Source organism: Rhinopithecus roxellana, chromosome 14 (genome assembly GCF_007565055.1).
Source record: "Rhinopithecus roxellana isolate Shanxi Qingling chromosome 14, ASM756505v1, whole genome shotgun sequence".
In the NCBI taxonomy this organism is placed as follows: domain Eukaryota; kingdom Metazoa; phylum Chordata; class Mammalia; order Primates; family Cercopithecidae; genus Rhinopithecus; species Rhinopithecus roxellana.
Window position 1 is genome coordinate 17,858,211 of NC_044562.1, and position 71,024 is coordinate 17,929,234.

The window sequence follows — 71,024 nt, forward strand, 5'->3', positions numbered from 1 at the left end:
CCAGCCTGACCAACATGGTGAAACCCCAACTCCACTAAAAACAAAACAAAAATTAGCCAGGCTGTAATTCCAGCTACTCAGGAGCCTGAGGCAGGAGAATCGCTTGAACTCGGGAGGCGGAGGTTGCAGTGAGCCAAGATCGCACCACTGCACTACAGCCTGGGTGACAGAGTGAGACTTCGTCATAAAAAAAAAAAAAAGGACTTTTCTGGCTGCAGAGGCAACAGAGCGGCCTCCCAGGACCCTTCTCTGTTCTCCAATTCTCGCCTGATCATTGATCATTCTCTGGGTACCCGTCTCCCCTCCCCCACTCCAGTGCTGACTGCCTGGGGCTGGGGGTGGGGCAGGTGGCTCAGGAACACACTGGCATTACCATAACTACTACCTTGCCTGGGCACAAGGGAGGGGCTGTAATCCAGGGACAGTCTGGGGAACTCTTTTGTGGGAGATAGCTTCTGGGAAAGATGTTTTCTAGTTCCCTCTGGACTCTAAGATGTGTAGGCATGAGGTTCATTGCTTGAACCACAGCAAGAGACATTCTGCCACCATGATGAAAGCTGACCTGAGATGACGCTGACACAGAAGTGGAAAGAAAGACAGGAAGATGGCTGCAGAGTGACACCTGTGAGCTGCTGGATCAAGCCGGGCCTGCAGGGCTGAACTTTGCAGTGAACCCCCTGAACTGTTTAAGTCATGCTGACCAGCCACTTGGGATGAAAGGTGTCCTGACACTTTGCCCAAAGCCTCCCAAGTTAGACCCAGGACCAAAGACATCAGAGGCCACAGTTTTCTCCCACGGATAACGTGCTGCTTGGAAGATTAATTACTGTCTGAGAAAAACAGCAGGAGAACAGGTGGAGAATAGGGCAGGGACTTGCCTTGTGTTCAGATGCAGCTTCGTGCAGAATAGTGACACGGGCAGTTTGTCTTCACCCTGCCCCTACGCTGGGTCCTTTGCCCACTTGCACCTACCTCCCCTAGCTCCAACTTTTCCCCTGCCTCTGTGTCATCCTGTCTCCACCTGAGGGAGGGAATGAGCTGTGTGTTCATGGCAGCTTCTTCGTGAGACCAGCAGTGCTAAACTGGGTGTTGAAGAGGTTGGTGAGTGAGCAGGGCATGTTGGCTTATGCCTGTAATTCCAACACTTTAGGAGGCTGAGGCGGGCGGATCACTTGAGCTCAGAAGCTCGTGACCAGCCTGGCCAATGTGGTGAAACTCTGTCTCTGCTAAAAATATAAAAGTTAGCCAGGTGTAGTGGCAGGCGCCTATAACACCAGCTACTTGGGAGTCTGAGGCAGAAGAATCACTTGAGCCCAGGAGGTGGAGGTTGCAGTGAGCTAAGATTCTGCCACTGCACTCCAGCCTGGGCAACAGAGGGAGACTCCGTTCCCACCCCCCACCCAAAAAAAAGGTTGGTGAGTGAAACTTGGGTCCCTGCAGGAAAAGCGCTGTGGTTCCAGGGGGCTGATGGGTACAGGGACACAGCCCAACAGTCAGATGCTGAGCCCCCTGCCCACTTGGAACCCAGCCCAAGAGCTTTTCTTCAGCCCTGGACCCCTGGCGCTGGTGAGCTCTGGTTTCTTCCTGACCTCCACTGGCCACCGGGCTGGAGCTCCCCTGTGGGACCCCACCCCAGCCCTGGGGAGGGGCCAGAGGGAAGCTGGAGGCAGAGTGGGCAGCTGCTGAACTCTGAGCTGCCAGAGGTAGTGAACAGCGTTGTCTGACTGTTTCAACTCAAATTCCAACACGGACACAAAAAGCCAACAATAATAATCCCCAGTAAATAAATTTAACATTTCGATCTCTCTCTTTTTTTTTCTTTAAGATAGGGTCTTGCCCTGTTGCCCAGGCTGGAGTGCAGTGGCACAATCACAGCTCACTGCAACTTTGAGCTCCTGGGCTCAAGAGATCCTCCCCACTCAGCTCCTGAGTAGCTGGGACTACAGGCGTGCACTACCACATCCAGCTCATTTTTTTAAAAAAATTTATTTGTAGAGACTGGATCTTGCTTTGTTGGCCAGGCTGGTCTTGAACTCCTGGGCTCAAGTGATCTGCCTACCTCAGCTCCACAAAGTGATGGTATTACAGATATGATCCATTGCACTTGATCCAAAATGTTTAAATTACATAAATCACAAATGCAGGCCCAGTGCAATGAATGGCTCATGCCTGTAATCCCAACACTTTGGGAAGCCGAGGCGGGCGGATCACTTGAGGTCAGGAGTTGAAGACGAACATGATGAAACCCCACCTTTACTAAAAACACAATAGTTAGGCCGGGTGCTATGGCTCTCGCCTGTAATCCTAACACTTTAGAAAGTCGAGGCAGCAGATCACATGAGGTCAGGAGTTCAGGACCAGCCTGGCAAAACATAGTGAAACCCTGTCTCTACTAGAAATACAAAAATTAGCCAGGTGTGGTGGCACATGACTGTAGTCCCAGCTACTTGGGAGTCTGAGGCAGGAGAATTGCTTGAACCTGGGAGGTGGAGGTTACAGTGAGCCGAGATAGCACTACTGCACTCTAGCCAGAGTGAGACTCTGTCTCAAAAAAAAAAAAAAAAAAAAAAAGTCACAAATGCAAACTCTAACCCTATTAAGAAGAAAATGAAAGTTGTTTCATCTCCCCAGCCTCCTCACTGCCCCATCAATTTCCAGTTACACTTTTTCTTTTTTTTGAAATGGAGTCTCCTTCTGTCGCCCAGGCTGGAGTGCAGTGGCTGGATCTCGGCTCACTGCAAGCTCCGCCTCCTGGGTTCACGCCATTCTCCTGCCTCAGCCTCCCAAGTAGCTGGGACTACAGGCGCCCGCCACCTCGCCCGGCTAATTTTTTGTATTTTTAGTAGAGACGGGGTTTCACCATGTTAGCCAGGATGGTCTCGATCTCCTGACCTCGTGATCCGCCCGTCTCGGCCTCCCAAAGTGCTGGGATTATAGGCTCGAGCCACCGCGCCCGGCCTCCAGTTACATTTTGTCACACGTTATATGGGAAGTTTTCCAGTTATCCACATTACAGCCAAGAGTTTCTATTATATTGCATGACCTCTATTGATTTTATTATTATTTCTTTTTCTTGTCTTTATTTTTTATTTTTTTATTTTTTATTTTTTTTGAGATGGAGACTCGCTCTGTCACCCAGGCTGGAGTGCTGTGGCCAGATCTCAGCTCACTGCAAGCTCCGCCTCCCGGGTTCACGCCATTCTCCTGCCTCAGCCTCCCGAGTAGCTGGGACTACAGGCGCCGCCACCTCACCTGGCTAGTTTTTTGTATTTTTTAGTAGAGACGGGGTTTCACCGTGTTCGCCAGGATGGTCTCGATCTCCTGACCTCGTGATCCGCCCGTCTCGGCCTCCCAAAGTGCTGGGATTACAGGCTTGAGCCACCGCGCCCGGCCTTCTTCTTTTCTTTTCTTTTTTTTTTTTTTGAGACGGTGTCTCACTCTGTCACCCAGTCTGGAGTGCAGTGGCACGATCTCTGCTTACTGCAGCTTCCCCCTCCCAAAGCGCTGGGATTACAGGCGTGAGCAACCATGCCTGGCCTATTATCTTTTAAAGCTCACTTCTTACTATCTAACCAAATCTGTTGTTACCATCAGTTTACTTAAGCGTCTTTCCACGGTGGTGATTGACACAGGAGGTAAAAGGGAATACTGAAGTGGATTTAACAATGTGCAGGCCGGGCGCGGTGGCTCAAACCTGTAATCCCAGCACTTTGGGAGGCCGAGACGGGCGGATCACGAGGTCAGGAGATCGAGACCATCGTGGCTAACACGGTGAAACCTTGTCTCTACTAAAAATACAAAAAAAAAACTAGCCGGGCGAGGTGGCTGGCGCCTGTAGTCCCAGCTACTCCGGAGGCTGAGGCAGGAGAATGGCGTAAACCCGGGAGGCAGAGCTTGCAGTGAGCTGAGATCCGGCCACTGCACTCTAGCCCGGGCGACAGAGCAAGACTCCATCTCAAAAAAACAAAACAAAAAAAAAACAAAACAACATGCAATGGCAGGAGGTGTTTCCTGGAGGGAACCTGCTGACTCCTGTAACAGGAGGATCTGAAGGGAGCTTTTCCTTTCTAGACTCTCCATGTCCCCTGGGCAGTGGCCACAGCCACTTCATTGTTCCGAAGCTCATGCTCTAATCCAGCCTCCATGAAGCACCCAGAGGGATCTTCTCAAAATGTTATAGAAGATCGTGTCACCCTCTGGCCTAAAACTGTTCAGTGGCTCCCACTGGACTTCAGTCCCTCAAACCCCTACCTGCCTCTCCAGTCCTGTTTGCCACCTCTTCCTCTCCCCTGGATAAGACTGGGATCCTCAGTCTTCAAGCCCCTCAGTCTCCCTTAAGGCTCCGAAGGTCCCAGTCTTCACCAGCTGCCTATAGCGCTTTCCTCTCCCCCACCTAGCTAACAGATCCCACGGCCCTTCCAGGCCCACCTGAAATAGCATTTCCTCTACAAGGCTCTCCCCAATTCTCAAGTTCACTCCAGAAATGCTTGTGGAGTTCCTGTCTTGTGCCAGACACCAGACTAGGCCCGAATCCTCCATGGGGAGCATTGTAGATGCTGGTAATGGGGGGCGGAGAGGTGGTGGGAGTCAAATGCTCACCCTCATGTCTTTAGAGGCAGAACTGAGACTTGGCGCTGGGTGTGAGTGTGGCTAGGTGAATCGAAGATTTAAAAGATAGCCAGTGAGGCTGGAGGGCAGAGAGTCGGGGCAGTTGGGAGTGGACCAAATTGCCCTGGTAGTGTGGAGGTGGTGAGACCGGTTAAAATTCTGGAGCTCCTGTGGAGGTAGAATCGACTGGCATTGCATGTTTGCCAAGCTACCTTCTCATTCAGCCTCTGCTGTAGGTCTGCAACTAATCCAGTCCTCGTCCAGTGAGAGCTGTATTTCTCCTTGAAGTTAATACATTTTTAATATGAAAATTTTTATTACAATATTATTCATAACTATAATAGCCACCCTCTTAAGGGTACAGTTAAGTGGGGCTTTTTGGTATATTCACAAAGTTGCACAACCATCACAACTATCTGATTCTAGAATGTTTTTATTACCTCAAAAAGAGATCCTATACCCATTAGCAGTCACTCCCTATTCCCCTCTGCCCCGGCAACCACTAATCTGCCCTCTGTCTACAGATTTGCTGATTCTGGATATGTTATATAAATGGAATCATAAAATATTTGGTATTTGCATCTGGCTTCTTTCACTTAGCATGTTTTCAAAGTTCATCTATGTTGTAGATCAGTACTTTTTTTTTATTGCTAAGTAACATTCCACTGTATGGATAGATCACATTTGTTTATCCATTCATCAGCTGATAGACATTTAGGTTGTTTTTCTTTATTACAAATAATGCTGCAGGGCTAGGTGTGGTGGCTTATGCCGGTAATCCCAACACTTTGGGAGGCAGAGGTGGGAGGATCGCTGGAGCTCAGGAGTTTGAGATCAGTGTGGGTAAAACAGTGAGACCTCAATTCTACAAAAAATTCGCACAGTGTGGTGGCAAGTGCCTGTATTCCCAGCTACTTAGGAGGCTGAGGTGGAAGGATCACTTGAGCCCAGGAGGCAGAGATTGCAGTGAGCTGAGATCAAGCCACTACACTCTAGCCTGGGCAACAGAGCAAGACTGTCTCATGAAAAAAAGAAAAGTTGCTGTGAACATTTGTGGACAAGTTTTTTTGTATGAACATGTGCTTTCATTTCTCTTAGCTATATACCTAGGAGGAGATTTGCTGAATTGTAAGGCAACTTTGTGTTTAACCATTTGAGGAACTGCCATGCTGTTTTCCAAAGCAGCTGCACTATTTAACATTGCCATCAGCAGCATACGAAAGTTCCAATTTCGGCCGGTCTCAGTGGCTCATGGCTGTAATCCCAGCACTTCGAGAGGCCAAGGCGGGTGGATCACCACCTCAGGAGATCAAGACCATTCTGGCTAACACAGTGAAACCCTGTCTCTACTAAAAATACAAAAAATTAGCCAGGCATGGTGGCACGTGCCTGTACTGCCAGCTACTCGGGAGGCTGAGGCAGAAGAATCACTTGAACCCAGGAGGCAGAGGTTGCAGTGAGCCAAGATTGTGCCACTCCACTCCAGTCTGGGTGACAGAGCAAGACTCCGTCTCAAAAAAAAAAAGAAAAAAAAGAAAGTTCCAGTTTTACTACATCCTCACCAATATCTGCTTTTCACTGACTCTTTTTCTTTTTGCAGAGATGGGGTCTCACTATGTTGCCCAAGCTGGTCTCGAACTCTTCAGCTCAAGCAATTCTCCCATCTCAGCCTCCCAAAGTGCTAGGATTACAGGTGTGAGCCACTGTGCCCAGCCTTAGCTGACTTTTTAATTATAGCCATTATACTGGGTGTGAAGATGTAGCTTTTTTTTTTTTTTTTTCTGAGACAGGGGTTTTGCTGTGTTGCCCAGGCTAGTCTTGAACTCCTAGCCTCAAACAATCCTCCTGCCTTAGCCTCCAGAGTAGCTGGGATAGATGTAGTTTATTGTGGTTTTGATTTGTATTTCCCTGATGGCTAATAATGTTGAGTATCTTTTCATGTTCTTATTCATGATTTGTATATATTTGGAAAAATGCCCTTTGCCCATTTTACAATTGGCTTACTTGTTTTCTTGTCATCAGATAGTAGGTCTTTATATTCTGGATATTAACTCTTTATCAGATATATGATTTTCAAATATTTTCTCCTATTCTGTAGATTATCTTTTCATGTTTTTCTTTGCCATTTATTCCAGTTAATCTTTCTATTTTCTTGATAATGTCCTTTGCAACACAAATGTGTTTTAATTTCCTGAAGTCCAAGGTGCTTCTGCTTTCTTTTGTTGCTTATGCTTTTGGTGTGATATCTAGGAAATCATTGCCTAATCCAAGGTAAGGAATATTTATGCATATATTATCGTCTAAGAGTTTTATAGTTTTACCTCTTACATTTATATTGCTGATCCATTTTGAGTTAATTTTTCTATATGGTATGAAGTAGGGGTTCAATTTTATTCTTTTTCATTGGATATTCAGTCGCCCCAGCATTGTATGTTGAAGAGACTGTTCTTTCCTCATTGAATTATTTTGGCACCTTTGTCAAAATCAATTGTCCATAAATGTATGTGTTTATTTCTAGATTTTCAATTCTATTCCATTTATCTATATGTTTATCCTTATGCCAGTACCACACAGTCTTATAGTTAAGGTTTGCAGTTGAAAAGTGTGTCTTCCAATTTTATTCTTTTCAAGATTGTTTTGGCTATTTAGGGTCTCTTAAACTTTTAGATAAATTTTAGGATCAGCTTGTTGATTTTTAGGATCAGCTTGTTGATTTCCATAAAAATCAATTCCTGAAATTTGACAGGAATTGTATAGAATCTGTTTATTAATTTGGGGAGTATTGCCATCCTAAGAAAGTTAAATCTTCTGATCCATGAACATGGGAATTGTTTCCATTTATTAGGTCTTTATTTCTATGTTGTTTTGCAGTTTTCAATGTTTGTCTTGCACTTCTTTTGTTAACTTTATTTATAAGTATAACGTTTCTTTTTGATGCAGTTGTAAATTGAATTGTTTTTTTAATTCAATTTTTGATTGTTCATTGCTATTGATGGAAATATCCTTGATTTTTACGTATTGATTTTGTATCTTTTGTATCTTGCTGAACTTTTTATTAGCTCTAATAGTTTTGTGTTGGTGTGTGTATCCCATTGGATTTTCTATACACAAGATCATGTTATCTACAAATAAAGATAGTTTTATTTCTTTTTTTTTTCTTGCCTAATTGCCCTGGATGGCACCCCCAGTACAATTTGAATAGAAGGGATGAGAGCAGACACCTTTGCATTGTTCCTGATCTGAAAGCTTTCAGTCTTTCACACTGGGTTCCATGTTTTTGTAGATGCCCTTTATCAGATTGAGGAAGTACCTGTCTACTGTTTTGTTCAGTGTTTTGCTTTTTATTAAACATGAAAGGGTGTCAGTTTTTGTGAGCTCTTCCTGCATCTATTGAGATAATTATATGCCTTTTGTCCTTTATGGTTAACACATTTTTATTTATTTATTTATTTTGACACAGAGTCTCTTTCCGTCACCCAGGCTGGAGTGCAGTGGCACAATCTCAGCTCACTACAACCTCCATCTCCCGGGTTCAAGTGAGTCTCCTGCCTCAGCCTCCCACAGAGCTGGGACTACAGTTGCATGCCACTGTGCCTGGCTAATTTTTGTATTTTGTATGGAAATGGGGTTTCACCATGTTGATCAGGCTGGTCTCGAACTCCTGACCTCAAGTGATCCGCCCACTTTGGCCTCCCAAAGTGCTGAGATTACAGGCATGAGCCACCATGCCCAGCTGATTAACACATTTTTAAAAGCAGTTACCTGGGTAGAGGAGTAGGAACCAGGAAAATCAAAGAGACAAGTGCAAGAGAGACTTTTAACTGTCTTATTTTATTTTATTTTATTTTATTTTATTTTATTTTATTTTATTTTGAGATAAGTTCTCTCTATGCAGTGGCTATTCACAGGCATGATCTGGCTTGACAGGGCATGATAGCTCACACCTGTAATCCCAGCACTTTCGGAGGCTGAGGCAGGCAAATCACGTGAGCTCAGGAGTTCGAGACCAGCCTGGCCAACATGGTGAAACCTCGTCTCTACTAAAAATACAAAAATTAGCCAGGTGTGGTGGTACATGCCTGTAATCCCAGCTACTCGGGAGGCTGAGACGAGAATTGCTTGAACCTGGGAGGTGGAGGTTGCAGTGAGCCGAGATCACACCAGTGCACTCCAGCCTAGGTGACAGAGCAAGACTCTATCTCAAAAAAAAAAAAAAAAAAAAGAACGATCTAGCTCACTACAGCCTTGAAATCCTGGTCTCAAGCTAGTCTCCTGCCTCAGCATCCCGAGTAGCTGGGACTATAGGCACACCACAGCACCTGGCACCTTTTATACTTTTTGGTTTCTTGAATGTATTTATTATGCAAAAAATTAAATTACTATATTTTTGTTTTGTTTTGTTTTGTTTTTGAGATGGAATCTCGCTCTGTCGCCCGGGCTGGAGTGCAGTGGTGCCATCTCAGCTCACTACAACCTACGCCTCCTAGGTTGAAGCAATTCTCCTGCCTCAGCCTCCTGAATAGCTAGGATTACAGCCACCACACACAGCTAATTTTTGTTTTAGTAGAGATGGGTTTCACCATGTTGGTCAGGCTGGTCTTGAACTCCCGACCTCAAGTGATCTGCCCACCTTAGCCTCTCAAAGTCCTGGGATTACAGGAGTGAGCCACCACTAAATTATCTTTAAAAAATTTTATATATGGTATTAGATGTATCTATGAAATAAATATTTTGATAAAATTAAATAAAATGTACTATCTTAACCATTTTTAAGCATATAGTTCAGTAGTGTTAAGTATAGTCACATTGTTGTGTACCTATTTCTAGAACTTTTTCATCTTGCAAAACTGCAACTCTCGGGCTGGGCACAGTGGCTTATGCCTGTAATCTCTGCATTTTGGGATGCCAAGGTGAGAGGATTTCTTTCTTTTTTTTTTTTTTTTCTTTCTGTTGCCCAGGCTGGAGTGCACTGGCCACATCTCAGCTCACTGCAACCTCCGTCTCCTGGGCTCAAGCCATTCTCCCACCTCAGCCTCCCAAGTAGCTGGGACTACAGGAATGCGCCACCATACCTGGCTAATGTTTGTGTTTGTTTGTTTTTTGAGGTGGAGTTTTGCTCTTGTTGCCCAGGCTAGAGTGCAATGGCGCAATCTCAGCTCACTGCAATCTCTGCCTCCCACGTTCATGCGATTCTCCTGCCTCAGCTTCCCGGTAGCTGGGATTACTGGTGCCTGCCACCACGCCTGGCTAAGTTTTGTGTTTTTAGTAGAGATGGGGTTTCACCGTGTTAGGCTGGTCTCGAACTCCTGACCTCAGGTGATCCACCCGCCTCAGCCTCCCAAAGTGCTGGGATTACAGGTGTGAGCTACTGCACCCAGCAACATTTTTGTAATTTTTGTAGAGAAGGGGTTTTGCTATGTTACCTAGGCTGGTCTCAAACTCCTGAGCTCAAGCGATCCATCCGCCTTGGCCTCCTAAAGTGTTGGGATTACAAGCGTGAGCCACTGTGCCCAGCCCGGGAGTATTTCTTGAGTCCCCAGGGGTTCAAGACCAGCCTAGGCAACATACAGAGACCTTGTCTCTACCAAAAAAAAGAAAAAAGAAAGAAAGAAAGAAAAAATTAGATGAGCGTAGTGGTGCAGACCTGTAGTCCCAGCTACTTGGGAGGCTGAGGTGGGAGGATCACTTGAGCCTGGGAGATAAAGGCTGCAGTGAGCCAGGACTGCACCACTGCACTCTAGCCTGGGTGACAGAGTGAGACGCTGTCTCAAAAAAAAAAAAAAAAAAAAAAAAAACACCCCTGAAAGTGTGTACCCATTAAACGCCTCCCATCTCCCCAGCCCTTGGCAACTACTATTTTACTTTCTGTTTCTTTGAGTTTCACTACTCTAGATATCTTCTTTAAGTGAGATCATACAGTATTTTTTGTGTGTGTGACTATCTTATTTCACTTAGCACAATATCTTCAAAGTTCATCCACATTGTAGCGTGTGTCGGATTGGATTTCCTTTATTTTCTCTCTCTCTTTCTCTCTCTATCTCTTTCTTTCTGAGTCTCGTTCTGTCACCCAGGCTGGAGTGCACAATCTGGCACAATCTTGGTTCACAGCAACCTCCACCTCCCGGGTTCAAGCGATTCTCCTGCCTCAGCCTCCAGAGTAGCTGGGATTACAGGCAATCGCCACCATCCACGGCTAATTTTTGCATTTTTAGTACAGATGGGGTTTCACCATGTTGGCCAGGCTGGTCTCAAACTCCTGACCTCAAGTGATCCACCCACATCGGCCTCCCAAAGTGCTGGGATTACAGGCATGAGCCACTGCGCCTGGCCTTCTATTTTTAATTTTTGAGGAACCGCCTTACTGTTTTCTCTGGCAGCTGCACCATTTTACAGTCCTACCAGCAATGCATAAGGATTCCAATTTCTCCACATCTTCACCAACAACTGTTATTTTCTTTCTTCTTCTTCTTCCTCCTCTTCTTCTTCCTCTTCCTCCTCCTCCTCTTCTTCTTCTTCCTCTTCTTCTTCTTTTCTTCTTCTTCTTCCTCTTCTTCTTCTTCTTCTTTTCTTCTTCTTCTTCCTTCTTCTTCCTCTTCCTCTTCTTCCTTTCTTCCTCTTCCTCTTCCTCTTCTTCCTTTCTTCCTCTTCCTCTTCCTCCTCTTCCTCTTCTCTTTTCTTCCTTCTCCTTCTTCTTATTTTTTTTTTTTTGAGACGGAGTCTGGCTCTGTCACCCAGGCTGGAGTGCAGTGGCCGGATCTCAGCTCACTGCAAGCTCTGCCTCCCGGGTTTACGCCATTCTCCTGCCTTAGCCTCCCGAGTAGCTGGGACTACAGGCGGCCACCACCTCGCCCGGCTAGTTTTTTTTTTGTATTTTTTAGTAGAGACGGGGTTTCACCGGGTTAGCCAGGATGGTCTCGATCTCCTGACCTCGTGATCCGCCCATCTCGGCCTCCCAAAGTGCTGGGATTACAGGCTTGAGCCACCACGCCCAGCTTTTTTTTTTTTTTTGAGACAGAGTTTCGCTCTTGTTGCCCAGGCTGGAGTGCAATGGTGCGATCTCGGCTCACCTCAACCTCTGCCTTCTGGGTTCAAGTGATTCTCCTGCCTCAGTTTCCTGAGTAGCTGGGATTACAGGTGCATGCCACAACGCCCACCTAATTTTTGTATTTTTGGTAGAGACGGGGTTTCACCATGTTGGTCAGGCTGGTCTCGAACTCCTGACCTCAGGTGATCCACCCGCCTTGGCCTCCCAAAGTGCTGGGATTACAGGTGTGAGCCACTGCACCTGGCCCCACCTCTCTTGGAAAAAAAAAAAAAAGCAGCAGCTCACAGTGGAGTGGGGAGACACGCATGAGCATGCTTACCCATGAGTGTTGTGCAGCTGGTGCAGTAGCACAGAGAGGAGGACCTGACCCAGCCTGGGGATTACAGGGAAGACCCCAGGAAGGTGGTTTAGTCCTAAAGGACAACCAGGAGGCTGGAGACGGAGGGGGTCATATCAGGCAGGGGACGGAGTACAAGAAGAGGTGGAGGCGGGACAGAGGCCCAGAGGGCCCCCTGGAAGAAGACGGATAGTCCAATTGGCTTGGAGTCCGGGCACAGGACCAGGGCTAGGGTGAGACAAGTGAGGCAGTTGTCTTGCATACAGAGTTTAAGGTCCCAAAAGTCAGTGATCAATATTTAGTGCAATATTTAAAAATAAAAATTAATGCAAGAAAATCCATGATGAACAAAATATCAAATTTTAAATGACACAATCACTGACAGTGCTGTGCAAGCCACAGTGCATCCTGAGGCAAAAGAAATGTCAGTGATAGTGATCTGTGTTCATTTAAAAATCTGATTTTAGGCTGGGCGCGGTGGTTAATGCCTGTAATCCCAGCACTTTGGGAGGCCGAGGTGAGTGGATCACCTGAGGTCAGCAGTTCAAGGCCAGCCTGGACAACATAGTGAAACCCTGTCTCTATTAAAAATACAAAAATTAGCCAGGCGTGGTGGCAGGCACAGTGGCAGATGCCTGTAATCCCAGTTACTCAGGAAGCTGAGGCAGGAGAATCCCTTCAACCTGGAAGGCGGAGGTTGCAGTAAGCCATGATTGCACCACTGCACTCCAGCCTGGGTGACAGAGCGAGATTCCGTCTCAAAAAAAAAAAAAAAAAAATTAGCCGGGCATGGTGGTGGGCGCCTGTAGTCCCAGCTACTTGGGAAGCCAAGGCAGGGTAATCGCTTGAGCCAGGAAGGCAGAGGTTGCAGTGAGCTGAGATCGCACCACTGCACTCCAGCCTGAGTAACAAAGTGAGACTCCGTCTGGGAGGGGGGGAAAATACACAAAATAAAATTCCGATTTTGACTGGGAATGGAGGCTCACACCTGTAATCCCAGCACTTTGGGAGGCTGAGGAGGGAGGATGACTTGAGCCCAGGAGTTTGAAACCAGCCTGAGCAACATGGCAAGACTCCATCTCTACAAAAAATTAAACGATTAGCCTGGCATGGTGGAACATTCCTGTAGTCCCATCTACTTGCAGGGCTGAGGTTGGAGGATCCCTTGAGTTCGGGAGGCAGAGATTGCAGTGAGCCAAAGTGGCACCACTGCAATCCAGCCTGGGCCACAGAGTGAGATTCTGCCTCAAAAATAATAAATACAATTTGACTTTTTTGTTCATCATGGATTTTTCCCAGTAATTAAATAATATTGCACTGAAATATTATTTTTGATGATTTTTTTGGTGTCCCTTAGATGTTGTACCTGAGGCAAGTGCCTTACCTCACCCTAGACCCCTCTCTGCAGCAGGAAGGGGTTTTCTTTGAGACGGAATCTCGTTCTGTCATCCGGGCTGGTGTGCAGTGGTGCGATTTCAGCTCACTGCAACCTCCGCCTCCCAGGTTCAAATGATTCTCCTGCCTTGGCCTCCCGAGTAGCTGGGATTATAGGCACTCGCCACCAGACCTGGCTAATTTTTGTATTTTTAGTATAGACGGATGTTCACTATGTTGACCAGGCTGACCTTGAACTCCTGACCTCGTGATCCACCTGCCTCAGCCTCCCAAAGTGCTGGGATTACAGGAGTGAGCCACCAGCCTCAGGAAGGGGTTTTCAGTGTGGGTTGAGGCACTTGGATTTTCTCCTGCTGGCTGTCAGAAGTCACTGAAATCCCTTCATTAAAATAATGTGTTTGTATCTGCTGCTGAGGAAAACTGACGTGACTGCCACGTGGTAGGTTAAGATACAGAGCAAGACAGGTCAGGGTGGCTGACTGGGAACGGCTGGGTTAATCCAGGCAGGAACTTGAGCAGGGGCAGTAGGAGAGGGGCGGTGGAAAGCAGAGTGGACCCACTCTGAAGACACTCAAAGCCCAGGCCGGGGTGTCTGGGAGCTGAGGGAGAGGTCAGGTTCTAGACAATGCTACCATCTGAATGCTGGTGTCCCCTACAAATTCATATGTTGAAAGCTAATCCCCAAGGCAAGAGTATGAAGAGGTGGTGCCTATGGGAAGTGATTAACTCCTGAGGGCTCCACCTTTGAGAATGGGATTAATGTCCTTATAAAAAGGGCTCACAGGAGCCTGTGGGCTCCTTCTGCCTTCGAAGAAGCAGCAAAAAGGGCACCGTCTAGGAGAGAGGCCCTCACGGACACCAGATCTGCCAGTGCTTTGATCTTGGACATCCAGCCTCCAGAACTGTAACACATTTCTGTTGTTTATAAAGGACCCTGTCTAAAGTTATAGCAGTTCCAGCAGACTAAGACAGCGTCCTGGCTTTTGGCTAGGCAAGCTGGGAGCTGTCTCTCCTTTTTTGAGGTAGGAAAGACAGCAGTTCAGGGGTGGAGGAAGAGGCTGAATTCAGAGTGGGACACTCTACTTGGAGTCTGAAGTTTTATAGGGCACCAAAGGGAGATGTCTGCCAAGCCACTGGGTTAATGAGGAAGAAAGTTGCTCCTGAAGAGACCCTGATTTAGGCACCTTCAGATGGCGTTGTCCACGGGAAGGTGGAGCCGCTGTGGAGGAGCGGCCCCAAGTAGCGGGGGGTACACACATATGGTAGCTGAGGCCACTGGATAAGGGTGTTACCAGTGAGAGAACGTCGAGGGGAGAGAAAGGTGGAAACACTCTTTGAGAAAGGAAGAAGGTAGGCAAAGAGGAAGGAGGCCAGGGGAGAGAAGTGTCAGGGAGGCAGAGGGGAAGCTCCAAGGGAGGATGCGGTCAAGAGACAGAAGCTGCAGAAGGGTCAAGAGAGATGAGAGATAAGGTCTGCAAGGCGTCCTTCTGGCTAGCGACAAACAGCGTGTCTGCAGGAGGCAGGGTTGGAGGGCACCTGCAGGGGCTGGGAGCCTGGGGGTTCCTGGTGGAGCTGGGAGCAACTGTTGTCAGCTCTTCCCAGGAGCTTGTTCCTGCAAAAGGCAATGGAAGGGAAGGAGGTATTGGAATGGCAGGTGGCAGGCCAGGTGCGGTGGCTCACACCTGTAATCCCAGCACTTTGGGAAGCCGAGACAGGCGGATCACGAGATCAGGAGATTGAGACCATCTGGCTAACACGGTGAAACCCTGTCTCTACTAAAACATACAAAAAACTAGCCGGGTGAGGTGGCGGGTGGCTGTAGTCCCAGCTACTCGGGAGGCTGAGGCAGGAGAATGGCGTAAACCCGGGAGGCGGAGCTTGCAGTGAGCCGAGATCTGGCCACTGCACTCCAGCCTGGGCAACAGAGTGAGACTCTGTCTCAAAAAAATAAAATAAAATAAAAAATAATTAGCCGGGCGTGGTGGCACACCTGTAGTCCCAGCTACTCTGGAGGCTGAGGCAGGAGAATCGCTTGAACCCAGGAGATGGAGGTTGCAGTGAGCCGAGATCACGCCACTACACTCCAGCCTGGGCGACAGCGCAAGACTCTGTCTCAAAAACAAACAAACAAAAAATACAAAAAGTAGCTGGGCGTGGCAGCAAACGCCTGTAGTCTTAGCTACTTGGGTGGCTGAGATGGGAGGATCACTTGAGCCTGTGTTAACACCACTGCACTCCAGCCTGGGCAACAGAGTGAGTCTAAACACACACACACACACACCCCAATACACAACAACAAAAAAATGGCGGGTGGCAGTCGAGGAGATCACTGCAGTGGGACCCCCAGGAGGGGGTGAGGAGGGGCTCGCTGGCACATGGGAAAGGGTGATACAGAGAAAGACTCTGGTTTCCTTGGGGCCTTGTGGTGGCCGGGAATGCTCAGGCTGTCTGCGAATGTTTGTAAATCAGAGGGTGGGAATCCCTCTGGGAGGTCTGTCCTTCCCTGTGAAGGAGAAGACAGGGTAACTTTGTTGACAGGGAGGGCAGAGAAGGAGAGATGAAGTGCCTGAGGGAAGAGGCTTGGCATAGAGGCTGGGGAGAGGGAAATGAGAGCGGTCAGGAGCTCCTGGAAGATGATCTGGGCTAGCAGCTGGGGCTGCTACCCGGGCGGCTGCTGGGAGGGCCAGGCATTTGGAGGTCCCAAATCTGCATTATCACAGATTTCTCTCCAGCAGGGCCCAACCTCCTGGATGGAGAGGCCTGGTAGGTGCAGCAGGGAAGTTGGAAGGGCGATGATCTGGGGCCCGCAACAGCCTCCTCCAGCGGACTCAGGGGCCTGCGGTTGTTGGCAAGGGGCCGACTCTATGTGGGGGAACAGGTGAAGCTTCACGGGCTGCCTCAGGAAGACAAGACTGGATTCTCTGGCTCTGGCCCCTGGGACCCCGAGGCACAGGTACCTCCTGCAGGGGAAGACTTGCTAACACACCAAGCAAGGCCTGGCAAGGGAGAAAGAACTTAGGGTCCCCCTTTGACATCTGGGGGAAAGTGCTGGGGAAGTTCTGGGCAGTATCCAAAGGCCTCAGCGAACCCAAAAGACAGAAGGAGGCTGGGCTGGTAAAAGGAACTTCACAGCAGACACCCCAGGCCTCCACACTCAGGCAGACCTGAAGCTCTGGAAGCTCTGGAGGCTGTGAACTCCCTCCCGGCCAGCTGGGGTGCCCAGCCCTGCCCTGCTCGGCCTCCATGGCAGGGACTCACCCTGCAGGCTTTGTGAGCTGGATGCTGGCTGGGTCTGGCCAGCCCCACCTGCAACTCAGGGGGAGGAGCAGGGGAGACACAGGCTGTCCCCACCTCCTGACCTTCTGAAGCTTCCCTGGCGTCAGCCCGGGCCCTTATCATAGCCTTCCGTGGAAGAGCCTGGAGTGGGGGGCAGCCACTTCCTGCTCAGTCCCCTCAACTTCTCAGCACTTCTATCCCTCGTGTCACCACGTCCCTGCGCTAAGCTCCCTCTTTTTAAAATACCCAATGTGATTCTTCTTGGCTGGCTGGAGCCTAACCAAGACACTTACTTCCTAGAAGCCCAGTCCTGGGAAGTGGAGGTAATCCTTGGAAGCCTGCAGACCCCCTCCAGTGGGCTGTCAGACTCTAGCACAAGTATGAGGCCCACTATGGCCAAATGGGTCTCAGGGGCCAGAAGTGCCCATGGGTGCCCCAAGTGGGTGCCTCACTACACAGGTATCGTGGGGAGCAGCCAGGCCACAGCAGCAGGCAGAGTTGGGCTGGGTCCATGCAGGCCTGAAGAAGCAGCCAGTAGCCACTCAAGGCAGTGGTACCCCTGGAGCATCTGGGCTGGTGTGTGAGACTAGTCACACTCCCCACAAGAATTAGAGCCATGCTCAAACCTCTCCCCACCATCTAGTTCCTCCTCTGCTAAAACGTGGAGCACTGTCTCCCAGCCTTGGAGCTCAGGGGCAACAGATAACCTGAGCCGGCTGGAGGAGGTGGTATCGCTCTTGGCTGGAACCGCCATGGAAAACCCCAACCAAAGACAGCACTTGGGAGAACATCTATGAAAATGTAAAAGGCCATACCCTTGACCCAGCTGTTCTACAGATATGATTTGTGTAAAATAAAGCAAGTGAGAATATTTGCTATAGCAGTTTGTAATAGCCAAACATAGCAAACAACCCTAAATGTCCAGCAATGGTGACTAGATAAATTGTGATCCTTCCACACAAGGAACGCCATGTAGCTATTAAAAAAAATGAGGCAGCTCTACATGTGCTGATGTAGGATGAGTTACAAGATACATATAGTTAACACAAAAGAAGGAGAGTTCAGAACAGTGTATATGATAGCGTTGTATTAAATATAACAAATATACTTGTCTATTTGCACATACAACTGAATCTGGAAGGACATACAAGAGACTGGCACTGCCTTGAGACTGGGAGGCCTAGGGGACAGGGAGGGGAGGGAGACTTTTTACTGTGCATCTGTTTGAATCTTTTGAATTTTGCACTATGTGTGTACTTTACAATTCAATAAATAACTCATGTTTTCAAAACAAAACAAAAAAGCATTTAGAAACAAACAGGCCAGAACATCTATCCCAGTGCTTTGAGAGACTGAGGCGGGAGGATTGATAAAACTGGGGATGTCAAGGCTGCAGTGAGCCATGATCCTGCCACTGCCCTCAAGTCTGAGTGACAGAGTAAGATTCTATCTCAAAAGAAAAAAAAGAAACTGGGATGACACAGCAGTGTCTTCACTTATATCCTATACCTCCACTGCTAGCTGTGTGACCCTGGCCAAGTTAATTTACCTCTATGCCCCAGTTTCTATAAAACAGTGATAACTTTTTGGAAAGGTTATTTTGAAGAGTAAGTGAATGAATATATGAAGCGTTGCAAGAGCGCCTGGCACTGAATCAGCATTATGAAGTGTTAGATATTGCTATTTTGCTGCCCCAGACTAACTCCAAAGCAACGCCACTTGAGCCATGCCGGCTCTCCCTGCTCCTGCTTCTACCTAAATACTTCACTCATTTAACAAATAATTTTCATTTCTTTCTTTCTTTTTTTTTTGAGATGGGGTTTTGCTCTTGTTGCCCAGGCTGGCGTGCAATGGCGCCATCTCGGTTCACTGCAACCTCCGCCTCCTGGGCTCAAGCGATCCTCCCACCTCAGCCTCCCGAGGAGCTGGAGCAGCTGGGACTCCAGGCGAGTGCCACCATGCCCGCTAATTATTATTTTTTTGTAGAGACAGGGTCGCATTATATTACCCAGGCCGGTCTCAAGTTCCTGGACTCAAGCGATCCTCCTGCATCAGCCTCCCAAAGTACTGGGATTACAGGCATGAGCCATCACGCCTGGCCTTAATACTTTTCTTTCTTTCTGAGACGGAGTCTCGCTCTGTCGCCCAGGACTAGAGTGCAGTGGCGCGATCTCGGCTCACTACCATCTCCGACTCCCCGGTTCATGCGCCTCGGCCTCCCAAAGAGCTGGATTGCGGGCCTGAGCCACCGCGCCCCGCCTGAGGTGATTTTTAACAAGTACAGCCGTAGCTGCAGGTATCCTGGTTCTGTAGGAACAATGAGGTATGGATGGATCCATACCTGGACGGAGGGAAATGCTCTCGTTTGCTAAGTCCGGCAGCGAGGGAGACCCACCCACAAAGCTAACCGTGGAAGTCACTGGCGGCCTCCTTCGCCCTGCCGCCGGGGAACCCTGCCGGTGGCTCTCGACCTGCTCCCGAGCCATCTGGTGACACTGACTTAGCAGCCACCACCTTAATTGGCGCATTCGACCCAAATAACAACCAGGGAACCTGTGGGCGGTCAAAGGCCAGGCTTTGCGGTCGGCCCGCCCAGGCCCCTCTCCTTGCCCTGTGAGGCCAGAAAGTTACTTCTCCGAGGCCGTTCCCCATGACAAGAAATATCTCCCGCCTGAGGTTCTGTGGGGTAGGAGAGGTTCGTGCATTTCTCACAGAAAACCTCGCACAGACCCGCGACGGCCTTTATTAACGGCTCTCAGAGGTTGCCTGCAGCCGGGGGTGTCTCCAGTCCCATGCTCGCGGGCAAGCAGGGCTGAACTGTGCCTCCGAAAGGGCCAACGGGAACTCCGCGGTCCCTGAACTTCCGGGGCTGGCGGGCTTCTTTCTCCAGGGCCACCGGGAGCCCCGGCGTGAGTGCGTGCCCGGGCCTCGCACGGGGTCTTTGAGGAAATCCAAGGCTGCCCGAGCCTAGGGAGCCAGCCACATTGGAGAACCCGAGACCGCCCGATTCCACCACCCCCGCGCTCCCCTCACAGCCGGCGCCAAAAACGCCAGTCCCACGGCGCAGGCTGGGACCCGCGCGCCCACGGCCCAATCAGCGCCGGCCTTGCACAAAGCGAGCCCCGCCCCCACGGCTCAGCTGCCAGCCCCTCCCCCTCCCGTGGCCGCCTCGGCCCGCCCACTCCCCGCCCCGCGCCGTTCTCGGTTAGAGGCTCGCGATTGGCTCAGGGGGACTGCCGCGAGCTCTGGTTGGTCAGCGCGGAGTCACGAGGGCGCCGTCGTCGCCTTTCCACAGGCGATTACTGGGCAGGCTCAGTCTTTCGCCTCAGTCTCGAGCTCTCGCTGGCCTTCGGGTGTACGTGCTCCGGGATCTTCAGCACCCGCGGCCGCCATCGCCGTCGCTTGGCTTCCTCTGGATTCATCTGCGCCACTTCTCCGCTCCACACTCCGCCGCCATAAGCCGCCATCATGGTGAAGCTCGCGAAGGTAAATGGCTTGAGCGCGAGCGCAGACGTCGAGGCCTGCTCTCCGAGGGGCGAGCGCGGCGGCGCGGGGAGGAGGGCCTGCGCGCAGTCCCGGGCGCGTTCTAGGGCGCCATGCTGCGGGAAGTCTCGCGCGATTAGTGGGGAGGTCTCGCGGCTTCAGGCTACTTGGTGGCGAGGTGAAGAGCTTCTGCAGGTGCTGGGGGCGGCGAACGCGGCGGGAAAGACGGAGTCACTGAGCGCGGGGAGGGGGCGCTGGGCCCCGGGGTGGGGAGATGAGACCAAACTCCTGCGACGCGTACGAGCCGGGACCTGACTCCTGACGCACGTGCCCGGGAGCGCGGCCTGCCACGTGGGCCGCGCCGCGTGGGTCCTGGAATCTTCAGAGGCACCGGTACCTTGCGCCGGGAAATGGCGGTATCGGCCCTAGTCGGAGTCCGGGTCTGGCAAGCCGACACGTGGTGGGCCCCGGAAGGGGGCTCTGCCGCGTGCCTTTTGCGCCGTGTTTCGGGCACGTGGTGGCCTACCAGGTACCCCCACGTGGCCGCGCCGCCCTTTAAGGGGCGGGGTTGTCTTGCTGGGAAGGCATAATGCTCATGAGAAAACCAAGGTAGTTACTTTTTACCGTAGGGCGGGTTTTCTGTTTGTGAAGCCCGGTAGGAAAAATGTGGGCGGTTGAGAGTAGTCTATCTTGCTTTGCCATCAGGACTAGTTTTGATGTTGTGCTGTTTGGCACTATGAGAAATGGATCTGAGGAAGGAGATGATGGCGTTTTACTATGAACAGTAATGGCAAAATATGAATGGCCTGAAATGTCGAGGTGGAGGTGTAATGACCTACTTGTGTCCATTTTAGGCAGGTAAAAATCAAGGTGACCCCAAGAAAATGGCTCCTCCTCCAAAGGAGGTAGAAGAAGATAGTGAAGATGAAGAAATGTCAGAAGATGAAGAAGATGATAGCAGTGGAGAAGAGGTAATTTTATCCAGCTTAATGCAGAATTATGTTAAAACTACAAAATGGAGAGTTAAGACATGAAATTGGATGTCTGTGGCTAAAATAAGATTTTATTCATCCAGGTATGTTCTATTGTAGTGGTTGTTTCACAAGCTCTTCATTGACATGTCAAGATGTCATTTGGCTAAGTATTTGAATGTGAGTTTGAGACGAGGTCTGGGGATCTCCTTTCCATGTGCCTCTGCAGGGCAAGGAGTGTGATTTGTTGTGTTAAATCATTACATTTTTCCAGTTTCAACATGTTAGCCTCACCCCGACATGTAGAGCTGGGCATTGTATTCAGATCTGAGGATAACCTTCCCAGATTACTTTCCTAGCCTCCAATTAAGATTAATTGGTCTCCATTCTATTATATATAAACTTTGTAATGCTACTCACTGCGTTATAGTTATCTCTGGTGTAGACTGAGGGCTGCCGCCTCTTTGTGTTAACGTTGACCCTCTTTACTCTTTAGCAGTCCTGGCCTTTATTTGCTCACTGTAAAGACATCTGAGCACTGAATTGTGCTCAGGTTTCTCGTTGAGAATTGAATAAAAGTTTTATTCTTCCACACATTGCCTGATAAAACTATGGGATTTTCATGTAGCTAAATGATGGCTTTTATCAAACTAATATGCTCACTCTTTGATGTGTGATAGTTTTGTAAGGGATAATTATGTTTGGCCTATTTGATCTTCATTTTATCTCAGGTCCTAAGAATTGAGCTTCACCGGGCTCGGTACTGCCACCCACTGTAGGAGCCCCAAATGATTTAATAAGTTAATGCTTGGAGCCTCCTATGTGTAAGGTTCTGAATAATTTACACATAGCAATTCATTATCGTTATACATGTAATATGATACTATTACCATTTTTAGATGAGAAAGTTGGGGTTTGAGAAAGTATGAGGTGCAAGAATTCAGAGGTCTGGTTCAGAGGTATTTTAAGTGTTCAAAAGGGTTCCTTATGGCTGGGTATTCACCTGATAGTAAGGGCTCTGACCTAAGACAACATAACAGAAGCCTGGAGTTTAACATGCTAACGTGTCTAGTGCATGTGGTCTTGAACCAGAAGCCTTGCCATAATCTAACACTCATTGGGACCATGGTTATCTTTTTGGGTGTGGGGCTGGACTTACTGGTTTGGTTTTCATTTATTCTCAAGGTTGTCATACCTCAGAAGAAAGGCAAGAAGGCTGCTGCAACTTCAGCAAAGAAGGTGGTAGTTTCCCCAACAAAAAAGGTTGCAGTTGCCACACCAGCCAAGAAAGCAGCTGTCACTCCAGGCAAAAAGGCAGCAGCAACACCTGCCAAGAAGACAGTTACACCAACCAAAGCAGTTGCCACACCTGGCAAGAAGGGAGCCACACCAGGCAAAGCATTGGTAGCAACTCCTGGTAAGAAGGGTGCTGCCATCCCAGCCAAGGGGGCAAAGAATGGTAAGAATGCCAAGAAGGAAGACAGTGATGAAGAGGAGGAGGATGACAGTGAGGAAGATGATGAGGATGACGAGGACGAAGATGAGGATGAAGATGAAATTGAACCAGCAGTGATGAAAGCAGCAGCTGCTGCCCCTGCCTCAGAGGATGAGGATGATGAAGATGATGATGAGGATGAGGATGAGGATGATGACGATGAGGAAGATGGTAAGGAGTTGTCTGTCTTGGTAGTTACTGGGCTTCTGATTGCAAGATATCTTGAGATTCTGGGATCAACATATTCCACAACAACCTGGAGATGAGAGTAGAGTCCTTGTGGGGGTTCTCTGGGCTGTTGTGTGTTAGACTTAATTACCCATGAATGATTTTTGTCCCTCCTGAGAAAATTTCAACAGCACATTCTGTGAGTGTTTTTCATAATGTAGGATTTTGTTTCTTAGTGATCTTTTTTGTTTTGTTTTTGTTTTTGTTTTAATTTTTTTGACGTGGGAGTTTTTGCTGTTTCCCAGGCTGGAGTGCAGTGGTGCGCTATCTCGGCTCACTGCAACCTCCATCTCCAGGGTTCAAGCAGTTCTGCCTCAGCCTTCCAAGTAATTGTGATTACAGGTGACCACCACTGTGCCCTACTAATTTTTGTATTTTTGGTAGAAACGAGGTTTCATCATGTTGGCCAGGCTGGTCTCTGAACTCTTGACCTCAGGTGATCTACCCACCTTGGCCTCCCAAAGTGCTAGGATTACAGGCGTGAGCCACTGTGCCTGGCCCCAAGTAATCTATTCTTGCCATGACTATTAACTAAATATGGTGACAGGATTGCATTAGATTTTAAAACTGATGGTTGGTTTTGGGAGATTGCTGCAATTTTTAGGTGGCTTATCTTTCAGACTCTGAAGAAGAAGCTATGGAGACTACACCAGCCAAAGGAAAGAAAGCTGCAAAAGTTGTTCCTGTGAAAGCCAAGAACGTGGCTGAGGATGAAGATGAAGAAGAGGATGATGAGGACGAGGATGACGACGACGATGATGATGATGAGGATGAAGATGATGAGGAGGAAGATGAGGAGGAAGAAGAGGAGGAGGAAGGTAATTAAATTAGATTCTGACATACATTGACATGAGTTGTTTAAAGGAGGCACTTAAGTGTTTGTGGGTATTGATGGGTGATACATTGTTTGACATCTTGTCCAGAGCCTGTCAAAGAAGCACCTGGAAAACGAAAGAAGGAAATGGCCAAACAGAAAGCAGCTCCTGAAGCCAAGAAACAGAAAGTGGAAGGTAACTTGCAGAATTAGGGGATGTAGGGGAGATAAACAGCACAAATGATGAATGACAAAGGGACTTAATACTGAAATATGATGTTACATTGCAGTGTGCTGATGTGCTGTGTATAGAAATTTTGCTTTGGAAACTAACTTTTTATCACATTTCACAAGTAGACTGAGTTCAGCTTTTTTTGTATAGGCACAGAACCGACCACGGCTTTCAATCTCTTTGTTGGAAACCTAAACTTTAACAAATCTGCTCCTGAATTAAAAACTGGTATCAGCGATGTTTTTGCTAAAAATGATCTTGCTGTTGTGGATGTCAGAATTGGTATGACTAGGTAAGTGCTTCATGTACATTACATACACATGGGTCTGTTAATGCTTTTCCTTCCCGTTAGCAGTTACTGTAGCCTGCCACTCTTAAACATGAATAGTGTAAACATTTTCAAGGATTAGCATTAGTGAACTAAATTAGAATTATATAGAGTCCCTGGATTGCAGTTTCCACAGTCAGTCGTAACTTGGTATAGCACAGAATAATCTTAGTAAGTGTTTTTGTCTTTTTTGTTTCGTTTTGTTTTTTATTGAGACGGACTCTGGCCTTCGCTCAGACTGGAGTACAGTGGTGCAATCTTGGCTCACTGCAACCTCTACCTCCCGGGTTCAAGTGATTCTCCTTCCTAAGCCTCCCGAGTAGCTGGGATTACAGGTGCACATCACCACGCCTGGGGAATCTTTGTATTTTTAGTTGAGACAGGGTTTCACCACGTTGGCCAGGCTGGTTTCGAACTCCTGACCTCAAGTGATCCACCCACCTCGGCCTCTCAAAGTGCTGGCATTACAGGCGTGAGCCACTGTGCCCAGCCTAAATTGGGGTCTTGAGGCACCAGTGTTGGTGTTAGGCAGGAGAATCGCTTGAACCTGGGTGACGGAGGTTGCAGTGAGCCAAGTTCGCACCACTGTACTCCAGCCTGGGCAACAGATCGAGACTCTGTCTCAATTTAAAATAATAATTATTTGATGTTTATTTCTTGGAAGTACCTGAAACTATTAGACCTGACTAGTCATAGTGAATGCTTTTATCCAGACAGGATTCCCCTGTATTAGTGCTTACAGGTGTTCTTTTGTCAGCTGCTACTGTGAATTGTTATAAGCAATTTAGCTAATGATGATGACCTCAAACGTGAATGTGCGTGTCATATCTCCGTACTGAGACCTTGTTCTGTAGCTACAATTTGCAGAGCCTTGACTTTGTTTTGCTAATATTAGGGGTGCTTTTTAAAATGTGATCTTTGTTTGCACCATCACATTTGTCTAGAATACACATTGTGGACTTCAGTTTGTGTTTTCATCTGTTGTAATTTTGCCCTTCTCTCCACCTTGAAGGAAATTTGGTTATGTGGATTTTGAATCTGCTGAAGACCTGGAGAAAGCTTTGGAACTCACTGGTTTGAAAGTCTTTGGCAATGAAATTAAACTAGAGAAACCAAAAGGAAAAGACAGTAAGAAGGGTATGTAAGGCTTTAGGAGATTACGCAATAAACTCAGGAGCTAGACTCCTAGGGAAAATGCTTTGTAACCCATTTCCCTTGGTTTCCTCTTTTAAAAAATTTTTTTCCCTTTAGTTTCCTCTTACTGTGGGAATTAAATGAGCTGGTGTTTACAAGAGTACTTGGCACTGCTTGCTAGTGTTACAGTGTAAATTCTTGAGTTAGGCAAGCAAGAACGCTTTTATACAGAACATGAATTATTAGATGCATCTAAATTAATGTAAAGGCGTCTTCACTGAAACTAGATTAGGTCCCTAATTACTGTTTGCATCCTTTATTTCTCTATATACAGTTGTAATGTTTTAAATTGGTACGTTCACTTTTTTTTGTTCTAAAAATAATGTGCATCTACTCCAGGTTGAACTCTAGTGTACCCAACGGATAGTTTGACATCAGCTGTGACAACATGGAGGGACCACTTGTGTTGACACTGCTATATCTCCAAGGCACAGAGCCTTGTACATTATAAGATGTCAAATTATTTGTTGAATAGAGCTATGTATTTTTTTTCCCTCTTTTTGTTGTTGCCCCCCACCTTTGGTTTTTCAGGCCACGGAGCTCATTTTTGTTTTTTTAATCTAGAGCGAGATGCGAGAACGCTTTTGGCTAAAAATCTCCCTTACAAAGTTACTCAGGATGAATTGAAAGAAGTGTTTGAAGATGCTGCGGAGATCAGATTAGTCAGCAAGGATGGGAAAAGTAAAGGGTATGTTCTGTCTATTGAAATGTAAGGGTTTTCTTAACATGAATACACATTCCTGCTTTATAAAAGAAATGTTGGTTTGATTTTCTTAGGTGTGTAATTTTGGGCAGTTCAAGCTGTAAATCTGTGCCTCAATTACCCATCTGTACCATGGGGATAACTACTCATAGGGTGATTTTAAAAGACAAGCTAATACATGTAAAGGAGCAAGAAATGTGCCTAGCTTACAACAAATACTTTGTGAGTAGTAGCAGTTCTTTCAGTGAGGTGAGGTTACTATGAAAAAATTTTGAGTATTTGTAAAACTGTAGTGGGAAGAGGGAAGCTCAAGTTTTGATTGAAAAGTAGCATAGGCCGGGCGCGGTGGCTCAAGCCTGTAATCCCAGCACTTTGGGAGGCTGAGACGGGCGGATCATGAGGTCAGGAGATGGAGACCATCCTGGCTAACACGGTGAAACCCCGTCTCTACTAAAAAATACAAAAAACTAGCCAGGCGTGGTGGCGGGCGCCTGTAGTCCCAGCTACTCAGGAGGCTGAGGCAGGACAATGGCGTGAACCTGGGAGGCGGAGCTTGCAGTGAGCTGAGATCCGGCCACTGCACTCCAGCCTGGGCGACAGAGCAAGACTCCGTCTCAAAAAAAAAAAAAAAGAAAAGTAGCATAAAACAGGGCATTTATTGTATTCAGGTCTGAAGCAAGTTCTGTGTTGCTGAGGTAAAAGCATTTGTGTTAATGTGGTTTTAAAAACCATGAGTTCTTCTCCCTCCATTGCAGGATTGCTTATATTGAATTTAAGACAGAAGCTGATGCAGAGAAAACCTTTGAGGAAAAGCAGGGAACAGAGATCGATGGGCGATCTATTTCCCTGTACTATACTGGAGAGAAAGGTCAAAATCAAGACTATAGAGGTGGAAAGAATAGCACTTGGAGTGGTAAGAAATTAGGCTTGTTACTGGGTTCTAGAATTGATGGAGGGAACTCCTTTGTGTCTTTGTACTTCATAAGTTTATACTTTTTAATCAAAGTTACTTAAATGTAGGTGAAGATCAAGGACATTATACCCCAAGTTATACTCTTATTTGGAATAGTAATTTCTGATCTTGAATGAGAGCTCTAAAATCATTCTGCATTGGAATACAGTAGGCAAATCAGGCTTCCTTTGTAGATATGTTTTGTACTTTAAATGACTTCGACTATGTGTTTTGAATTCAGATTATTGTTCTAGGAAAACAGACCAGTAGTCAGCCTATACATAAAGAACCACCACCAGAACATTGCAACATGTACTAAGTACTTAATATGTTGAGTAACAAATGGATTTCACTTACATCATCAGTATTTGTGTGTTAACTCTTCCAAGCACTGAAATTCTTAGGAATAAGATATTACTGCTCTGACCGAAGCTGGGAACCACTGTTTCAGAGTCTTAGGAATGTGGCATCTCTATTTGCAGGTGAATCAAAAACTCTGGTTTTAAGCAACCTCTCCTACAGTGCAACAGAAGAAACTCTTCAGGAAGTATTTGAGAAAGCAACTTTTATCAAAGTACCCCAGAACCAAAATGGCAAATCTAAAGGGTAAGATAATTAATATCTTTATATCATCAGTTACAGGCTATATATGTCTTACAGGTCTAAAGGAACGTAAGGTCATGTGATCCTGTCAGAAAAGCCAATTTTAGCTACGTAAATGAGTGTAAAATAAAGAGCATCATTTAGGTACCAACTTGAGAGAAGGCTTGGCAGCATCATGTGACAGTGAAGGAGCACGTGCTTGGTAACTTACTCTAAGCATTAACTGTTCATCCTCAGGTATGCATTTATAGAGTTTGCTTCATTCGAAGATGCTAAAGAAGCTTTAAATTCCTGTAATAAAAGGGAAATTGAGGGCAGAGCAATCAGGCTGGAGTTGCAAGGACCCAGGGGATCACCTAATGCCAGAAGCCGTAAGTTCACCTGTATGGGATGCTGTGGTTGGGGGTAGCACACTCAGTGCTTTCGGTGTTTATTTTTTGCACAAATTCTGTGTTTCCTGTTGCTACTGAGTGAACAATAACTGGATATGATGACTGATTACCTGAGAAATAGTTGATGAAATCTCAAGAAGATTCCTCTAGATAGTCAAGTTCTGATCCAGCTGTGTCAACTCAGAGCAGCAAGTTTGCCCATGATTTCCTGCCCCATCCAGTGGGCAGCACCTGCTTGGGTGGTTCTTCCACTTTCCATAGAAGATGTGGGGCAGAATATCAACTATGCAGTGGCAATTTAAAAAATGTAAACTCAGAATAGCCTTACTTTAATTAAGGACTAGTTTGGCTTAGTTGCTTTTCACTGCTTTTCCACTAAGACAAGCATTCTTGGCCAAGTAGTCATACCAGGCATTGTGCAAATTCAGTGTTACTACGAACTATGACTTCACAAAGTCACAATTTTTTTTCTTCCCCAGAGCCATCCAAAACTCTGTTTGTCAAAGGCCTGTCTGAGGATACCACTGAAGAGACATTAAAGGAGTCATTTGACGGCTCTGTTCGGGCAAGGATAGTCACTGACCGGGAAACTGGGTCCTCCAAAGGGTAAGGGAAGAAAGCATGAGTGCTGCTTCCACTTGAAGGGGTTTTTGTTCTGTGGAGACCTTGAGTCTAAGGTGTCTTCTCATTGAGCTCCTTTCTGTCTATCAGTGGCAGTTTATGGATTCGCACGAGAAGAAGAGAGAATTCACAGCACTAGCATTATTTTACCTTCTGTCTTTACAGAGGTATATTTAGCTGTTTTGTGAGACATTCTGGGGTTCAAGCTGTCACACCAGTTAGTTTTCCATAGAGAGCTACTCTATCACTGGTATCTTTTCCCAAATAAACAAGGCTACTTTCTGTGGGATGGCTCCCCAGCGTGTGCAGTTAACTTGGGACGTGTGCCGTAGGTGCTTTTTATAATTGGCAATTTCATTTGGTGTTCTAGGTTTGGTTTTGTAGACTTCAACAGTGAGGAGGATGCCAAAGCTGCCAAGGAGGCCATGGAAGATGGTGAAATTGATGGAAATAAAGTTACCTTGGACTGGGCCAAACCTAAGGGTGAAGGTGGCTTTGGGGGTCGTGGTGGAGGCAGAGGCGGCTTTGGAGGACGAGGTGGTGGCAGAGGAGGCCGAGGAGGATTTGGTGGCAGAGGAGGCCGAGGAGGATTTGGTGGTAAGGCACACAGGGATAATGACTTCAGTGTCTACTGGACACCACGTAGCATATGCTCTTCAGACTGTGCCCTGTCACTGTTCCTAATCACTGGGGAGGAGGAACTTTGTACCTATTCTTTTAACAGTGTCTTGCCTTCCCCCTGTAGGGCGAGGCGGCTTCCGAGGAGGCAGAGGAGGAGGAGGTGACCACAAGCCACAAGGAAAGAAGACGAAGTTTGAATAGCTTCTGTCCCTCTGCTTTTCCTTTTCCATTTGAAAGAAAGGACTCTGGGGTTTTTACTGTTACCTGATCAATGACAGAGCCTTCTGAGGACATTCCAAGACAGTATACAGTCCTGTGGTCTCCTTGGAAATCCGTCTAGTTAACATTTCAAGGGCAATACCTTGTTGGTTTTGACTGGATATTCATATAAACTTTTTAAAGAGTTGAGTGATAGAGCTAACCCTTATCTGTAAGTTTTGAATTTATATTGTTTCATCCCATGTACAAAACCATTTTTTCCTACAAATAGTTTGGGTTTTGTTGTTGTTTCTTTTGTTATTTTTTTTTTTTTTGCGTTCGTGGGGTTGTAAAAGAAAAGAAAGCAGAATGTTTTATGGTTTTTGCTTCAGCAGCTTTAGGACAAATTAAAAGTCAACTCTGGTGCCAGACGTGTTACTTCCTAAAGAGTGTTTCCACTGGAATGTCACTGGAGAGCATGGCAAAGCCAGCTCTGCCACTCACTTCACCCATCCCAATGGAAATGGCGTAGTGCGTGTGTTTCCAGTATCCCAGCCCCCAACTTGGTTGAAATGCTGGTGAGGGGACCCGCTCCTGCAGCCCTGATGCTGATGAAGGCTGCTGCAGCTTCTCCCAGTTTTAGCAGGTCTGAGGATTATGTCCTGAAGAAGACTCTGGAAAGAGGTGCAGAAACATATTAGGTCTCCTAGGACAAGGAAGGGCATCTGGGAAAAGCAGTGGCTCACACCTGTGATCGCAACACTTGGGGACGCCGAGGTGGGCAGATCACCTGAGGTCAGGAGTTGAAGACCAGCTTGGCCAGTGTGGTAAAACCCCACCTCTACTAAAAATAAAAAAATGAACGGCGTAGTGGTGTATTCCTGTAGTCCCAGCTACACAGGAAGCTGAAGCAGGAGAGTCATGTGAACCCGGGAAGCAGAGGTTGCAGTGAGCTGAGCACACACCACTATACTCCAGGCTGGGTAACAGAGCGAGTCTCCAAAACAGTTCTGGAATAGAACTCATGCTAGATGGATAGACCAGTGGACACTCAGGGACCATGCGGCTGGGGAGGAAACTGCACATCCAGTAAACCCCTAAAAAGCCATTTGTTCTGTACTATGCATATTGTTTATTCTTTCTGGTCTTAAGTACTTGTCTCTCAACCTCCACTTTTAGTAAGGCCACATGAGAGGTGGGACTGTCAACAACGTGATGAATTTAGATGAAACCCAGTGCCCAAAATCAACATAGGTAGCCAAGTGCAAAACCCTGTTTTAGTCAGAGTAGCGAAATCAAACTATAATACTTGGATAAGCTTAGAAGGCAACGTGAAGAACCTTAGCTGGTTTGGGTTTACCCTGGTTGAGTTGGGCTGCTGAGATCTTAACATCCTTGTGCTTATCACCTGCTTGTCAGCCCTGTTCCATGTCCAGGGGATTGGGGTGGTGACAATCCAGTTACAAGACTCATGCTCTAGAGAGGAAGGTGGCCAGGGAGGGTTTTAGCTATGATAAAGCAGTGGGAGGGTCTCTCATGAGGCAAGCCTAAGGACAAAAAAAGGAAGCCCTTGCAGTCTGTATTCTAGATAAGGAATTGAAGGCTTTTAGATAAGCCCATCAGGGGTGTTGTGGATTAACTCTCTTAAATTGCAACAAGGGAAATAGTATGAACATAAGTAAGAATCTATCTCCAGTGGTTTTCAAGAAAGATCCTGTGAAGCCGGGCACCACACCGTGGGTCTTACCTGTAACCCCAACACCTTGGGAACCCTGGGTATGGAGATGGCTTGAGCCCAGAAGTTTCAGACCAGCCTAGAGAACAGTGAGAGCCCCATCCCTACAAGAGATGGTCATGATGGCATAAGCCTGCAGTTCTCGGGAAGCTGAGGTGGGAGGATTGCTTGATTCCGACACTGCACTCTTCCAGTCTGGGTGACAGAAAGTTTGAAAATCCTTGGCCGGGTGCGGTGGCTCAAGCCTGTAATCCCAGCACTTTGGGAGGCCGAGATGGGTGGATCACGAGGTCAGGAGATCGAGACCATCTTGGCTAACACGGTGAAACCCCGTCTCTACTAAAAAATACAAAAAACTAGCCGGGCGAGGTGGTGGGCGCCTGTAGTCCCAGCTACTCGGGAGGCTGAGGCAGTAGAATGGTGTAAACCCGGGAGGCGGAGCTTGCAGTGAGCTGAGATCCGGCCACTGCACTCCAGCTTGGGTGACAGAGCCAGACTCCGTCTCACAAAAAAAAAAAAAAAAAAGGAAAATCCTTGTGAAGTTGATGTCTAGGTCTTCTGGCATCTATGAAATGATACCTCCAGGGTTCTCCTCGGTTCCCTGCAGCCTTCACCCAGTTGAGAATGTGCTGCAGCTGGTTTCTTTGTGCAATCTTTGGGAGGCTCATGGGTTAAAGTAAGTGATAGTCTATATGCTGTGTGGCCATTGGCCATCTATTGGGATTGCTGGTGGCTCCGGTGTACCACAGCCACTGCTTTTTCAATACTTAGAGAGCCTATGGGAGTGGGATTGTGGTAGGTTCCCTTGCTGTGTGCAAGGGAGGGCTTGAATTGCAGGAAGAGCTCATGGCTCCCAAGGTGGGGCTTGCATTGCTATCAAGTTGCTGTTAATGGGACAGTTGCTGTTCGTGTGCTCAGCAGCTGGGCTTTTTCCTCAGCCCCTCTACTAACCTGCTGTGAGGCAAGACAAGGGCAGGACACTAAGGTTCCTATCTCCTGATTCTTTTCTTTCCTATTCCTTAAGGAAAGTAGAGATGGTCCAGTCCTGTGATTTGTCAGTGCTTGTTCTAATCATATGTGCTGATTTCCTATAGAATGAAGATGAGGGCTGGGTGTGGTGGCTCAGGCCTGTAATCCCAGCACTTTGGGAGACTGAGGTGGGTGGATCAGCTGAGGTCAGGAGTTTGAGACCAGCCTGGCCAACATGGTGAAACCCCGTCTCTACTAAAAATACAAAAATTAGCTGGGCATGGCAAGGGGGGCACCTGTAATTCCAGCTACTTGGGAGGCTGAGGCAGGAGAATTGCTTGAACCCGGAGAGCGGAGGCTGCAGTGAGTCTCCTCCCTCGACAAGAGTGAAACACTATCTCAAAAAAAAAAAAAAGAGGATGGAAGGTGGATTACCCTGCAGGGCCAGAAGGAGACACTGGGGCTTGTGATTAGGGACTGAAGTCAAATTCACAGTCTTCCCTGGTGCCTGTCTCTAGTTTCTGATTCGGTGGTGTTTGGAGCCATTTTAGAAAAGTGATAGTTTTCTTCTGCAAATGGTTGTCACCACATTTGTCATGCTTCCAGCAGGTGGCAGCATAAGTCCACAAGGATCTGGAAACTCCTGCCGGAGGGAGGCCTGGTGATAACCTGGCTGCAGGCCTGTGCATCTCTAACTCCAAACTCACCGTCAGATTCGGGACCAGTGGACAGGCCCAGGGAGTCCCCCACCTCGAGTGATGCTGCACAACCCCTGCAAAAGGGGTTTCCGATTGGATCCTACAGCTATTTTGGAGGCATGTCCTGTGCCCTTTCTCTGAGAGTTACCCTGTTATCTTTGTGTCTCACTGTCTCCCCTCAGCCTAAAAAAAACCCAAAGCTTTTCTCACTCCAAAAGACTGTGCCCTGACCCTGCCACCTTACAGAGTTGTCTCCCCTTCATTGCCAAACTTTCAGGATGAGCATACTCTAGCCTCCTCGAAGTGTGGCTTCTGTCCCCCTTCCTCCATCGTGTTCATTAAGGTGCCAAAGCCAGGGGTCAGTCTTCCCTCAGGTCACCTTCCCTGCAGCATCTGACAGACTCTGCCTCCTTCCTGCCGAAACTCCTCCTCCACCATTAAGAATTTAGGCAGTAGGGCCGGGCGCGGTGGCTCACACCTGTAATCCCAGCCCTTTGGGAGGCCAAGGCGGGTGGATGACCTGAAGTCAGGAGTTCGAGACCAGCCTGACCAACATGGCAAAACCTTGTCTCTACTAAAAATACAAAAATTAGCTGGGTGTGGTGGCAGGTGCCTATAATTCCAGCTACTCAGGAGGCTGAGGCAGGAGAATCACTTGAACTTGGGAGGTGGAGGTTGCAGTGAGCCGAGATTGTGTCACTGCACTCCAGCCTGGGCAACAGACCAAGACTCTGTCTCAAAAAAAAAAAAAAAAAAAAGGAATGTCGGTAGTGGCCTAGCACTGTGGGAGGCTGAGGTGGAAGACAGCATGAGCTCAGGATTTAGAGACCAGTCTGAGCAACATAGTGGGACACATATCTCTAGCAAAAAAAAGTGAAAAAGAACTTAGACACACTAAGGGTGGAAGTGGTTAGGAAGGAAAAGAACAAATCCTCAAGGATTGCAGCCATTCAAAAGCCCAGTTTCATCCAATTCACAGATGGGAGCCAATGGCTGTCTCCACTGATCAGGTCACCAACCCGCTAATGGGGGGAGTAAAAGGCCAAGAGGGTTACCCTATTTCTGATCCCTGTACATGGAAACATGAAAAGAAATGCATGCTCCCTCTGACAGGGGGGACTTGGTTTTGTTCACTGTGCTGTTCCGAGCCTAGAAGAGAGGCTAACACATAGTAGGTGTTCAGCAAGTTTCCCAGGGGAAACACCTTCCCCCCAACTTAACATAGGGTCAGGTAGCAATAGGAAAGGATCGTTAGGCCAGGAGTTCTGAACATATTTTTATTATTTTTAAAATTTTTATTTTTACATATAAGGTCTCACTCTGGCCCAGGTTGGAGTGCAGTGACACAATCATGGCTCACTGCAGCCTTGACCTCCCGAGCACAAGCAATCCTCCTACCGCAGTCTCTCGAGTAGCTTAGTGGTGGGGATTACATGTGTGCATCACCACACCTGGCTAATTAAAAAAAAAAATAGTTTTTACAGGGACAGTGCCTCACTGCATTGCCTAGGCTGGTCTCGAACTCCTGGGCTCAAGCAGTCCTCCCATCTTGGCCTCCCCAAGTGTTAGGATTACAGGTGTGAGCCACTGCACCTGGCCAACATATTTTTAAAGTTATTTTTACTTTATTTTAGATGATTTTTTAAAATGAGATGAGGTCTCACTTTGTTGCCCAGGCTAGAGTATAAAGGTGTTATGATAGCACACTACAGCCTCGAACTCCTGGGCTCAAGTGATCCCACTTTAGCCTCACCAGTAGCTGACTACAGGCACATACCACCACGTCCAGTTTAAATTAATGTTTTTGTACCAAAGATTATTTTGGGAGTCTGGTGAAGACTTTGAACCCTTTTCAGAATAATGTTTTCTAAATCACTTTAAAATATAAAAGGAATACAAGGGAGACCAAATATATTGAAATTAGTTATTAAAATATTTGAGCACAACTTACGTGATAGAATTATAGATATGTTCATTAATGGATTAGGTAAGATATATTTACATTGAAAACACAGGTAGTTTGGTTCTGGTAGTGATAAAGTGGCTTATAACAGACGAATCCTTCTGTTGATGACAATTATAAACTCTGGTCAGGCCAGGCAGGTGGCTCACACCTGTAATCCTAGCACTTTGGGAGGCCAAGATCTGTGGATTGCTTGAGCCCCTGAGTTTGATACCAGCCTGGGTAACATGGTGAAACTCTGTCTCTACAAAAAATACAAAAATTAGCCAGGCGGGCTGGGTGCAGTGGCTCACGCCTGTAATCCCAGCACTTCGGGAGGCCGAGGCAGGTGGATCACCTGAGGTCAGGAGTTTAAGAAGAACCTGGTCAACATGGTGAAACCTCGTCTCTACTAAAAATACAAAAATTAACCAGGCGTGGTGGCGTATGCTTGTAGGCCCAGTTACTTGGGAGGCTGAGGCAGGAGAATCGCTTGACCCCGGGAGGCAGAGGTTACAGTGAGCCTAGATTGCACCACTGCACTCCAGCCTGGGCAACAGAGCAAGACCTTGTCTCAAAAAAAATTAGCCAGGCATGGTGTCGCGTACTTGTAGTCCCAGCTACTAGGGAGACTAAGATGGGAGGATCACCTGAGCCACTGGGGAGGTTGAGGCTGCAGTGAGCTGTGATTGCACCACTATACTCCAGCCTGGGCAACAGAGGGAGGTCTGTCTCAAAAAAACAAACAAACAAAAAACTCTGGGTAAAATATGTATTTTTTATTTTTAGTTATTTTTTAATTTTTATTTTTGAAGATGGAGTCTCGCTTTGTCACCCAGGCTGAAGTGCAGTGGCACAATCTCAGCTCACTGCAACCTCTACCGCCCAGGTTCAAGTGATTCTCCTGCCTCAGCCTCCTGAGTAGCTGGGACTACAGGCATGTGCCACCATGCCCGGTTAATTTTTTGTACTTTTAGTAGAGACGGGGTCTCATCATGTCGGTGAGGCTGTCTCAAACTCCTGACCTCAGGTGATTCACCTGCCTCAGCCTCCCAAAGTGCTGGGATTAAAGGCGTGAGCTATCGCACCAGGCCCTGGGCAAAATATTTAAAGATCAATGTCTGAAGTTGATTTGTCTTCCAATAACACCAGATAGAAAACTGGAGCAACCCAGGGAATATGGTATCAATCCTGGAAAGAAGGGAAGCACACTGGATAAGACCCATGTTTAACCAGCTTTTCCCCTGAGGGCATCACCCAACTTTCTTGACTCTAAGGGAATAGAGCAGAAAGTGAATGTCTTACTGTGCTGAGGAATCAGGTTAGAGTATGAGTCTGGAAATTTTGGGAAATAATGAAAATGAGGGAGACACAGAGGAGGAAACCATAAAATCTGCATACAAATTGCCTTCAAATTCCTTTTTTCTTTTAATTTTTTTTTCTTTAATAGAGACAGGGTCTTGCTATGTTGCCCAGGCTGGTCTCAAATGCCTGGGCTCAAGTGATCTCCTGCCTCAGCCTCCCAAAGTGCTGGGATTATAGGTGTGAGCCACCACAACTGGCCAGAGCAACTTTTCTTTGTAGACAGAGTCTCGTTCTGTCACCCAGGCTGGAGTGCAATGGCTTAATCTAGGCTCATTGCAACCTTTGTCTTCCGGACTCAAGCCATTTTCCTGCCTCAGCCTCCCCAGTAGCTGGGACTACAGGCGCCCGCCATCACATCCAGCTAATTTTTTGTATTTTTAGTACAGAGGAGTTTTCACCATGTTAGCCAGGATGGTCTCAATCTCCTGACCTCATGATCCGCCTGCCTCTGCCTCCCAAAGTGCTAGGATTACAGGCGTAAGCCACCACGCCGGGCCCAGAGCAACATTTCATATTGAAAAAAAAGGTAAATTACTAGAAAGACATAGTAATCTTCTTCTTCTTTTTTTTTGAGACGGAGTCTCGCTCAGTCTCCCAGGCTGGAGTGCAGTGGCGTGATCTCGGCTCACTGCAAGCTCCGCCTTCCGGGTTCACGCCCTTCTCCTGCCTCAGCCTCCCAAGTAGCTGGGACTACAGGCGCCCGCCGCCACACCCAGCTAACTTTTTGCTTTTTTTTTTTTTTTTTTTTTTTTTGAGACGGAGTCTCACTCTGTAGCCCAGGCTGGAGTGCAGTGGCCGGATCTCAGCTCTTTGCAAGCTCTGCCTCCCGGGTTTACACCATTCTCCTGCCTCAGCTTCCCGAGAAGTTGGGACTATAGGCGCCCGCCACCTTGCCTGGCTAGTTTTTTTTTTTTTGTATTTTTTAGTAGTGACGGGGTTTCACCATGTTAGTCAGGATGGTCTCGATCTCCTGACCTCGTGATCCGCCCGGGTCGGCCTCCCAAAGTGCTGGGATTACAGGCTTGAGCCACCGCGCCTGGCCACTTTTTGCATTTTTAGTAGAGACAGGGTTTCACCGTTTAGCCAGGATGGTCTCGATCTCCTGACCTCATGATCCACCCGCCTCGACCTCCCAAAGTGCTGGGATTACAGGCGTGAGCCACTGCGCCCGGCAAGACATAGTAATCTTAAATGTACATGCAAACAATAACAGAGTTTTATAACCTGTGAAGCAAAAAATTGATAGCGATAAAGAGAGAAATGGACAAATTTTCAATCACAATTGGAGATTTTAACACCCCTCATTTAGTAAGAGATAAAGTAAATAGACAATAATGATATAGAAGAACTGAAAACGGTCATTTAGGCCTAACTACCGAAAAACACATGTTCTTTTCAAGTGCACATAAAACATTGACCAAAACATTCCAGGCTCCAAACAAATCTCAAGAAATTTCAAAGGATTGGAAAATATACAATCTGACATGACAGAAATAAATTAGAAATGAATAACAATAAGATACCTAGAATACTTCTAAACATTTGTATATTAAGTACATTTCTGAAAAACACTTCTGAATGGATCAAAGTAGAAATCACAAGAGAAATTAGATACTATTTCAAAATGAATGACAATAAAAACACATTTTGGGATGCAGCTAAAGTAGTGTTTAGATGGAAATTTATAACTTAAAATACTTTAGAAAAAAAAGAGTTTTAAAGTTAACTGTCTGTTTCCAGCTTAAGCATGTAAAAAAGAAAGAAGAAATATGTAGGAAAAGGAAATAATAAAAATAACAATTAATGATGTAGAAAAATCAAGACAAAAATTGGTTCACTGAAAGGATAAATAAGATAAAATTGATAGTCCTTTAGCAAGACTGATCAAGAAAAAAAGACAAAACACAAATAGCCATTGCTGGGAATGAAAGAAGGGGTGTATCATCACATTACGGATTGTACAGATTTTTTAATTTTTTATTTATTTTTATTTATTTATTTATTTATTTATTTATTTATTTTTTTGAGACGGAGTCTCGCTCTGTTGCCCAGGCTGGAGTGCAGTGGCCGGATCTCAGCTCACTGCAAGCTCCGCCTCCCGGGTTTACGCCATTCTCCTGCCTCAGCCTCCCGAGTAGCTGGGACTACAGGCGCCCGCCACCTCGACCGGCTAGTTTTTTGTAGTTTTTAGTAGAGACGGGGTTTCACCGTGTTAGCCAGGATGGTCTCGATCTCCTGACCTTGTGATCCGCCCGTCTTGGCCTCCCAAAGTGCTGGGATTACAGGCTTGAGCCACCAGCGCCCGGCCTTATTTTTATTTTTTTAAGAGACAGTCTTGCTCTGTTGTCCATTGCCAGGCTGGAGTGCAGTAGCACGACTGTAGCTCACTGCAGCCTGGAACTCTGGGGCTCAAACCACAGGTGCATGCCACTATGCCTGGCTAATTTAAAAAAAAAATTCTTTTTTCTTTTTTTGTAGAAATGGAATCTTGTTACGTTGCCCAGTCTGGTCTTAAACTTCTAGCCTCAAGTAATCCTCCCTCCTTATCCTCTCAAAGTACTGGGATTACAGGTGTGAGCCACCATGCCCCATCCAGATATTCAATATAATGAAGGAGTATTGTGAATAGCTTTACTTCACAAAATTTAACAACTTAGATAAAATGAGCAAATTCTTTGAAAACATAACTTTCCAAAATGGACACAAGAATGTTGGGAGCAAGCCCCCCAAAATCTGGCCAAAAACTGGCCCCAAAACTGGCCATTAACAAAATCTCTGCAGCACTATGACATGTCCACAATGGCCCTAACGCCCAAGCTGGAAGCTTGTGGGTTTATGGAAATGAGGGCAAGGAACACCTGGCCCGCCCAGGGTGGAAAACAGCTTAAAGGCATTCTTAAGCCACAAACAATAGCATGAGGGATTTATGCCTTAAAGGCGTGTTCCTGCTGCAGTTAACTAGCCCAACCTATTCATTTAATTCAACCCATCCCTTCGTTTCCCATAGGGATACTTTTAGTTAATTTAATATCTATAGAAACAACGCTAATGACTGGTTTGCTGTTAATAAATATGTGGGTAAATCTCTGTTCAGGGCTCTCAGCTCTGAAGGCTGTCAGCCAGACCCCTGATTTCCCACTTCACACTAAAAGAGATCAAATGAAATAATGAAATCCACAGGCAGACAGCCCGGGCGGCGCCTTGAGCCTAGCTAAAAGTTGACCCTAAAGGCAGACAGCCCGGGCGGCGCCTTGAGCCTAGTTAACAAGTTGACCCCGGACCCTACCGATAATGTTATCTATAGATTTCAGATGTTGTATAGACAAGCATTGTGAAAGTCCCTGTCTTGTTCTTTTTCTGTTCTAAATTACTAGTGCTTGCCATATATCTCTCAAACTTCCTGAGCCCAGTATAAACATATCCCTCCATATATCTCTCAACTTACTGGGCTCATCCCACTACATGTCTCCCCACCATATATCTCTCAATTCAAAGACTACCATATATCTCAACTTTAGAAAGACACCAGCTGGAAAGTCCCCGATAAGAGCACAGCCGTTTGTGAGAGCACGGGAACCAATAAAAAAACTGCTAAATGTATAGACTTAAAATGTTAACCAATTGTAATGCTGTAACCTAGAGAATTCCCTCGTTCCTCTGCAACTTTACAAGTCCTGTTTACATTAGGCTATAAAAGGCAAGCGCACGCATTGTTCAGGGCCCTCTTGTATGTTGTAAAACGGAGGGACCAAGTTCGAACTTGCATTAAAGATCCTTGCCGCTTGGCTTTGACTCTGGTCTCTGGTGGTCTTCTTCGGGGAATAAAAGGTCTGGGCATAACATCTGGGGGCTCGTCCGGGATTCCCCCAAGCCCACCAGACCCCCGGTCAATGGATCTACTAGAATCGATCTGCTAATAGGTGAGCCGGCTCGTCTATGTTTGTCTGTCTGTGTCCTGTCTGAATTCGCGGCTCTCTAAGTCTGCCTGAGGCTGTTAGCCTGTCTGAATTTGCAGCTCTCTAAGTCCGCTCTGAATCAATCTGTGACTCGCGAGGTCTGAAGCTGAAAGCTGGCATAGGTCCTGGCGGACGCGCTATAGGACAGCCAGCGGAGACCGGTGGGAGACGTCCCCCAGCTCTCATCTGGTTCTTGCCTGAACTCTGACCCAGATTTCTGGTGCGCGCCTGCGACTGACGTAAACTTGTTGTTGATATTCCAGCAACTCACTTTTCCCTTGCAGGACCTGTTCCAGCAACTCACTTTTCCCTTGCAGGACCTGTTCCAGCAACTCACTTTTCCCTTGTGGGACCTGTTCCAGCAACTCACTTTTCCCTTGCAGGACCTGTTCCAGGCGCCACTCTGGGCGCTACTGTTCAAGATGGGTAATACCCAGAGCACTCCCCTGTCTCTCCTTACAAGTAATTTCAAGGATGTTAGGGCAAGGGGCCATGATCTTGGTATGGACATCAGGAAGGGAAAGCTAATTACTCTGTGCCTCTCCGAGTGGCCCGCCCTTAACGTAGGGTGGCCACCCGAAGGGACATTCCGTCTCCCTGTCATCACTAAAGTAAAGTCCAAGGTTTTCCAGCCTGGGCGTGATAACCACCCGGATCATATCCCATATATCCTCATATGGCAGGATATAGCCGGGAACCCGCCCCCTTGGCTGTCCCCTTTCCAATTAGCCTCTGAACCCTGTAAGGCACTGGTTGCTCGGCCGCTAAAATCCAAGCAACCGACTGCCCCCCCCCCATCCTGTTCTACCGGATAGCGAGGACCTTCTGTCCACAGAACCCCCTCCATACCCCTCCAGTCCTCGGGTCCCCGCCCCCCGGGAGGAACCGCAGGAGGGAGCAGGCGAACGGGAAGCGGCCGGCGTGCCTATACCCGCTGAAAGTGAAAGCAACTCCGAGGGGCCGGCGGGGCGGATGCGAGGGCGTACTTTGCGGGTTCCCCCTCCCCAGCCGCCCGACTCCACAGTGGCGTTACCCCTTCGGGAAATAGGGCCCCCAGATGACACGGGAAGTCCTAGGCTCCAGTACTGGCCATTCTCCACCAGTGATCTATATAATTGGAAGACTCAGAGTGCTCGGTTTTCAGACAATCCCAAGGATTTAATGGCTTTACTGGATGGTATTATGTTCACCCACCAGCCCACTTGGGATGATTGTCAGCAGCTCCTCTGAATCTTGTTCACAACGGAGGAGCGAGAGAGAATACAGGTAGAAGCGAGAAAGCTGGTCCCAGGGGACGACGGTCAACCGACTGCCAACCCCGACCTTATAAATGCGACTTTTCCTCTGTCCAGACCGGCGTGGGACTACAACACGGCAGAAGGTAGGGGACGGCTACACCTTTATCGCCAGACTCTAATGGCAGGTCTCCGGGCGGCTGCTCGCAAGCCCACCAATTTGGCTAAAGTATACTCTGTTCTGCAGGGAAAGACAGAAAGCCCGGCTAGCTACTTAGAAAGATTAATGGAGGCCTTTAGGCAGTATACCCCTATGGACCCAGAGGCCCCGGGAAGCCAAGCAGCTGTTGTAATGTCTTTTGTAAATCAGGCAACCCCAGACATTAGAAAGAAGCTCCAGAAATTAGAGGGCTTAGAGGGAAAACAGCTTCAGGACCTTCTTCAGATAGCCCAGCGGGTTTATAATAATAGAGATACTCCAGATGAAAAAATGACTAAGGTCCTGGCAGCGGTTGTGCAAAAAGAGCATCTACAGCCAGAGAACACCCAACCTAAGCGGTCCCCCAGATATAACAACCTGAGCAAAGACCAATGTGCCTACTGTAAAAAAGCTGGCCACTGGGCAAGAGACTGCCCCCAAAAGAAACAACAAGGACGGGGACCCCCTAGGTCTACACCCGTACTAGTCACTCAAAACGAGGACTAGGGAAGACGGGGTTCGGTCCCCCTCCCCGAACCCAGGGTAACCTTGCAAGTGGAGGGGTCCCCAGTTCAGTTCTTGGTCGATACGGGAGCACAGCACTCAGTCCTAGTTGAAACTGATGGAAAATTATCCTCCAAGTCCTCGTGGGTACAAGGGGCCACAGGAATTAAGAAGTACCCCTGGACGACACAAAGAACAGTAAATCTCGGAGCCAAGAATGTAACCCACTCCTTCTTGGTTATCCCTGAGAGCCCCTGTCCTCTACTGGGGAGAGACCTGCTGACTAAAATGGGAGCACAGATCCATTTCCTCCCTGAGGGGCCCATCGTGACCGATTCCCAAAATCAGCCCGTGCCCGTCCTGACCATAACCTTAGAAGATGAGTACCGGCTCCACCAGGAGCAGGCGGCCCCTGACCAGGACATAGCAACCTGGCTTCAACAATATCCAGGAGCCTGGGCAGAAACGGGAGGTTTAGGACTAGCAAAGCACCGTCCTGCCTTGTTTGTCGAACTCAAGCCTGGGGCAGACCCCGTTCGGGTGCGTCAATACCCGATGCCCCTAGAGGCCAAGGAAGGAATTACGCCCCACATCCATCGGGTCCTCGACCAAGGGGTCCTTCGGCCCTGCCACTCACCCTGGAACACTCCCCTGTTGCCGATACGGAAACCTAATAGCGGGGAGTACAGACCTGTACAAGACTTAAGAGAAGTCAATAAGAGGGTTATGGACATACATCCAACTGTGCCTAACCCATATGCCCTCCTGAGTACTCTAAACCCTAAACACCAATGGTACACTGTTTTAGATTTGAAGGATGCCTTCTTCAGTCTGCCTTTAGCCCCTCAGAGCCAAAAGCTTTTCGCCTTCGAGTGGACTGACCCTGAAAGGGGCATAAGCGGCCAACTGACGTGGACCAGACTGCCGCAGGGATTCAAAAACTCTCCTACCCTGTTCGATGAGGCCCTCCATGAAGACCTGGGTGAGTACCGATGCAAACACCCTGAAATAACCTTACTACAGTATGTTGATGACCTCCTGATTGCTGCCGAGACCCGAGAAGCTTGCATCCAAGGGACCAAGAGTCTCTTACAAGCTCTAGGGAGTCTAGGCTATCGAGCCTCGGCAAAGAAAGCTCAAATCTGTAAACCAGAAGTAACATATTTGGGATACCTGCTAAAAGGAGGGCAGCGCTGGTTAACAAATGCCCGGAAGCAGACAGTTCTGCAGATCCCCAGGCCACAATCCACCCGACAAGTAAGGGAATTCCTGGGGTCAGCAGGATTTTGTAGACTATGGATACCTGGGTTTGCAGAGCTGGCTAAGCCCCTATATCAGGCAACACGGGGACAGCAGCCATTTAATTGGACAGAAGAAGCCGAGTCGGCTTTCCAACAGATTAAAACCGCCCTACTCTCTGCGCCTGCACTGGGACTGCCTGACGTCACTAAGCCCTTCCACTTATACGTGGACGAGAGTAAGGGCGTCGCCAAGGCGGTGTTAACTCAGAACTTAGGCCCCTGGCAGAGGCCAGTCGCCTACCTGTCAAAAAAGTTAGACCCAGTGGCTGCTGGGTGGCCCCCCTGCCTCCGAGTGATCGCAGCCACGGCCCTAATGGTACAAGATGCTGATGAACTTGTCTTGGGACAAGAATTACGGGTTGTTACCTCACACGCCATCGAAGGTGTACTCAAACAGCCGCCTAACCGATGGATAAGAAACGCCTGGCTTACCCACTACCAAGGACTACTATTAAATCCCCTTAGAATAACTTTCCTGCCCCCAACAACCTTAAACCCTGCCTCGCTGTTGCCCAACCCGGACCTGGACGCGCCGCTCCATAATTGCACCGAGATATTAGCTCAGGTGCACGGAGTTCGAGAGGACCTGCAGGACCGCCCACTTCTTGACGCCGACCTCGTTTGGTTCACCGATGGGAGTAGCTTCGTACACCAAGGCCAGAGATATGCTGGAGCAGCGGTGACTTCAGAGACTGAGGTAATCTGGGCGGAACCCCTGCCCCCAGGGACATCGGCCCAGAGGGCCGAACTGATAGCACTCACCCAAGCTCTTACCTTGGGGGCAGGGAGGAAACTGACAGTATACACAGACAGCCGATACGCTTTTGCTACGGCACACATACATGGGGCCATTTACAGGGAGCGAGGGTTGCTAACGGCTGAAGGAAAAGAAATAAAAAATAAGCAAGAGATCCTAGCCCTGCTAATAGCCCTGTGGAAACCAGAAAAGTTGGCTATTGTACATTGCCCAGGGCACCAGAAGCCAACCACTCCAACTGCTCAAGGCAACTTTCTGGCAGACCAAACTGCAAGGAGTGTAGCGAAGGCTCCCAGTCAACTCCTTGCACTCCAGCTCCCTGATCCAGGCCCCCGGGACCTGCCGTATCACCCTGATTATTCAGAACAAGATCTCCAGTGGATCGACAAACTTCCCCTGAAACAGATCCAGAATGGGTGGTGGACTGATACTAATGATCAAATTATCCTACCAGAAAAATTAGGACAGCAAGTGTTAGAACACATCCACCGATCCACCCATCTGGGTGCCCGGCAGATGATAGACCTGATCAGACGCTCCAAGCTCAAGATCAGACGCATAGCGGAGACGGCCAGCAACATCGTGACGAGTTGCAAAGTCTGTCAGCTTAGCAACGCCTATCCCCAACCCCAGGCTGCTGCGGGTACAAGGCTCAGGGGAACCAGGCCCGGTATCTACTGGGAAGTAGATTTCACTGAGGTAAAGCCAGGAAAATACGGATATCGGTACTTACTTGTCTTTGTAGATACCTTTTCAGGGTGGACTGAAGCATTTCCAACCAAAAGAGAAACCGCTCAGGTTGTAGCAAAGAAAATTCTGGAAGACATCCTCCCCAGGTATGGCTTTCCCATCCAGATAGGGTCAGATAATGGGCCGGCCTTCGTTGCTAAGGTGAGTCAGGATTTGGCTTCCATTCTTGGGGCTAATTGGAAATTACATTGCGCTTACAGGCCCCAGAGTTCAGGACAGGTAGAGAGGATGAATCGGACCTTAAAGGAGACCTTAACTAAATTAACTATGGAGACTGGCGCTAATTGGGTGGTCCTTCTCCCCTACGCTCTGTTCCGGGCCCATAATACCCCCTACAGACTGGGCCTTACCCCTTATGAAATCATGTATGGCAGACCCCCACCCCTAGTTCCCAGCCTAAAAGATGATCTGCTCAAATCTGAAACAGAAAATGTCTCTGAACTCTTGTTTTCCCTACAAGCCTTGCAGAAAATTCATCAGGAAATCTGGCCTAAGCTGCAGGAATTATATGAGACCGGACCTCCACCGACACCCCACCCGTACCAGCCGGGAGACTGGGTCCTGGTCAAGCGACACCGGCAAGAGACCTTAGAGCCCCGGTGGAAGGGACCACTTCAAGTACTCCTAACCACACCCACTGCCCTGAAGGTAGAAGGCATCGCGTCGTGGATCCACTACACCCACATCAAGCCGGTGGACCCAGCCTCCGACCTTCTCGGACCCGTCACGATAGCGACTGAAGCACCGACCACGTGGACTGTGGACAAAGCTAAAAACAACCCCTTAAAACTCACCCTGCGCCGGCAGCCTAGCTCACTGCAAACATGCAGCTAGGTAGTCTAACCCTAATGTTAGTCGCCCTAGTGGCCTTGGGGGCAAACACAAAACCAGTTTCTAATCCCTTTGTCTGGAGATTCTGGCTTTATGAAAACCGAACCCACCCTGCGCAACCTCATAAGCCTGGGAAATTATTGGCCAGTGCTGATTGTCCATCCTCAGGGTGAAGCGCCCCAATTTTGCTGAATTTTACTGGTTTTCAGATAGCCAAACCAGTGGCACCAATGATATGTTTTGAGTTTGATCAGACTAAGTACAATTGTAAACACTATTGGTGGCACCAAAACGCAGGCTGCCCCTACAATTACTGTAAAATGCACTCAGTCAGAGGGTGGAACGAGCAATCCGGGTGGAACTTCTACCAACAGGGTAGAGGCGGTATCTATACTTGGATAGTTAAGGACCCTTGGGACCCCCGCTGGACCACGCCTCAACATGGGGCTGTATACTATTCCTCTTCCTCCACGTGGCCTAGTAGTCACCTCTATCTGTGGCGTGGCCTAGTTCAAGTACTGCCCCTGGTCCATGGGGATATCCAGCGACAGGAAGACAGACTAGCACAAGAATTACGCCCTTTCTCCTGGCTAGAAGTATTACAAGAAGGATTAGAACTTGCCAACCTTACCGGACTTCACAGCTTGTCTGGCTGCTTTCTGTGTGCCACCCTAGGGCATCCACCACTAACCGCTGTCCCTCTGCCCTGGGAATCCTCCACCCAAGCTAGGGACTTTCAGAATCTCACGGACGCCCCCATTCTTAATGTGCCACTGTACCTGAACCCTAGTCAGGAAAAGTTTCCCTACTGTTTTTCAGGCACTAACTCCAGCCTCTGTAGCATCACTGTAACGCCCCCTAGTACCTCCCTAAGAGCCCCGCCGGGCATATTCTTTTGGTGCAATGGAACATTATCTAAGCATTTACCTGGCCCCTCTGTTACCACATTAGTTCCTCGGCTAACTCTACTAACTGCCGGCGAGTTCCTGGGGTACACCGGTAACTGGACTAGTACTGCCAGTCACCCAGCCCCTGGACCGAGACTTACACGAGCAATATTTCTCCCCCTCATTGCGGGAATTTCCCTCACATCATCCCTTATTGTGGCCGGACTGGCAGGGGGAGCCCTAGGTCACACCCTCATAGAAAGTAACAAATTATACCAACAATTTGCCATAGCTATGGAGGAGTCAGCTGAGTCCCTTGCCTCCCTTCAACGACAGCTCACATCCCTAGCTCAGGTGACCTTGCAGAACCGAAGGGCCCTAGACCTACTCACTGCTGAAAAAGGTGGTACATGTATGTTCCTGAAAGAGGATTGTTGCTTCTACGTAAATGAATCAGGGCTTGTAGAAAACCGGGTCCAACAGCTACGCAAGTTAAGCACAGAAATGAGAAAACAGCAGTTTGCCTCAGCTGCAAATCAATGGTGGAATTCCTATATGTTCTCTCTGCTGGCCCCCTTCCTTGGACCCCTACTAAGTCTGCTATTTCTGTTTACCGTAGGACCTTGTGTTGTTAACAGGATTTTGCAATTTGTCAGGGAAAGGTTTGACACCATACAGCTCATGGCCCTCAGAGCCCAATACCAACCTGTAGACGCTGAAACAGAATCAGACTTATAAGACCCAAGATTGGCTCCAGAGGTACTTGAGAAAGGGAGGAATGAAAGAGATCAAATGAAATAATGAAATCCACAGGCAGACAGCCCGGGCGGCGTCTTGAGCCTAGCTAAAAGTTGACCCTAAAGGCAGACAGCCCGGGCGGCGCCTTGAGCCTAGTTAACAAGTTGACCCCGGACCCTACCGATAATGTTATCTATAGATTTCAGATGTTGTATAGACAAGCATTGTGAAAGTCCCTGTCTTGTTCTTTTTCTGTTCTAAATTACTAGTGCTTGCCATATATCTCTCAAACTTCCTGAGCCCAGTATAAACATATCCCTCCATATATCTCTCAACTTACTGGGCTCATCCCACTACATGTCTCCCCACCATATATCTCTCAATTCAAAGACTACCATATATCTCAACTTTAGAAAGACACCAGCTGGAAAGTCCCCGATAAGAGCACAGTCGTTTGTGAGAGCACGGGAACCAATAAAAAAACTGCTAAATGTATAGACTTAAAATGTTAACCAATTGTAATGCTGTAACCTAGAGAATTCCCTCGTTCCTCTGCAACTTTACAAGTCCTGTTTACATTAGGCTATAAAAGGCAAGCGCACGCATTGTTCAGGGCCCTCTTGTATGTTGTAAAACGGAGGGACCAAGTTCGAACTTGCATTAAAGATCCTTGCCGCTTGGCTTTGACTCTGGTCTCTGGTGGTCTTCTTCGGGGAATAAAAGGTCTGGGCATAACAACACCTCTATATTTCTCTGTGTGTGTCTTTAATTCCTCTAGTGCCACTAGGTTAGGGTCTCCCCAGCGGAGCTGGTCTCGGCACAAGAAGAAACGGAAAATATGAATAATCCTACATGTACTGATGAAATTGATCATTTAAACTTTCCACAGAGAAAACTCCAGGCCCAGATGGCTTTATGAGTAAATTCTATAAAATGTTTAAAGAAGAAATAATACTAATCTTACACAAACTATATTTCAGACAGAAGAAAACTTTTTCCAATTTGTTTTATGAGTGCCGATACCAAAATATGACAAGGACATTACAATAAAAAAGGCCAATCAATATTGCTCATGAAACATAAAAATTTTTAAAATACATTAGCAAGCGAGGGCTGGGCGCCGTGACTCACACCTGTAATCCCAGTACTTTTGGAGGCTGAGGTGGGCATATCATGGAGCTAGGAGTTTGAGACCAGCCTGACCAATATGGTATGGTAAAACCCCGTCCCTACTAAATATACAAAAATTAGCTGGGTATGGAGGTACACACTTGTAATCCCAGCTACTCAGGAGGCTGAGGCAGGAGAATTGCTTGAACCCGGGAGGCAGAGGTTGCAGTGAACCAAGATCATGCCACCACACTCTAGCCTGGGCCACAGAGTGAGACTCCATCTCAAAAAGTAAATAAAATAAAATAAAAAAATTAGCAGGCTGGGCATGGTGGCTTGCACCTGAAATAAAATAAAATAAAATAAAATATTAGCAGGCTGGGCTGGTGGCTTACACCTGTAATCCTAGCACTTTAGGAGGCTGAAGCAGGAGGATTGCTTAAGTCTAGGAGTTTGAGACCAGCCTTGGCAACATAGCAAGATCCCTGTCTCTACAAAAGATTTTTAAAAAATTAGCCAGATGTGGCCGGGCATGGTGACTCATGCCTGTAATCCTAGCACTTTGGGAGGCTGAGGTGAGCAGATCACCTGAGGTCAGGAGTTTGAGACCAGCCTGGCCAACATGGTGAAACCCCATCTCTACTTAAAATACAAAAATTAGCCGTGCGTGGTGGTGGGCACCTGTAATCCCAACTACTTGGGAGGCTGAGGCAGGAGAATTGCTTGAACCTGGGAGGCAGAGGTTGCAGTGAACGAGATTGCGACATTGCACTCCAGCCTGGGGGACAAGAGCAAGACTTCATCTACATAAAAAAAAAAAAAAGTCAGATGTGGTGATGCACCTGTAGTCCCAAGGCTACTCTGGAGGCTGAGGTGGGAGGACTGTTTGCCCCCAGCAGGTTGAGGCTGCAGTAAGCAATGATTGTGCTGTAGCAGGACAAGCCACAGACAAAACTCAGATACCTGGGCGGGGGCATCGGCAAGACTTCTTTCTCAAGAGCCAAGCCCCTCGAATGAGCAATTCCTGTCCCTTTTAAGGGCTCACAACTCTAAGGGGGTGCATGTGAGAGGGTCGTGATTGACTGAGCAAGCAGGGGGTATGTGACTGGGGGCTGCATGCACCGGTAATTAGATCAGAACAAAACAAAACAGGGATTTTCACAGTGCATTTCTATATAATGTCTGTAATCTATAGATAATAGAACCAATTAGGTCAGGGGTAGATCTTTAACTACCAGGCCCAGGATGCGGTGCCAGGCTGTCTGCCTGTGGATTTCATTTCTGCCTTTTAGTTTTTACTTCTTCTTTCTTTGGAGGCAGAAATTGGGCATAAGACGATATGAGGGGTGGTCTCCTTCCTTAGCACCACTGCACTGCAGCCTGGGCAACAGAGCAAAACCCCATCTCTAAAAAAAAATTAACGGCCAGGCACAGTGGCTCATGCCTGTAATCCCAACACTTTGGGAGGCTGAGGTGGGCAGGTCGCCTAAGGTCAGGAGTTCAAGACCAGCCTGGCCAACATGATGAAACCCCGTCTCTACTAAAAATACAAAAATTAGCCGGGTGTGGTGGCAGGCACCTGTTAATCCCAGCTACTTGGGAGGCTTAGGCAGGAGAATTGCTTGAAACTGGGAGGTGGAGGTTGCAGTGAACCGAGATTGCTCCATTGCACTCCAGCCTGGGGGACAAGAGCAAGACTTTGTCTCAAAAAAAAAAATAAAATAAAGTTAAACTGAATCAAGGAATATATAAAAATGATTCATCATGATCAAGTAGGGGTATAGTCTCAATTCAAGTTTGGTTAACATTTGAAAAATCAATGTATTATGTTGATGCAAAAGTAAATGCAGTTTTTGCCATTATTTTCATTGGCAAAACAGCAATTACTTTTGCACCAACCTAATAATTTACCATATTATAGCATTAAAGGAGAAAAATAATACAATTGTCCAAATAAAAGTAGAGAAAGCATTTGTCAAACTTCAACAATTAACAATTGTGATAAACAAAACTCAACAAAATTTTAACAGACTGATAAAGAACATCTACGAAGAACCTAAGGCTTATATCCCACTTGGTAGCAAAATGCTGAACATTCTCCCCCTAAGATCATGAACAAGGCAAGGGTGTCTGTTCTCACTATTTCCACGTAACACTCTATTGGAAGTCCAGTACAATAAGGCAAGGAAAAAATCCTGGCACTTTGTTAGGTTTGAGCCCAGGGGTTTGAGACCAGCCTGGGCAACATAGGGAGACCCCATCTCTACAAAAAATAAAATTAGTGGGGCATACTGGCATGCATCTAAAGTCCTAGCTACTCAGGAAGCTGAGGCAGGAGGACTGCTTGAGCGTAGGAAGTTGAGGCTGCAGTGAGCTAGGATCACACCACTGCACTCCAGCCTGTGAAACACACAGAGGGAGACCAAAAAAAAAAAAAAAAAAAAAGATATTCTTGGCCGGCCACAGTGGCTCACACCTGTAATCCTAGCACTTTAGAAGGCCAAGGCAGTGGATCACTTGAGGTCAGGAGTTTGAAACCAGCCTGGCCAATACGGTGAAACCCCATCTCTACTAAAAATACAAAAATTAGCTGGGCATGGTGGCGCATGCCTGTAATCTCAGCTACTTGGGAGGCTGAGGCAGGAGAATTGCTTGAACCTGGGAGGCAGAGGTTGCAGTGAGCAGAGATCATGCCACTGCTCTCCAGTGTGGGCGACAGAGCGAGACTCTATCTCAAAAAAAAAAAAAAAGGGAAAAAAAGAACTTTGTCTTTTACTTCATATTATATCCAAAAATTAATTTGAGACAGGTCATAGATATAAATACAAAGCCTAAAATCATAAAGCTTTTAGAAGCAAAGAAGAATATTTTTATGATTAAGGGTAGGGAAAGATGTCTTAGAGAAGATACAAAAGGCATTAACCATAAATGGGACAAAAAAAATAAATTGGACTCATCAGAACTAAAATGTCTGCTCATGAAAAGACACTGTTGAGAAAATGAAGAGACAAGCCACAGGTTGGGAGAAAATCTTTACAACGCAATACAATACTTTTTTTTTCTTTTGAGGCAGAGTCTCACTCCCTCTCTCAGGCTAGAGTGCAGTGGCACCATCTCACTACAACCTCCGCCTCCCGGGTTCAAGCGATTCTCCTGCCTCAGCTTACCCAGTAGCTGGGATTACAGGTGCGTGCCACCACGCCTGGCTAATTTTTTGTATTTTTAGTAGAGATGGGGTTTTACTGTGTTGGCCAGGCTGGTCTCGAACTCCTGACCTCAAGTAATCTGCCTGCCTCAGCCTCCCAAAGTGCTGGGATTACAGGCATGAGCCACCTCGGCCGGCCCAATACCTATTTTTGACAAAGCATTTGTATCATAATATATAAAGAAATACAAATCTATAATAAAAAGATAATCGATAACAAAATGGACTAAAGGCTTGAACAGATACTTTACAAAAGAAGATATCTGGACAGCAAAAAAAAAAAAAAAAAAAAAGCACAGAAGGCTAGGTACAGTGGCCCATGCCTGTAATCCCAGCACTTGGGGAGGAGGCTGAGGCAGGAGGATTGCTTGAGCCCAGGAGTTTAAGACCAGCTTGGACAACAGAGCAAGACCTCATCTCTTTTTAAAAAATTAATTAATCAATTAAAAAAGAGGCCAGGTGCAGTGGCTCACACCTCTAATCTCAGCACTTTGGGAGGCCAAGGCAGACAGACCAGGAGGTCGGGAGTTTGAGACCAACCCAGCCAACATAGTGAAACCCTGTTTCTGCTAAAAATACAAAAATTAGACTGGGCACGGTGGCTCATGCCTGTAATGGGAGGCCTAGGTGGGCAGATTATCCTGAGGCTGGGAGTTCGAGATCAGCCTGACCAACACGGTAAAACCCCATCTCTACTAAAAATACAAAATAAGCCAGGTTTGGTGGCGCATGCCTGTAATCCCAGCACTCTGGGAGGACAAGGCAGGCAGATTGCCTGAGGTCAGGAGTTTGAAACTGGTCTGGCTAACATGGTGAAACCCTGTCTGTACTAAAAATACAAAAAAATTAGCCAGGCGTGGTGGCGTGTGCCTGTAATCCCAGCTACTTGGGAGGCTGAGGCAGGGGAATTGCTTGAACCAGAAAGGTGGAGGTTGCAGGGAACCGAGATGGTGCCACTGCACTCCAGCCTCAGCGACAGAGTGAGACTCCGTCTCAAAAAAGAAAAAAAGGCATTCAACATCATTAGTCACCAGAGAAATACAAATTAAAGCCACAATGAGATACCAATATGCACCCACCAAATAGCTCAAATCAACAACACTGACAATGCCGAACGTTGACAAGGGTGTAAACAACGAGAACTCTCATGTTACTGTTAGAATAAAAAATGGCACTGTTAGTGGTGGTAGTTACCTGTATGAGTCTGCAGCAACCTCCATTCTTGCCTCCTCAGAAGAAAGAATTCGACTGAGGGCCGTAAGGCATAAGGAGAGAGATCAAGGCAAGTTTTAGAACAGGAGTGAAAGTTATTAAAAAGCTTTAGAGCAGTAAGGAAAGGAAGGAAAGTTCACTTGGAAGAGGGCCAAGCGGGCGACTCGAGAGACCTCGTGCACAGCTTGACCTCTTGACTTGGGGTTTTGCACACTGGCATATACTTCCGGGGCCTTAAGTTATTTCTCCCCACTCCTCGGATCTTACTGGAAAGCTGCCGCCCACCAATTTCAGGTGTTTTCTATCTATTAAGAGCCTGCCTTTCCCTGCACTGGCTGTGATCAATTATTACTTTAGAGACACAGTTAACAACCACCTGACCATCACCTGATGGTCGCCCAACACTCCTAGTGTGTGTGTGGGGAGCCTTCTCCTGGCCTGCTCATACCTGACTAGCCACCTGCTGTAGTAGCACAGCCATTTTGGAAAAGTGTTTGACCATTTGTTATAAAGTTAAACACACACCAACTCTGAGAGTTTATAAGAGTATAAAGTTGGCCGGGCGCGGTGGCTCAAGCCTGTAATCCCAGCACTTTGGGAGGCCGAGACGGGCGGATCACGAGGTCAGGAGATCGAGACCATCCTGGCTAACACTGTGAAACCCCGTCTCTACTAAAAAATACAAAAAACTAGTCGGGCGAGGTGGCGGGCGCCTGTAGTCCCAGCTACTCGGAGGCTGAGGCAGGAGAATGGCGTAAACCCGGGAGGCGGAGCTTGCAGTGAGCTGAGAACTAGCCACTGCACTCCAGCCTGGGTGACAGAGCGAGACTCTGTCTCAAAAAAAAAAAAAAAAAGAGTATAAAGTTAAATGTGTACCTACTCTTATGACTCAATTCCACTCCTATTTTCTCAAGAGAAATGAAAACATATGTCCACAAAAAGACTTGTATAACAATGTTTGTAGCAGCTTTATTCATAGTAGCCCAAAACCGGAAAGAACTCAAATGTCCGTCAAGAGGAGAATGGATAAACAAGCTGTAGTATATTAAGTATTAAGGCAATGGAATACCACCTAGCACTTTTTTTTTTTTTTTGAGACAGGGTCTCCCTCTGTTGCCAAGGCTGGAGTGCAGTGGTGCGATATCAGCTCACTGCAGCATCTACCTCCTGGGCTCAAGCAATACTCCCACCTCAGCCTCTCAAGTAGCCGGTAACACAGGTGCATGCCACCACACCCGGCTATTTTTAACATTTTTTTAGAGACAGAGTCTCCCTATGTTGCCCAGGCTAGTATCAAATTCCTGGTGCTCAAGCGATCCTCCCACTTTGGAAAGTGCTGGAATTACAGGCATGAACCCCTGCACCCAGCCTACTTAACAATTTTTAAAAACCTACTTATTCACTCAACAACATGGATTACTCAAAAATCTTGTGTAGAGTGACAGAGCTAGAATTAACAATCACTGGTCATAGAAATCAGAAAAGTGGTTGTCAGTAAATAGACAACGTACAGAATGGGAGAAAATATTTGCAAACCATGCACTCAACAAAGGTCTAATATCTGGAATCTATAAGGAACTTAAATAATTCAACAAACAAAAAACAAGTAACTCCATTAAAAAGTAGGCAAATACATGAACAGACACTTCTCAAAATAAGACAAGAGTGGCCGGCGCAGAGGTTCATGCCTGTAATCCCAGCACTTTGGGAGGCCGAGGTGGTGGATCACCTGAGGTTAGGAGTTCAAGACCAGCCTGAGCAACATGGAGAAACCCGTCTCTACTAAAAATACAAAAATTAGCCAGGTATGGCGGCACATGCCTGTAATCCCAGCTGCTTGGGAGGCTGAGGCAGGAGAATCGTTTGAACCTGGGAGGCAGAGGTTTCGGTGAGCCGAGACCATGCCATTGCACTCCAACCTAAGCAACAAGAGCATAACTCTGTCTCAAAATAATAATAAATAAATAAATAAATAAATAAAATAAGACAAGAGTGGCCAAAAAACATGAAGAAATTCTCAACATCACTAATCATCAGAGAAATGCACATCAAAACCACAATCAGGGGCTGCACCAGGCACAGTGGGTCACACCTGTAATCCCAGCACTTTGGGAGGCCAAGGTGGATGGATCACTTGAGGTCAGGAGTTTGAGACCAGCCTGGCCAACATGGTGAAATGCCATCTCTACTAAAAATACAAAATTAGCCAGGTGTGGTGGTGCATACCTGTAATCCCAGCTACACGGGAGGCTGAGGCATGAGAATCACTTTAACCTGGGAGGCGGAGGTTGCAGTGAGCTGAGATGGCACCACTGCACTCCAGCCCGGACAACAAAGCGAGACTCTCTCAAAACAAAACCAAAAACAAACCACAATGAGAGACCATCTCACACCAGTCAAAACGGTTATTCCTAAAAAGTCAAAAAACAACAGATGCTGTCAAGGCTGCGGAGAAAAGAAAACACTTATATACTGTTGGTGGGAATGAAAGTTCAGCCACTGTGGAAAGCAGTTTGGAGATTTCCTTTGGAGTTTGGAGCCACTCTTCACTCCCTCTTGGAGTGGATAGATGGCCTTTGCTGGCAGGGCACACTCCAATACTTTCATCCTGATGAAGTCCTATTCTTTGCTTTTATACTCACTTTTAACCTCATTCCCGTTCTTATGCTGCCCTCTACCCTTACATTTTCTTTAAGGCGTCCGCGCAGTCCTGGTAACGCTTGAAGCAGTCCTGAGAAACATTGCCCCATGCCAATAATCCCAGAAGAAACTTACATTTTCTTTATCTTTTCTTATAACTGTATATTTTATAAATAAAAAGACAGGAATGTCAGGCCTCTGAGCCAAAGCTCAGTGTCACGCATGTCCATGTGAAGAGTCCACCAACAGGCTTTGTGTGAGCAACAAGGCTGTTTATTTTACCTGGGTACAGGCGGGCTGAATCTGAAAAAGGAGTCAGCAAAGGGTAGTGGGATTTTCATGAGTTCTTATAGGTTTGGGATACGCGGTGGTTAGGAGCAATGTTTTGTGGGCAGGGGCTGGATCTCACAAAGTACATTCTCAGGAGAGGGGAGAATATCACAAAGCACCTTCTTAAGGGTGGGGGAATATCACAAAGCACATTATCACCAGGGCGGGGAGGGTGTATTGTCATAAGGTCAATTGATCAGTTAGGGTGGGGCAGGAACAGATCACAATGGTGGAATGTCATCTTTTGTGGATCTTCAGTTGCTTCAGACCATTTGGATGTATACGTGCAGGTCACAGAGGATATGATGGCTTAGCTTAGGCTCAGAGGCCTGACATTCCTGTCTTCTTACATTAATAAGAAAAACAAAACAAAATGGTGGTGAACTGTTGGGGTGGCAAAAGTTTTTGGCGGTGGTATGGAGAGATAATGGGCGATGTTTCTCAGGGCTGCTTCAAGCAGGATTAGGAGCGGCGTGGGAACCTACAGTGGGAGAGATTAAACTGATGAACGATTTTGGGGTGAGGGGTGATATTGTGGGCTTGTCAGAGCATTTGTTGTATAGAATGATTGGTAATGGCGTGGATGCAGTTTTGTATGAATTGAGAAACTAACTGGAAGACACAAGGTCCGAATAAGAGAACAAGAAAAACAGATATTAAAGGACTAAGAATTGGGAGGTCCCAAGACATCCAATTAGAGAGTGCCCAAGGGGGTTTGGCATAATTATTTGCTTGGTTGGAGAGTTTTTGGGCTCTATCCTTGAGTTTTTTTTATGTTCTCATATACTAGGCCAGATTGATTTAGGTAAAAACAACACTCTTCATTAAAAAATATACAGAGTCCCCCCCTCTTTTTTTGACAGTGAGTAAGTCGAGGTCTTGGCAATTTTGGAAGAAAGAGAAATACAAAGCCAGCAATTGTTTGCTAAAGAAGGATTAGAAACGGCTAGGAGAGAGTGAGTGAGATTGGTAGTGTGCTTGAGATAGCAGTTGGGGGTGGTAGAGGGTGGAGAATAAGAGTGAATATAAAAGTAAAGAATAGGACTTCATCAGGGTGAAAGTATTGGAGGGTGCCCTGTCAGCAAAGATCATCTATCCACTCCAAAAGGGAGCCAAGAGTGCTGGATTGGGGATAGTACCAGCAGATATCCACTACAATGGTTTGGAGGAAAAGTGTAAACCAGTAGTGTAAACAGGGGCAGGGCATTTACAAGTAGTTGAGAATGGTGAATAGGAGTATGACTAGACAGAATATAGTAGGGATGACAAATTTTGGGGGCACAGTCCAAGTAGTGGGGGTGACTGCATAAAGCCCTGTTACAAAAAGTAGGGTAAGGTGAATAGACCTAATAGAATGAAGGGAGGTACTAGGCTCATAAGGGTTATTACTGCTCAAATCCTTGAGCTTGATGTGTAGGGAAGGGAGGGGGCCTGAACAATCCCTGAGTAGTAGTAGAACAGCAGATGGAACACTGAGAAGTGATTTCCTTGAGGATAGATTTCCATGATGGAAAGGAAATGAGAGGTTCTAAGAGGCAGGCTAGCGGCTTGTAACCTACATGGAAGAGGTTATGAAATGATGACAGAAGGCCAGGCGTGGTGGCTCAAGCCTGTAATCCCAGCACTTTGGGAGGCCGAGACGGGCGGATCACGAGGTCAGGAGATCGAGACCATCCTGGCTAACCCGGTGAAACCCCGTCTCTACTAAAAAAATACAAAAAACTAGCTGGGCGAGATGGCGGGCGCCTGCAGTCCCAGCTACTCGGGAGGCTGAGGCAGGAGAATGGCGTAAAACCCGGGAGGCGGAGCTTGCAATGAGCTGAGATCTGGCCACTGCACTCCAGACTGGGCGACAGAGCAAGACTCCATCTCAAAAAAAAAAAAAAAAAAAAAAAAGAAAGAAAGAAATGATGACAGAATAGAATGGGCCTGTGAGGCTGAAAGGAGATCTTTCCCTTGGTCCAAGAGCCATTTGCCTTGTGTGGGAAGAGAGTGATAGGTGGAAGTTTCAGTGGGAGAGTAGATGGGAGTGACTGATGAGAAGGAGAAAAACTGGCCATGTGGGACAGAAGTTGGAAAGCTAGCTGCTGCTTTAGCTACCTTATCAGCATAAGCATTGCCCTGAGCGATGGGATCTGATGCCTTTTGATGGCCCTTGCAGTGAATGACTCCAGCTTCCTTTGGAAGTAAAGCAGACTTGAGAAGAGTCTTTTTTTTTTTTATTTTTATTTTTTTTTTGAGACGGAGTCTTGCTCTGTCGCCCAGGCTGGAGTGCAGTGGCAGGATCTCAGCTCACTACAAGCTCCGCCTCCCGGGTTTACGCCATTCTCCTGCCTCAGCCTCCTGTGTAGCTGGGACTACAGGCGCCCGCCACCTCGCCTGGCTAGTTTTTTTTTGTATTTTTTTAGTAGAGACGGGGTTTCACCGTGTTAGCCAGGATGGTCTCGATCTCCTGACCTCGTGATCCGCCCGTCTCGGCCTCCCAAAGTGCTGGGATTACAGGCTTGAGCCACCGCGCCCAGCCGAGAAGAGTCTTTATTAAAGAGGCATTAATGATGGAGGACCCTTGCATAGTGAAGAAAACTCTTTTTGCCTATATAACAGCATGGTGGTGCAGGATATGGAAGGCATATTTAGAGTCAGTATAAATATTGACACACAGTCCCTTTGCAAGAGTGAGGGCCCGAGTTAAGGCAATGAGTTCAGCTTGCTGAGAGGTAGTGGAGGGGGGCAGAGTGGTAGCCTCAATGATAGATGTGGGAGATACTATAGCATAGCCTGCCTTTGCTGGTAAGTGGTAATTAGGCCTGGTGGAACTGCCATCAATAAACCAAGTGTGATCAGGGTGAGGAACAGAAAAGAAGGAAATACGGGGAAATGAAGTCAATGTCATGTGGATCAGAGAGATACAGTCATGGGGGTCAGGTGTGGTATCAGGAATAATGTGGGAGGCCAGATTGAAGTCCAGGCCAGGAACAATGATAATTGTGGGAGACTCAATAAATAGTGAATACAGTTGAAGGAGCTGGGGGGCAGAAAGTACATGCATCAAGTGTGAGGAGGAAAATAGATTTTGAAAGTTATGGGAACTGTAGAGAGTAAGTGGAGCATAGCTTGTGATTTTGAGGGCCTCTAAAAGTATTAAAGCAGTGGCAGCCACTGCACACAGACATGAAGGCTAGACTAAAACAGTAGGGTCAAGTTGCTTGGACAGAAAGGCCACAGGACCTTTCTGTCTCTTGTGTAAGAATTCTCACCGTACAGCACTGTACTTTGGCTGTGTGTAATGAAAAGGGTTGGGATGAGTTAGGGAGAGCTAGGGTGAGAGCAGTTTTAGGGCTGGTTTTTTTTTTTTTTTGAGATGGAGTTTCACTCTTGTCGCCCGGGCTGGAGTGCAGTGCAGTGGCTTGATCTTGGCTCACTGCAGCCTCTACCTCCCAGGTTCAAGTAATTCTCCTGCCTCAGCTTCCCAAGTAGCTGGGACTATAGGTGTGCGCCACCATGCCTGGCTAATTTTTGTATTTTTAGTAGAGACAGGGTTTCACCATCTTGGCCAGGCTGGTCTTGAACTCCTGACCTCATGATCCACCTGCCTCAGCCTCCCAAAGTGCTGGGATTACAGGCGTGAGCTACCACGCCCGGCCAGGGCTGTTTTTTAAGGAATGGAAAGGGGAGTGGGGAAAGGATTTAGGATTTATGGGGTCAGCTAGGTTTCCTTTTGTGAGTTTATATAATGGTTTAGTCAGGATGGCAAAATCAGGTATCCAAAGGTGAAAGTACCTAACTGTGCCTAGGAAGGAAAGGAGTTCTTGTTTTGTAGAAGGGGTTGGGGTTTGGGAGATTAGCCAGACACTATCAACAGGGACAGCATGGGTGTATTTATGACGAATTATGCCAAGATAGGTAGTGGATGAGGAATAAATTTGGGCTTTGGATGGGGATACGTGATATCCTTTTGAGAATGGATGTTGGAGGAGCAGGAGGGTGTCCTGTTGGGAAGATTTGTAGGAGGGCTATAAAGTAGAAGGTCATCAAAATATTGAATAAGGCGAGAAACAGGTGGACAGAAAGAAAACAAATCATGATAAAGGGCTTAACTGAAGTAATGGGGGCTGTCCCTGAAGCCTTGCGGCAGTATAGCCCAGGTAAATTGCTGAGACTGATGGGTGTCAGGGTCAGTCCAAGTGAAAGCTAACAGAAGCTGGGATGACGGGTGTAAAGGAATAATAAAGAAAGCATGTTTGAGATCCAGAACAGAATAATGGGTTGTGGAGGGAGGTATTGCGGATAGGAGAGTATATGGGTTTGGCATCACAGGGTGGATAAGCAAGACAATTTAGTTGATAAGGCAAAGACCTTGGACCGGCCTGTAAGACTTGTCTGGTTTTTGGATAGGTAGGATAGGAGAATTGTAAGGAGAGTTTATAGGCTTTAAAAGACCATGCTGTAACAGGCGAGAGATAACAGGCTTTAATCCTTTTAAAGTGTGCTGTGGGATTGGATATTGGTGTTGAGTGCAGTAAGGGTGATTGGGTTTTAATGGGATGGTAAGGGATGCATGATTGGTCACCAAGGAGGGAGTAGTGTCCCATACTTGTGAATTAAGGTTGGGAGATACAAGGAGAGGATGTGAAGGAGGTTTAGAACTGGGGAAAAGGGTGGCAATGAGGTGTGACTGTAGCCCAGGAATAGTCAAGGAAGCAGATTATTTGGTTAAAATGTCTTGACCTAATAAGGGAGCTGGACAGGTGGGGATAACTAAAAAAGAGTGCATAAAAGAATGTTGTCCAAGTTGGCATCAGAGTAGGGGAGTTTTAAAGTGTTGTGAAGCTTGGCCGTCAATACCCACAACAGTTACAGAGGCAAGGGAAACAATTCCTTGAACAGAAGGTGATGTGGAGTGGGTAGTCTCTGTATTGATTAAGAAGGGGACGGACGTACCTTCCACAAAGAGTCTGTGATGGTCCAAGAGGCTTCCAAGGCAATCAGGCAGCATCAGTCTTCAGCTGCTAAGCCGAGAAGATCTGGGAAGGAGTCAGTCAGAGAGCTTTGGGCTAGAGTTCTAGGGCCTCTGGGAGTGGCTGCCGGGCGAGTTGGACAGTCCAATTTCCAGTGGGATCCTGCACAGATGGGACACAGCTTAGGAGGAATCCCAGGCTGCTGGCATTCCTTGGCCCAGTGGACAGATTTCCAGCACTTGAAGCAAGATCCTGAGGGAAGAGGTCCTGGAGGAACGCCTGGCCGCTGCGGTTTAGGCGTTTGAAGTTCTTGTGTGCTGGAGATGTGGCTGGGGTTTCTCTCACAGCAGAGGCAAGTAACTGCAACTCTTCTCTATTATTGTACACCTTGAAGGTGAGGTTAATTAAGTCATGTTGTGGGATTTGAGGGCTAGAATCTAATTTTTTGAGCTTTTTCTAATGTCGGGAGTGGATTGTACCCAATCCACTTATTCTCAAAATGCATACTGAGAATAAGACGGCCTTCTGGCCCCTCTGGGTCTAGGGCAGTAAAGCATCTAAGGGTTGTTGCCAAATGGGCCATGAACTGGGCTGGGTTTTTACATTTGATGAAAAAGAGCCTAAATGCTAACTGATTTGGGAGAGGTTGGATAAAGAAAAAGGAGTATTAACCTTGACTATGGCTTCAGCTCCAGCCACCTCTTTTTAAGAGGAAATTGTTGGGCAGATGGGGGAGAGCTAGTCATGGAATGAAACTGTAAGCCAGACCGGATGTGAGGAGGGGAGGTGATAGAAGGATTATAGTGTTGGGGAGCAGAGGCTGAGGAAGAATTGGGACCTGGCTTGGCCTGGTGAGGAGCAGCCTGGGGAGGAGAGGAGAGGTCAGATGCGCCTGTAGAAAAGAGGATTTAAAGGACTTAGAGGTTGGGGTGGAGACTGAAGTAACACACAGGAGAGAAAGAAGAAAGATTTGGGATGAGTTGCATTGGAAGCAGAGATTAGGAAGGGACCAATGTGTAAAAGAATGCCTGGACGTCAGGCATCTCAGACCATTTGCCCATTTTACGACAAGAATTATCTAGATCTGTAGGATGCAGAAATCAAAAGTGCCATTTTCTGGCTATTTGGAACCATTGTCGAGTTTGTATTGGGGCCTAGCAGTATTGCAGAAGAAAATAAGGCATTTAGGTTTTAGGTCAGGTGTGAGTTGAAGAGGTTTTAAGTTCTTGAGAACACAGGCTAAGGGAGAAGAAGGAGGAATGGAGGGTGGAAGTTTGCCTATAGTGAAGGAGGCAAACCCAGAGAAAAGAGAGGGTAGAGACACAGAGAGAAGGGGTGGGGGTACTTGCCCCCTGGGGAGGTGGTGCTTGCCACCAAAGTGAAGGATCAAGGCAGGCATCCCTGAGGTGATCAGACATCTCTGAAATGTGGGTGAATAATCAGGCAGGCATCCCCACAATGATGAAACACCAAAGGAAGACTGTCTTCCTGAGTCCGTGACCAGAGCCAGAGTTTTGGGTTCACAGATAAAACACGCCTCCTCTATTCCTACTAGAAAGGGAAAGGAAGTAAAATTAAGGGAAGGGAGAGATTGAAGGGTGTTGCCAAAATTGAAAGGAGAAGGATGTTGAGTGATAGTGAGACAGGCTGGAGAAGAGAGTAAAAAGAGGCTGCTTACCCAATTTAAAATTAGTGACATGCTCCTTGGGCTGGTTGGTCTGAGGACCTGAGGTGGAAGGTGGATCTCCTCACGGAGTGAGGGCGAGGACAGGGGACTGGTCTCTCGAAGAAGTCCCCCTGTCCTGGGTTTTGACACCAAATGTCACGTGTGGCCATGTGAAGAGAGTCCACCAACAGGCTTTGTGTGAGCAACAAGGCTGTTTATTTCACCTGGGTGCAGGCAGACTGAGTCTGAAAAAGGAGTCAGTAAAGGGTTGTGGGATTATCATTCGTTTTTATAGGTTTGGGATAGGTGGTGGAGTTAGGAGCAGTTTTTTTGTGGGCAGGGAGTGGATCTCACAAAGTACATTCTCAAGTGCGGGAGAATATCACAAAGTACCCTATTAAGGGTGGGGGAATATCACAAAGTACATTATTGCAAGGGTGGGGAGGGTGTATTGTCATAGGGTCAATCGATCAGTTAGGGTGGGGCAGGAACAGATCACAATGGTGGAATGTCATCTTTTGTGGATCTTCAGTTGCTTCAGACCATCTGGATGTATACGTGCAGGTCACATGGGATATGATGGCTTAGCTTGGGCTCAGAGGCCTGACACTTAGCCATTATAACCGCTGTGACCTGCACATATACGTCCAGATGGCCTGCAGGAGCCAGGAAGTCTGGAGCAGACGAAAAACCACAAAGAAGTGAAATAGCCAGTTCCTACCTTAACTAATTAACCCACCTTATGACATTCTACCATTATGACTTGTTCCTGTCCTGCCCCAACTGATCAATCGACCCTGTGACATTCTTCTCCTGGACAATGAGTCCCATGATCTCTCCACCATGCACCTTGTGACCTCCTCCCCTGCTAACAATAGATAACCACCTTTAACTGTAACTTTCCACTGCCTACCCAAACCCTATAAAGCTGCCCGTCTCCTATCTCCCTTCGCTGACTCCTTTTTTGGACTCAGTCCGCCTGCACCCCGGTGATTAAAAAGCTTTATTGCTCACACAAAGCCTGTCTGGTGGTCACTTCACATGGATGTGCTTGACAAAAATCAAGTGCTCCAGCTCTCTCTCTCTTTTACAGAGATAGGGTCTTGCTATGTTGCCCAGGTTGGTCTTGAACTCCTGGCCTCAAGTGATCCTCCCACCTTGGCACCCCAGAATGTTGTGATTACAGGCATGAGCCCCCACACCTGGCCCCAGCTCTTTTTGAATTGAGAGTTCCTTACACAAAAAATCCCTGCATCTTTAAATGCATCTTCAGAAGGGATACTTTTTGTTTTGCTGGTTTCATTCTTCCATTCACAATAATTTTTCAGCATAAAAAATATGATGACTTTTGTGGACTGTCATGTTCGTTGCCAAAAATGAAACTGGATAATACATATTTATCATACGTCTCTTTCTTCATTACTACAACTGTAATGTGGTATGACAGTGTTGTAGGAGTTATTAAGAAATGATTGCAGGCAGATAAGAGAGGAAAAGGGGTCCCTGGGAAGTTTTCGTTTTAAAAGCAGCTCTGAGATCCAGGCTGGCAACCTTTGATATGCAAATGAAGGTCATTAGAAACTGGGTCCACCCAAACATGGCGATTCCTGTGACCTTCTTGTCCTTGCCCCACATGTTCCTGGCAACATGGGTACCCCCACATATCCCCATGTGTGTAGAACATCATGGCGCCCTTCATTTGCATACTAAAAGGCTAGGGTGGGAGGGCCAGCTTTTTCACGGGCTGCGTGAATGCCATGCCTGGTCAAACCAATCCCCTGACTCCTATGCAAATCAAACACTGCCTCCTCCAGCCTCTACATATACCCGGCTGGTATCCACTACACTTGGGGTTCCCTCTTTGGACTTTGGAGCCCCCCCATCTCTATATGGGGGAGCTTTTTCCGTCTGTCTTCTCCCTTCCTTCTTGCCTGTTAAACTCTCCGCTCCTTAAAACTACTCCATGTGTGTCCATGCCATTCTTTTTTTTTTTTTGAAACGGAGTCTTGCTCTGTGGCCCAGGCTGGAGTGCAGTGGCTGGATCTCAGCTCACTGCAAGCTCTGCCTCCCGGGTTCACGCCATTCTCCTGCCTCAGCCTCCCGAGTAGCTGGGACTACAGGCACCCGCCACCTCGCCCCGCTAGTTTTTTGTATTTTTAGTAGAGACGGGGTTTCACCGTGTTAGCCAGGATGGTCTCGATCTCCTGACCTCGTGATCTGCCCGTCTCGGCCTCCCAAAGTACTGGGATTACAGGCTTGAGCCACCGCGCCCGGCCTTTTTTTTTTTTTTTTTTTTTTTTTGAGATGGAGTCTCGCTCTGTTGCTCAGGCTGGAGTGCAATGGCGGGATCTCAACTCACTGCAACCTCCACCTCCCTGGCTCAAGCGATTCTCCTGCCTCAGCCTCCTGAGTAGCTGGGATTATAGGCACGCACCACCACACCCATCTAATCTTTGTATTTTTAGTAGAGATGGAGTTTCACCATCTTGGACAGGCTGGTTTGGAACTCCTGACCTTGTGATCCACCCGCCTTGGCCTCCCAAAGTACTGGGATTACAGGCTTGAGCCACCGCGCCTGGCCTTTTTTTTTTTTTTTTGAGATGGAGTCTCGCTCTGTTGCTCAGGCTGGAGTGCAATGGCGGGATCTCAACTCACTGCAACCTTCACCTCCCTGGCTCAAGCGATTCTCCTGCCTCAGCCTCCTGAGTAGCTGGGATTATAGGCACGCACCACCACACCCAGCTAATCTTTGTATTTTTAGTAGAGGTGGAGTTTCACCATCTTGGACAGGCTGGTTTGGAACTCCTGACCTCGTGATCCACCCGCCTTGGCCTCCCAAAGTGCTGGGGTTACAGGCGTGAGCCGCCGCGCCCGGCCGGGCCTGCCTTCCTGTTTCAGTTCTCACACTGTAAACACGTGTCCTTTTGGTGGTCTATTTAGTGCCTCTTATTTTGTATTTTGTGCTTTTTGTTGCTGGTTTTCCTGTTTCATGTGGCCCCCAAGTGAACTGCTGATGAGCTTTCTGGTGCTCCTAAGAGCAAGAAGGCTGTGATGTGCTATGGGGAGAAAATCCGTGCGTTAGAGAAGCTTCATTCAGGTGTGAGTTATGGTGCCGTGAGTTCAATATTAATGAATCAGGCTGGGGGTGGTGACTCACGCCTGTAATTCCAGCACTTTAGGAAGCTGAGGCAGGAGGATCACCTGAGGTGAGGAGTTAGACCAGCCTGGCCAACATGGTGAAACCCCATCTCTACTAAAAACTACAAAAAATTAGCTGGGCATGGTGGCACTTGCCTGTAATCCCAGCTACTTGGGAGGCTGAGGCAGGAGAATGGCTTGAACCTGGGAGGCAGTGGTTGCAGTGAGCTGAGATTGTGTCATTGTACTCCAACCTGGGCAACAAGAGTAAAACTGTATCTAAAAAAAAAGAAAAATTAATGAATCAACTGCATATTAACTTAGGTGTCTTTAAACAGAACAAACATGACAAAAGGTTATGTGTTGGTCAACTAATGAAAATATTGTGACTAGGCCGGGCACGGTGGCTCAAGCCTGTAATCCCAGCACTTTGGGAGGCCGAGGTGAGCAGATCACTTGAGGCCAGGAGTTTGAGACCAGCCTGGTCAACATGGTGAAACCCCATTTCCACTAAAAATAAAAAAAAATTAGCCAGGCATGGGGGCACACACCTGTAATCTCAGCTACTTGGGAGGCTGAGGCACAAGAATCACTTGAATCCAGGCAGTGGAGGTTGCAGTGAGCTGAGAATGCACCACGCACCACTGCACTCCAGCCTGGGCAATAGAGTGAGACTTGGTCTCAAAAAAAAAAAAGTAAGAAAAAAGAAAATATTGTGACCAGACCCTCACAGGAACCTAACCCTGTACTTCTCCTAGGAGCAAGGTTTCAATATTTACTAATCCAGGGGTTTGTGGTGATTTTACAGAACACAACCACCACGAATCAGGAGCGTGGGCCGTACCTCCTGCTGGCTGTGTTTCTCTGGTTGCACTCTGCTATGGTGACAACATCACAGAACTGCTAATACTATTGTGGTTTTTGCCTACCTTAACACATTTTGAAAAAAAGTTAAGGGTTGCTGAAAACAAAGATGTCGATTTATTCCCATCCAAGCATATGAGTCCCCTGAATGCTCTCTGTGGACCCTGTGGGCATTCGGGGACCCCGGGTTAAGAACACCTGCAGGTTAACAGAGGATAATGCAAAGGCTGGAGGCAGCAATGTTCCCACAGGCTCTGAGGAAGCAGTGAAACTGGAAGGCCTGGCAGGGGAACTGGAGGCTGGGGGCTCAGCAGGCCTGTGGGCTCTGCTCCCCAGCTGAAGACACTATACCCCTAGTTTTTTTTTTCTTTTTTTGAGACGGAGTCTCGCTCTGTTGCCCAGGCTGGAGTGCAGTGGCCAGATCTCAGCTCACTGCAAGCTCCGCCTCCCGGGTTCACGCCATTCTCCTGCCTCAGCCTCCGGAGTAGCTGGGACTACAGACGCCCGCCACCTCGCCCGGCTAGTTTTTTGTATTTTTTTTTTTTTAGTACAGACGGGGTTTCACCGTATTAGCCAGGATGGTCTCGATCTCCTGACCTTGTGATCCGCCCGTCTCGGCCTCCCAAAGTGCTGGGATTACAGGCTTGAGCCACCGCGCCCGGCCCTATACCCCTAGTTCTTCCTCAAGCTGTGGTTGTCCCAAGCTAGATCCAAAAAAACCATGGCTGCCTACAGGTGTTGAGGAAGCGTGTTTGCAAGGGCCAGCCAGGATTTGGTCCCAGTGGCTCTGAGGCCCCTCCCTCTCCTTGTACTAAACTCAGACAATTCTGTTCTCCGATTATTCTACCTGTGATTTTAAGTGCTCCTCATGTCTGAACAAACTTACCCCCATCTCTTTTTATTTAAAAAAGCAAACAGAACCCCTGAGTTTTTGGATCTGGGATGATACTTTGGCTGCCTATCTGTGCCCTCCACCCACTATACCCTCCCAGAAAATGAAATTAATCTACTTAGGTTGATCACAAAGGTGGGCTGGTCGTCCCCATGGCAGAATCTACCATCCCACCCATGTCACCATACCAAGCGCCCTTCTGCTTCAGGTCCTGGGAGGTGAGGACTTCCTGGTGTCATCCTCAGACGGCGGGACAAGGCTGGGGCTGGATTCTTCCTGTCTGGGTTCACCTCCAATTGCTGGTGCTTCCTTAAGCACAGCACCATGGCCCCCATGTTTATGATCGGGAAAGGATGCTAACTAGAACAGCCAAAGGAAGAGACACAGGGCAGAGCCCAGGGAGGGTGCTGATGAGGAGCTGGCGGCCACGTGTGTGGCATCACCTCCTCCTTGCTGTGATGTGTGACAATTCACAGAGTACCTCCAACCACGGAAGCTTCCCTGGGCTTTAATGTCAGAGTTTGTACTGCAGTTTCCCTCTGTGGGCAGGATCGATGGAATCATCACCTGTGAAGTTGAACTGGGTCTCTAGCTTGTTTCCTCGCTCTGGGGGTTGCTCTGACATCTCTTGCCCTAAGGGGCCCGTCATGAGTCACCTCATTAGGGTTAGGGTAAACCATCAGGTGTGGTCTTCCAGGAGCCAGGACAAAGGGACCAAGGCCAGATCTCTCTGGGGAGAGGGAGGGTGTGAATTACTTAGTACACAACTCCTGACTTTAGCCTCCTGCCCCTCAAGCTGGTGCCCCTCAGCTCTGACTGAGCATCCTGCTTTGTGAATGATCTTATAAGTCTCACCTGGCCTGGAAATGGCAATGGGGAAATTGCTGAGGCAGGTGGCTGGCTCTAGGGCCTGGCTTGAGGATGGGCAGGAAGACACGCTGCCCTCTCATGAGCCCCCCCGGTACCCCCTTACAGTCCCAGACCCCAGTGATGTTCAGGCTTTTGGAGCAAGCTCTGTCGCTTTGTGCAGCATCTGTAGGGGTACTCAGACTCCTGACTCGTCGCTTGTGGAAGAGAACACCAGCGGCTCCTCTCACTCCCTCTTGCAGGAGGCTGAAGGCTGCCACCTCTGAGACCTCCTACGCTTTGGCTCCCCTTCTGGGAACCATGTGAAAATGGCTGTCATGAGCCAAATCCTGTCCAGCTGAAGTCCTGCTTGATGTTGGCGGAGGATGTGGTCATTCAGAGCTGGGAGGACAGACCAGACACCAAGCAAAACCAAGAGCTCTTCACTCCTTCTGACTCTAGATGAGTGGGGTGCAGGGCCTTGAGGAGTGACTGGGGAACAGGACTGCAGAGAATGCAGAGACTACAATTCTCTCAGGGAATGTGGCTGTGGGATGAGAGTTCACAGCTGAAGAGGTTCATGGGGTTGAAGGAGTTTCTCATTTTTGTTTTCAACATGTGAAAGACTTGAGCCCATTTGAAAGGCCATGGAGCTAGGCACGGTGGCTCAGGCCTGCAATCCCAGCACTTTGGGGGGTGGATCACATAAGGTCAGGAGTTTGAGACCAGCCTGGCCAGCATGGTGAAACCCCATCTCTATTGAAAATACAAAAATTAGCTGGGCGTGGTGGCCACGTGCCTGTAATCCCAGCTACTTAGGAGGCCGAGGCAGGAGAATCGCTTGAACCTGGGAGGCGAAGGTTGCAGTGAGCCGAGATGGCACCACTGCACTCCAGCCTGGGTGACAGAGCGAGACTGCGTCTCAAAAAATAAATAAATAAATAAATTTCAGGTGGATCAAATATGTTAACATAAAAAGTGAAATATGACAGCACTAGAAGAAAATATGGAAGGTTTATTTTATAACTCAAAGTTGGAAAGAGCTTTTTTAATTTAATTTTTATTTATTTATTTATTTTTCCAAGACAGAGTCTTGCTCTGTTGCCCAGAGCTGGAGTGCAATGGCATGATCTCGGCTCACTGCAACCTCTGCCTCCCAGGATCAAGCAATTCTCCTGCCTCAGGTTCCCTAGTAGCTGGGATTACAGGTGTGCTCCACCAGGCCTGGCTAATTTTTGTATTTTTAGTAGAGACGGAGTTTCACCATGTTGGCCAGGCTGGTCTCAAACTCCTGACCTCATGACCCACCTGCCTCGGCCTCCCAAAGTGCTGGGATTACAGGTGTGAGCCATTGCGTCCAGCCTTATTTTTAATTTTTTAATTTTCAGTGCTCTTTGGGTAGGAGAGAACTTTCTCAGAATAATGACATAGTACCTTGAAGCCATTAAGGAAAAGATGGAAATTTTACATTAAAATATCACTGTATCCTAGAAAAATTACGAACAAAGTCAAAAGATAGATGACAAATGGAAAAATATTTTCAATGCATATCAGATAAACGTCTTTAATGAAGCCCTCCTACAAATCAATAAGAAAAAGTCAATCCCATTTTAGTAGGTGTAGCAAATAGAAAAGAAGACAAAGACAAATAAGCCAATAGAAAAATAGACAAAGGATATGGACCAACCGTGAAGCAGGCTCACCATGCACTGCTTACCAACTTGTCTGCATCTGATGAGATGGAGCACACTCACATGCACCCAGTTACATGATAAGGGTTTTTCACAGATTGGCAGCAAGGGGCAACAGAGGCCTAGGATTCAATCAGAGCCAATTCCCCAGGCTCAGGCCAGCTGGGCTGATGGAATTTGACTGCATGTGTCCCACCTGCACCATGGCTGAAGAACCCTGAAAAGCAGCCTGCCCTGACCTTTATGCTCTGTGAGTGACTGAGCTGCAGTGTTGAAGGACACCCTGTTTCTTTCTTTCTTTTTTTTTTTTTTTTTTTTGAGACGGAGTCTCACTGTGTCACCCAAGCTGGAGTGCACTGGCCAGATCTCAGCTCACTGCAAGCTCCGCCTCCCGGGTTCACGCCATTCTCCTGCCTCAGCCTCCCAAGTAGCTGGGACTACAGGCGCCCGCCACCTCGCCCGGCTAGTTTTTTGTATTTTTTAGTAGAGACGGGGTTTCACCGTGTTAGCCAGGATGGTCTCGATCTCCTGACCTCGTGATCCGCCCGTCTCGGCCTCCCAAAGTGCTGGGATTACAGGCTTGAGCCACCGCGCCCGGCCCCTGTTTCTTTCTTTCTTTCTTTCTTTCTTTTTTTTTTTTTTTGAGACGGAGTCTCACTCTTGCTGCCCAGGCTGGAGTGTAGTGGCGCCATCTTGGCTCACCGCAACCTCTGCCTCCCAGGTTTAAGCAATTCTCCTGCCTCAGCCTCCTGAGTAGCTGGGATTACAGGTGCCCACCACCACGCCTGGCTAATTTTTTGTATTTTTGGTAGAGACAGGTTTTCACCATGTTGGCCAGGCTGGTCTCAAACTCCTGACCTCAGGTTATCTGCCTGCTTTGGCCTCCCAAAGTGCTGGGATTACAGGTGTGAGCCACTGCGCCCGGCCAAGACACCCTGTTTCTAAGGGTGAACTGGAACAGAGCCTGAGCAATTCTGGCCATCTCCCTCTTATCTCAAGATGTTGCATTTCTAGCACATTCTACAGTTATTTTTCAGAACTACAAGCAAGAAGATGGGAGAACCAGGGTGGTTTAAGGTCACCTGGAGAATCGTCCTGTACAAATCTTT

The 71,024-nt window shown here is 47.5% G+C and overlaps 1 protein-coding gene and 3 non-coding genes across 4 annotated transcripts; all 4 read left to right on the forward strand.

Moving 5' to 3' along the window:
* Positions 1–19,883: 19,883 nt before the first annotated feature.
* NCL (nucleolin) lies at positions 19,884–29,927 on the forward strand. The gene is made up of 14 exons (XM_010354584.2): positions 19,884–20,147; positions 20,999–21,115; positions 22,301–22,781; positions 23,459–23,656; positions 23,762–23,848; positions 24,035–24,176; positions 25,225–25,349; positions 25,971–26,094; positions 26,865–27,022; positions 27,544–27,667; positions 27,902–28,035; positions 28,536–28,662; positions 29,048–29,274; positions 29,423–29,927. Exons 1-14 carry the CDS (start codon positions 20,130–20,132, stop codon positions 29,497–29,499), a joined length of 2,139 nt encoding a protein of 712 aa, XP_010352886.2. The 5' UTR covers positions 19,884–20,129; the 3' UTR covers positions 29,500–29,927.
* LOC115893358 lies at positions 23,886–23,955 on the forward strand. Its single transcript, XR_004053370.1, has one exon. It is a non-coding gene; the product is annotated as a small nucleolar RNA SNORD82 (small nucleolar RNA).
* On the forward strand, positions 28,147–28,226 carry LOC115893359. The gene has a single exon (XR_004053371.1). It is a non-coding gene; the product is annotated as a small nucleolar RNA SNORD20 (small nucleolar RNA).
* Positions 28,736–28,872, forward strand: LOC115893351. The gene has a single exon (XR_004053363.1). It is a non-coding gene; the product is annotated as a small nucleolar RNA SNORA75 (small nucleolar RNA).
* Positions 29,928–71,024: the final 41,097 nt, after the last annotated feature.

Bases quoted from the DNA above. Each gene is read 5' to 3' on its own strand.
- NCL (XM_010354584.2), top strand. The intron at 22,782-23,458 runs GTAAGGAGTTGT...CTTATCTTTCAG, and splicing joins TGATGACGATGAGGAAGATG to ACTCTGAAGAAGAAGCTATG. The intron at 26,095-26,864 runs GTATGTTCTGTC...CCTCCATTGCAG, and splicing joins AAGGATGGGAAAAGTAAAGG to GATTGCTTATATTGAATTTA.